At 41.8% G+C, this 72,089-nt stretch overlaps 2 protein-coding genes, 1 long non-coding RNA gene and 1 pseudogene across 5 annotated transcripts; all 4 read right to left on the bottom strand.

Annotated features, from left to right (window-relative positions):
- Positions 1-18,673: 18,673 nt before the first annotated feature.
- Positions 18,674-32,680, bottom strand: LOC110531152 (uncharacterized). 3 transcript variants are annotated; one of them, XM_021614395.3, is made up of 10 exons: positions 32,503-32,680; positions 32,123-32,230; positions 28,490-28,605; positions 28,149-28,265; positions 27,533-27,763; positions 26,676-27,285; positions 25,821-26,010; positions 24,978-25,051; positions 23,082-23,207; positions 18,674-22,950 (listed from the first exon to the last, which is right to left on the bottom strand). In XM_021614395.3, the coding sequence occupies exons 3-10, from the start codon at positions 28,496-28,498 to the stop codon at positions 22,832-22,834; spliced, it is 1,476 nt and encodes a 491-aa protein (XP_021470070.2). In that variant the 5' UTR covers positions 28,499-28,605; positions 32,123-32,230; positions 32,503-32,680; the 3' UTR covers positions 18,674-22,831. The 3 variants fall into 3 exon arrangements, with proteins under 3 accessions (XP_021470070.2, XP_021470074.2, XP_021470078.1); XM_021614399.3 differs by having other exon boundaries at positions 28,149-28,261; positions 32,503-32,671; XM_021614403.3 differs by lacking the exons at positions 28,490-28,605; positions 32,123-32,230; positions 32,503-32,680 and having other exon boundaries at positions 28,145-28,256.
- LOC149985678 (uncharacterized) lies at positions 28,568-44,341 on the bottom strand (annotated as a pseudogene).
- A 5,915-nt stretch (positions 44,342-50,256) lies between these two features.
- LOC110531148 (uncharacterized) lies at positions 50,257-57,754 on the bottom strand. The gene is made up of 9 exons (XM_090243203.1): positions 57,614-57,754; positions 57,124-57,429; positions 55,079-55,414; positions 54,798-54,909; positions 54,283-54,371; positions 54,030-54,070; positions 53,664-53,729; positions 50,696-50,779; positions 50,257-50,440 (listed from the first exon to the last, which is right to left on the bottom strand). Exons 1-9 carry the CDS (start codon positions 57,672-57,674, stop codon positions 50,342-50,344), a joined length of 1,194 nt encoding a protein of 397 aa, XP_090099329.1. The 5' UTR covers positions 57,675-57,754; the 3' UTR covers positions 50,257-50,341.
- A 3,480-nt stretch (positions 57,755-61,234) lies between these two features.
- Positions 61,235-61,802, bottom strand: LOC149985677 (uncharacterized). The gene is made up of 2 exons (XR_016497749.1): positions 61,691-61,802; positions 61,235-61,482 (listed from the first exon to the last, which is right to left on the bottom strand). It is a non-coding gene; the product is annotated as an uncharacterized LOC149985677 (long non-coding RNA).
- Between the last annotated feature and the right edge of the window lie 10,287 nt (positions 61,803-72,089).

Raw genomic sequence — 72,089 nt, 5'->3', positions numbered from 1 at the left:
TATTGTTGTTGTTTGGGGAGGCGCTCATTTTGGAAGTGGGCTGCTCATTGGACGCCTACATGGAGCAGGCCTTTGCAGAGAACCTGCTTAAATACCATCCCCTAGAGGCATGCTGGGACAGCCTGGGGTGGAGGTGCAAGCTGGTGGTTCTGATATTTGGCAGTCTCAGCCACGTACACAGGCTTGCAGTGTGTGGCCTCCAGACTGCAGGACTGACAAAAACTAGGGCAAAGCAATTGGCTAGGTACTGCTCTGTTTCAGCTGTCATGGGCAGCCTAGTTGTTTGGAGAATGAGGTGCTTTCTGTACTCTTGAGTACCATGCATACATGGACCTTTGAAATGTTGGTGGATTCAACTAAAATATTTAAAATGTGTGTGTGTGTCTCACCAACTGCCCGTGCTGTTAGGGCTGGTCATAGTTCATATCACAGTATCTGTAGCCAGTGTGACTATAAGTGGCTCAGGATCTGAGAGTTAGGAAGACATACATGTAGTATAGATATTCAGCAAGGCACAGAAGATTCTGTAAAGCTTTACAACATGGAGACAATTAGAATGACATAACGAAGGGTTAGACAGCAACGTCAAAATTCTTATTCAATATTCTAGCTATATAGCCAGCTCTGATTCAAACCATCGGATCAGGATCTGAGAAACATTGCAGAACACAGGGGTTTACACTGCAGAAATTCAGTCTGAATGGAGCCCAGATCTAACTGAGAGACACAATCTAAAACAAAAATCCAGAAAATCACATTGTATGATTTTTAAGTAATTAATTAGCATTTTATTGCATGACATAAGTATTTGATCAACTACCAACCAGTAAGAATTCTGGCTCTCACAGACCTGTTAGTTTTTCTTTAAGAATCCCTCCTGTTCTCCACTCATTACCTGTATTAACTGCACCTTTTTGAACTCGTTACCTCTATAAAAGACACCTGTCCACACACTCAATCAAACAGACTCCAACCTCTCCACAATGGCCAAGACCAGAGAGCTGGGTAAGGACAACAGGGATAAAATTGTAGACCTGCACAAGGCTGGGATGGGCTACAGGACAATAGGCAAGCAGCTTGGTGAGAAGGCAACAACTGTTGGCGCAATTATTAGACAATTGTCAAGTAATTATTTAATCAGTGTTCATAAATTCCAATTATATTTATCTGTCTGATACCCAGAGTTTGTAAAGTTCTGGTCTTAAATAAAACATACAGAATTCCCAGCTCACAATTTATCAGATCCCAATTTATTTGCGAGAGCTCTCAAGTTTTGACAATTACATTTCTTCTTATACCATCCTCAACTACGCACATACATACACACCAACAGGGATTTTCTCATGAGTCTAACCACAGTTTATAACCCCTCAGCTGACAGTTCCAGGCTCCCCCAGACACTATAACCCTGGAGGAGCTCTCCCTGTCCTCTCCTATCTCCACATACATTCCTTTCTTCCTAGGTACATGTCATATAACCCCTTCCTAATGAACAAACATAATTTAATACTACAAGAAAGACAGGGTAGAATTATTGCCAGTTATAGTGCAGTATACCTCATCTAGTCATTATTGATTAAAAAATCCCATAACAATCCACCCTTTGACTAAATATTATACTCACTAGCACACATCTATTCTTATTAGATAACACTCCACACTTTGACTTAATTGTAAGGATTGCACATCTTTTGTTCTCCAAAATCAACTTAGAAAATATCAATATATGTTTTTACATTGACTGCTCTGGGCCTACAGTGTACATCAGAATCATAACTCTTCTTATCAGGATTTTCGTTACAATCTTCATCAAAGAAACAGTCTACACATTGAAACAAGTAACCATCTACATTTCCTAATGATCAAATATGGTCTCCTCGTGAGCGAAAGATACGGATTCATCCACTAGGTCCGGAGCCATGTATTCATCATTCCACTGGTCAGAGCTTAAGATTGGTCCGTATATCACCATCTGTTGTCATCGAATACTCCAGAGTCCTAGAAATTAGTACATTTCTCACAACATCCACACAAAACTAACACATTCACACAGGTGAAGGTTGCCCAAAACACAGTGATCATGAAATGTTTCAATTTTCCAAACATACTGTCAACCCAATTAGTCAGAGAAGTATCCACCCTTGAGTTCACTGCCAACTTGTGAGATATGGTGGTTAAACCAGCCAAGGCCTTGGTCACTGATCCATCTGGAGCTGTGTCATCGGGCTATAAATTATCCCCATACACCCCCCCACCCTTTTCAGCCAGTAATATATCCAAGACTATTCTATTCAGCCAAGCCATTCATTACATCTCTGGTATAATTGATGAAGCGCTGTTGATTACAATAAATATAATTGATCCAGTCCACATTCTTATTGAGAGTGGACCACCAGAAAATACTTGACTCTAATCCTGCTAGGATCTGATTTCTTGCTTTGAACTCATCTGGCACCCCCTTGGAACACCAATGCTATCAATGTAAACTCTATTGTCAAATGATCCTGACTGAGCACTCCTTCTCTCTCTTCTACCTGGCTCTGGGTAAGGGTAAAGAGCATGCCTACTACTGGTCCAATTGGTAAGCAATTTTTGGTCATAACGTCAGTCCCCCACACAACCACCAGATGTCAGCCCTGGGCCACTTAATCTTACTGAAATTCCCAGAGCTCAACCAGCCTGTCAGATCACTCATAGTCTCATCAGTAGTAACACTCTCCATCCTATTGCATGTACTGACTTCCCCTACTTCCCATCCGTGTGTTATGTAGCGAGCCATACAATAATAATATCCTCCTGTAACTGTGATAGGAGGAAAGTCTGGATGTAATCGGCACCTGGGGACACAGATATCATATATCAATGCAACTGTCATTGTTCCGCTCCCTGCCCTCTTGAACAGCTTTACCATACAGGCCATTCCCCTGGGTGTATCACTTCCATCAAATGGAAAGGGAATGGTTATGAACTGAGGTTTTGCTGAGGCGCAGGCCTAACATTCTTCTTTCGCTACTGATCTGGCTTTATACTGAATCCATTCTAACCATAGGTTAGAATCCCCATAACCAGTTTCCACCTCAATTACTTCCTTAAAATCTTTCATCTGAACTATCCACACCGGCCCTTGGCTCTGGACAACTCCACGGTCAGTATCTGCTTTGTCTGGGACTCTGCTTGTATTCTGGCTGACTATAGAGCTATCATACGCTCTAACTTCTTCTACCCGGAATGGCACTAGGTTATCAACTGAAACCCTTACTTTCACTACACTCCATCTTCTTTCATACTGTGTATGCAGATTTATGTAGCCCTCTCTCTCGGTGTGTGCTATAACCTGTTTCCATGAACTACACAGGGACTTGCATAGATGTCTTCCATAATGGCTGCTCTTAGTCCTAGACTGCCAAGGAGTCAGAGACCCCATTTGGTCTACATAGAACTCCACTGAGACATCCTTCCCAATCCCACTCTCACTTCCTGTTTATCAAGATCAAGTGATCGCTTATGCTTGGTTAATACAAAATCCTCATTGCCTAACTATGTGTCAAATTACCCTCTTTGGCCTTCTCGGGGTTCATGGTGTATCAGGAATATGGCTCCCACAATCAAACAGCTCAGGATGGCCAGCACACCTGTAAAGCCCCACCCTTTCCCGGAAAACACATCAGCAGCCAGGGGCCAGACACACTTCCACTTCTATGAACAAACACAGGGATGAATTGACAGGATTAATGAGTTTTCGTTAGAGAGATGACCCCCGGATCCTGTTGATTCCAGTTCTCCTCTCCAACACTGTGATTGTTCGACAGTGTCAGTGTGTCCTACCCCTTTGCAGTGCGATATGAATCCATAACGTAGCACATATCGTAGCTCTTTCAGCTATTCTCACAGCAAAGGCTATCACCAGGAGTCCTTGGTATGGCCCCTCCCAACGGGGCTGCTTCCCGTCTATTCTCCTCAGGGACTGGATTGAGTGAATCACCTTCTCCTGTAATACACCTGTAGTGCATACAATTTTGGACATACAGGTTTGGTTAATTAACCTCTTGAAGCTAGGGGGCACTATTTTTATGTTTGGAAAAATAACGTTCCCAAAGTAAACGGCCTGTTTCTCAGGACCAGATGCTAGAATATGCATATAATTGACAGATTAGGATAGAAAACACTCTAAAGTTTCCAAAACTGTAAAAATATTGTCTGTGAGTATAGAACTGATATTGCAGGCGAAAGCCTGAGAAAAATCCAATCAGGAAGTGACTCTTATTTTGAAACCCCTGTGTTCCTATGCATCCCTATTGCCCATTGAAAGGGATATCAACCAGATTCCTTTTTATATGGCTTCCCTAAGTTCTCAACAGCCTTTAGACATAGTTTCAGGCTTTTATTTTGAAGAGTGATTTGTGCGCAAAAGAGAGAGTTACTCCCGGTCCTAGTGAAAAGCCAACTGTCCCGGTTGATATATTATCGAATAGATATAATAAATCACTTTGAGGATTGATTATAAAAAAACTTTTGACATGTTTCTGTGTACATTATGGATATAATTTGGAATTTTTGTCAACGTTGTCGTGACCGCTCTTCCCGGTGGATTCCTGGGCATAACGCACCAAACTAACGGAGGTATTTTGATATAAAAAATATCTTTATAGAACAAAAGCAACATTTGTTGTCTAACTGGGAGTCTCGTGAGTGAAAACATCTGAAGATCATCAAAGGTAAACGATTAATTTGATTGCTTTTCTGATTTTCGTGACCAAGTTACCTGATGCTAGGTGTACTTATTGTGTTGCTATGCTATCGATAAACTTTCACAAACGCTTGTATTGCTGAGACAACAGGGTGATTAACAAAAGGCTAAGCTGTGTTTCGCTATATTTCACTTGTGATTTCAAGAATTGGAATATTTTCTAGTAATATTATTTGACTGTTGCGCTATGCTATTCAGCGTTGCTGATAACAAATATACCGGATCCGGGATGGGTGGTTCTAAGAGGTTGTTTAACAAACAGTTTCTCATTTGTTCTATCTGTTTATATCTTTAACTTCTATGCCTACTTGTTAGCTATTTATTTATTATTAGTTTCTTATCCAATAGGCCACATCCTATCCTAGACCACAATTTACCCATCCCCCCTTTGATACCTGGCTCTGCCCAGGTAACAACCTTCCCTACTCTAAACAATGACTTAGGTCAGATTAATAAATTATCCTTATGTCTGACATTATCATGTAGGAGCGCCCCTTTCATTCTCCACATGTCCAATTCTCCCTTGGGCGTCCATTCATATCTATCCTTTACCAATTCTCTGACAAGTCTCTTATCTACTTTAAGAGGTATCTGTGCTGCTTATATATGTTCTTAAATATATTTATCGATTTAAACAGTAACCCTTTTTTCTCCTATCTTTCAAATATTAACTAAGCGTCACACTGTTTGGCTTTATCTAAAATCATTGATTTTAGAAAAAACATGTCTATGGCGTCAATCTCTAAAGTCCTTACATAAACTTAATAAACCTATCTCAATCCTATCAATAATCCTAAATCATCACAGATGTCATATATCCCTGTCAACTTGAATACTATTTAAATAAAAATCTTCTAATGATCAAATAAAGCCAAAACAAATGCTAACCATATCAAATCCTTCCTATACTAACAAGCTCTCTCCTTCAGGGGTCCACAGTATTTTATCTAACAATAACATGGGTTAACCTTAAAATCAGTCTCATCAATAATTTAATATATGTTGCATAGTGTGGGATACCTTATCTACAGTAATTTACCACCCCTAAGAACTGAAACGTATTTATTTTCATTAATAATTGTAATGCTTATAAAATCATTATTTTTCTATGTATTTTCCTGCCCTATTGGCTTAAAATATCTCCTGTCCAAACGTACCATATCTTCCCCCATTTATTATCGATGATAAATAGGATTTTATTCTGTTGTAATACCAAATCAATAATAGCCAATTCAAAACCTTCACAGCCAATGTTTAAAAACAGAATACTGAACCTCTTCCTCTTCCTCACTAGAGTTTATTCCCCCGCTCCCCATAATTTGTCCTACCTCAATTCCACTTTTTCCTCTGTGGTTCAAACTATAATTATGTCCAAGAGCTATAAACTCCATTGTATTTAATTTTCCTTTAAACTAGTATCCCAAATGACCACAAATTCATTATCCAAATGGCCCTCCCCCGAGGCTGATCAGACCACAAGAGAAAGCCATGATAAAGGTCAAAGGTTATGTTCCATACCATATTAGACATATTAAAGAACCCTTTATCTAAACAAAAATGTACTTGTGTAATTAAAACTCAGAAAATAAAACTCCTAATATTCAATGTGAGTGTACCCCTTTAAGATTTCCTCAATGTTTCATGTAACACATTCTGTCTTTCTCCAAATACTTTTTAGGAATACACTGCCATTAGACCCACACAACTGTGATGAGCGTACACTGTCCCATTAAAATAAAACAAACTCAGCCAGCAATAAACTTTGATGACCTTTCATTGTTCCCCGTAATGAAAACAGATAACGTTTAGAATACATTAACCCCTTGTTCAAATTCACTGGTGTTACCTAAACAATCCAACCAAAAATCAATAACCGGGAACTATCACAAACATTTACGATTCAACTATTCAGACCTCCCTCTCTTATAGCCAAATATAGCCCAGTGAACGCCAACAATCAGTGATGGCCACCTAGCAATTTTGTTGCTAGTTTTAGCATCTTTTCAGACTACCCTGACGATATTCAGCTACTTTTAAAAATGTATTTGGAACTTTTATCAACTTCTGAAAGGTGACTCAGAGCTATAATGCACACATTTTCCTTCTAATTGACACAAACAATTTTCTCTGTCACCCTCAGTCACAACATCATTGCCGTGGCGGCAAAAGTGCATTGTGGGGGATGTCAGTAACAGGCGCTCAGCCCGTGCCCAAGCCGCAGCGACTTTCAACGAATTGCACATCATTGTTGGCTGCCTGCAGCAGCAGTAGTACGGGTTCGATAAACCCAATTTATCACAAATAGAACCTTGAATAGAACTTACAACATCAATCAACATCTCTCAATCAAAATTGTACTGCCAGAAGTACAGAAAAGAGTGTACCTGAACAACGGTCAAATCAATTTGAGTAACATTATTGTGTATCTAACGTAATGACGCAGTTCTACGTTATTCCATAACAAATCAACCTGCCACTAGCAACTTAGCTTGAAACTAGTAGCCAACACAGCACCTAACTCTCTTATTCCTGACTCTAGGCAAAAATATATCCCCTATTTGGATTAATTTTGCTTTAATTCTATCGTCAAAGTAAATCAAACTTTCCCTACTCCAAAATGTAAACGTACCATGTACTTCGCTAAATTTATAAGAACATTTCGATGGGCACAAATCTATCGTAATTGTCTCTTCATTATTATTTAGAATTCATTAGATTTAGGTAACTATCTCTTCCTTGATTCAGCATTTTAATTACGACTCCATTCCCAATACATTATTCAAACAGATCATTTAGGCAACAGACACCGTCTTGCATCGAAATTCGTTTTGCTATTATTTAAAAAAAATAATTTAGTCACTCAATTTAACCTAAACAATCTATTAAAAAGTTCAATTTATATCTTATACAAACACTAGCGATCATATCTTTCCAGGCAAAACATACAAATAGTTTAATTACAATCAAAACTCTGATTTTAGTCAGACATTTACCGGGAACCGAATCCGGGCCTCTCGCGTTGCAGGCGAGAATTCTACCACTGAACGACCAAAGCTATTTGGATAACCAAGACTCTCTGCAAATAAACCCACTTTACATTTGTCTGTGTTGGTAACGCCGGCACCGAGACAACAAAAATAGCCCTAAATTAAAAACCCAAGATTTTCCTCAGCGAGGATTCTCATTAATCTCGCTCTCTTCTATCAAAATGTAGGAATAGTTACTATTGTGACTCTTGATAAGTTATTAGGTCTCACACGTGAGCGAATTATCGTTTCTTATCTCTTGACTTGTTAATGAATCTCACACGCACATAATTTTTCCCTTGCTGATATCCTTCTTTAAACTTACTCCCACCCTTTCTCTACTCAGTAATTTCGGTGGTTGTCTCCTACTCAGTCACCATGTTTACAGAGAGCCATACACTCCCGGGCGACATGTCCTGTCCCATCGCAATTAAACAATTTTCTATCGTCTGATCCTGTCCATTTAAAAAAAAAAAAATCTCTTAATTCTCTTCCTCGCTTCGGTTAACCACATACGAGCAGTGTCGAGCCCTTCTATCCGTTGCTTCTCTACCTTGTCCCCACAAACCCTATTTATTTGTTTTTCATTGATCCCAGTTTTTCTACATTTAACAGTCAGTCAAATTCGTACTTACTCCTCCATGTCGGGCCAAAATAGGTGTTCCTCTTATCTCTTCCCTGCATTACTCATCTCCCATTAATTCCGGGACCTCCTTTGAGGATTTACTGCCCACTGCTAGTTAACTTTGTAGTTACTATGCTTATTCTCCCTATCTAGGTGTATGTGCTTCCATGATCTATGTGTGTGTTTTTTTTATTTTTTACTATAGATTTGTCCTACGGTATAGTCTCACAATCTACGTGTATACCTCCTTTCCGTTAGTTTCCCTAGGTTCACAAATAGTTTACATTAATTTGTAATAGCCCCCTATATCTCGTCTCTTCATTGACCCACTAATACAGTGCCTTGCGAAAGTATTCGGCCCCCTTGAACTTTGCGACCTTTTGCCACATTTCAGGCTTCAAACATAAAGATATAAAACTGTATTGTTTTGTGAAGAATCAACAACAAGTGGGACACAATCATGAAGTGGAACGACATTTATTGGATATTTCAAACTTTTTTAACAAATCAAAAACTGAAAAATTGGGCGTGCAAAATTATTCAGCCCCCTTAAGTTAATACTTTGTAGCGCCACCTTTTGCTTCGATTACAGCTGTAAGTCGCTTGGGGTATGTCTCTATCAGTTTTGCACATCGAGAGACTGAAATTTTTTCCCATTCCTACTTGCAAAACAGCTCGAGCTCAGTGAGGTTGGATGGAGAGCATTTGTGAACAGCAGTTTTCAGTTCTTTCCACAGATTCTCGATTGGATTCAGGTCTGGACTTTGACTTGGCCATTCTAACACCTGGATATGTTTATTTTTGAACCATTCCATTGTAGATTTTGCTTTATGTTTTGGATCATTTTCTTGTTGGAAGACAAATCTCCGTCCCAGTCTCAGGTCTTTTCCAGAATGGTCCTGTATTTGGCTCCATCCATCTTCCCATCAATTTTAACCATCTTCCCTGTCCCTGCTGAAGAAAAGCAGGCCCAAACCATGATGCTGCCACCACCATGTTTGACAGTGGGGATGGTGTGTTCAGCTGTGTTGCTTTTACGCCAAACATAACGTTTTGCATTGTTGCCAAAAAGTTCAATTTTGGTTTCATCTGACCAGAGCACCTTCTTCCACATGTTTGGTGTGTCTCCCAGGTGGCTTGTGGCAAACTTTAAACAACACTTTTTATGGATATCTTTAAGAAATGGCTTTCTTCTTGCCACTCTTCCATAAAGGCCAGATTTGTGCAATATACGACTGATTGTTGTCCTATGGACAGAGTCTCCCACCTCAGCTGTAGATCTCTGCAGTTCATCCAGAGTGATCATGGGCCTCTTGGCTGCATCTCTGATCAGTCTTCTCCTTGTCTGAGCTGAAAGTTTAGAGGGACGGCCAGGTCTTGGTAGATTTGCAGTGGTCTGATACTCCTTCCACTTCAATATTATCGCTTGCACAGTGCTCCTTGGGATGTTTAAAGCTTGGGAAATATTTTTGTATCCAAATCCGGCTTTAAACTTCTTCACAACAGTATCTCGGACCTGCCTGGTGTGTTCCTTGTTCTTCATGATGCTCTCTGCGCTTTTAACGGACCTCTGAGACTATCACAGTGCAGGTGCATTTATACGGAGACTTGATTACACACAGGTGGATTGTATTTATCATCATTAGTCATTTAGGTCAACATTGGATCATTCAGAGATCCTCACTGAACTTCTGGAGAGAGTTTGCTGCACTGAAAGTAAAGGGGCTGAATAATTTTGCACGCCCAATTTTTCAGTTTTTGATTTGTTAAAAAAGTTTGAAATATCCAATAAATGTCGTTCCACTTCATGATTGTGTCCCACTTGTTGTTGATTCTTCACAAAAAAATACAGTTTTATATCTTTATGTTTGAAGCCTGAAATGTGGCAAAAGGTCGCAAAGTTCAAGGGGGCCGAATACTTTCGCAAGGCACTGTATACTCTTGATCAGGTTCCACATTAGATCTCAATATTAATTAGTTTACATTGGTAGTGCATATACCCTAAGTCGTTTCGGACCTAAGTCACTGAGGACTTTGCCCTTCCTTGGTGGCTTCTAAATCCAATTCCTGTCTTCCAATTGCCTAGAATACTACCTATATCAGGGTTCTCTACACAAAATTCTAAAGACAGGTCACCAGAATGCCCCATGGATTTTTAAAAATCAACGCCCAGAGCACACAAGAGTCATTAAAGTGTCCAGTGATTGGGTCTCAATACAGTATATACATGTGATATGAGTAATATAAGATATGTAAACATTATTAAACTGGCATTGTTTAAAGTGACTAGTGATCCATTTATTAATGTGTCCAGTGATCGGGTCTCTATGTAGGCAGCAGCCTCTCTGAGTTAGTGATAGCTGTTTAGCAGTCTGATGGCCTTGAGGTAGAAGCTGTTATTCACTCTCTCGGCCCCTGCTTTGATGCACCTGTACTGACCTCACCTTCTGGATGTTAGCGGTGTGAACAGGCAGTGGTCGTAGTCCTTGATTATCTTTTTGGCCTTCCTGTGACATCGAATGATGTAGGTGTCCTGGAGGGCAGGTAGTTTGCCCCCGGTGATGCGTTGTGCAGACCTCACCACCCTCTAGAGAGCCTTGCGGTTGAGGGTGGTGCAGTTGCCGTACCAGGCGGTGATACAGCCCGACAGGATGCTCTTGATTGTGCATCTGTAAAAGTTTGTCAGCGTTTTGGGTGACAAGCCAAATTTCTTCAGCCTCCTGAGGTTGAAGAGGCGTTGTTGCACCTTCTTCACCACACTGTCTGTGTGGGTGGACCATTTCAGTTTGTCTGTGATGTGTACGCCCAGGAACTTGAAGCTTTCCACCTTCTCCACTGCGGTCACATCAATGTGGATAGAGGCTTGCTCCCTTTGCTGTTTCCTGAAGTCTACGATCATCTCCTTTGTTTTGTTGACGTTGAGGGAGAGGTTGTTTTCCTGACACCACACTCCGAGTGTCCTCACCTCCTCTCTGTAGGCCGTCTCGTCGTTGTTGGTGATCAAGCCCACTACTGTTGTGTTGTCTGCAAACTTGATGATTGAGTTTGCAGTTACTATAGAACTGAACAAGATTATCATAGATCTAAACAAGATTACCATAGATCTGAACAAGATTACCATAGATCTGACCTCATCCCCATTACCATAGATCTGAACAAGATTACCATATATCTAATCTCATCCCCATTACCATAGATCTAAACAAGATTACCATAGATCTAACCTCATCCCCTTTACCATAGATCTGAACAAGATTACCATAGATCTAACTTCATCCAGATTACCGTAGAGCTGAACAGGAATACCATAGATCTGAACAAGATTATCATAGATCTAACCTCACCCCTATTACCATAGATCTGACATAGAAGATCACTGATATAGATGATGACTTGTCATTCACCTTGAGTTCCAGGTCTCTGTAGATGTGTGGTAGGAGGAGGCTAAGGAGATAGGAACACCTGTAGAAGTGGAAACCGGCAGACAGACAGACAGACAGACAGACAGACAGACAGAGAAATACAGACAGACAGTCAGTCAACAGTCACACAGACAGACAGACAGACAGACAGACAGACAGACAGACAGACAGACAGACAGACAGACAGACAGACAGACAGACAGACAGACAGACAGACAGACAGACAGACAGACAGAAAGGAAGATACAGACTGACAAACAGAGAGCAACAGACAGACAGACAGACAGAGAGAAAGAGAGAAAGAGACAGACAGACAGAGACAGACAGTCAGACAGACAGAAAGAGAGAGAGAGACAGACAGACAGACAGACAGACAGACAGACAGACAGAAAGAGACAGACAGACAGAGACAGACAGAGAAATACAGACAGACAGACAGTCAACAGTCAGACAGACAGTCAGACAGACAAACAGACAGACAGACAGACAGATACAGAGAGTCAGACAGACAGACAGACAGACAGAGACAGACAGAGAAATACAGACAGACAGACAGTCAACAGTCAGACAGACAGTCAGACAGACAGAAAGACAGACAGACAGACAGAGATACAGACAGACAGACAGACAGAGACAGAGACAGAGACAGAGACAGAGAGACAGACAGAGACAGAGAGACAGACAGAGACAGACAGACATACAGAGAGAGATACAGACAGACAGACAGACAGACAGACAGACAGACAGACAGACAGACAGACAGACAGACAGACAGACAGACAGACAGACATATACAGACAGTCAGACAGACAGACAGACAGACAGACCGATACAGACAGACAGATACAGACAGTCAGACAAACAGACAGGCATACAGACAGAGAGACACAGACAGACAGTCAACAGTAAGACAGACAGACAGACAGACAGTCAACAGTCAGACAGACAGACAGAAAGACAGAGAGAGAAATACAGACAGAAAGACAGTCAGTCAACTGTCAGAGAGATACAGACAGACAGACAGACAGACAGACAGACAGACAGACAGTCAGTCAGTCAGTCAGACAGACAGACAGAGACAGACAGAGAAATACAGACAGACAGACAGACAGACAGACAGACAGACAGACAGACAGACAGACAGACAGACAGAAATACAGACAGACAGAGAGATACAGACAGTCAGACAGACAGACAGACAGACAGACAGACAGACAGAGCGATACAGACAGGCATACAGACAGAGAGATACAGACAGACAGTCAACAGTAAGACAGACAGACAGACAGTCAACAGTCAGACAGACAGACAGAAAGACAGAGAGAGAAATACAGACAGAAAGACAGTCAGTCAACAGTCAGAGAGATAGCTAGACTGTTTCAGGTTATGTAGAAGGGTGATGACTGTAACTGTGTACTGATTTGTCCAAGTGAAAGTACAAACAGTTCCCATGTTCGAATCACACACACACACGAAACCCAAATCTCGTTCTCAGTCATATTTCCTAATGAGGGGAATTGAAACTGAGGCTAACTCAGCAAACCCACCATTCCATTTCTAAAGTTTCTGTATTTATCAAATCATTTAAAATAATAATAATTCTGCCCACTTAATTCCCTTCAAAATATGTTTGCCTTAGGATAGCCAGTATACTAAATCTTACCAAACATCATTTTTTGTTACAGAAAATATACATTTTCCATAAGAGGGGCATTATCCCCCAACATACCCTAACAGTTCTTGTACACTAGAGGGAGGTAAATTGTGCATGCCGCTTCGGACCCCCAAGATTGGCTCGCTTGAGGGCGTGCTGGCAGTGTTACTGCTCCGACTACTACCTAGTTCTGCTCTCCTGCGTCTGACTTCCCTGCCACTATCACGCCCTGGCCTTAGTATTCTGTGTTTTCTTTATTATTTTGGTTAGGCCAGGGGGTGACATGGGTGATTTATGTGTCTTGTTTTGTCTAGGGGTTTTGTAGTCTATGGGGTTGTGTTCAGTTGAGTGTTCTAGGTAAGTCTATGGTTGCCTAGAGTGGTTCTCAATCAGAGGCAGGTGTTTATCGTTGTCTCTGATTGGGAACCATATTTAGGCAGCCATATTCTTTAGGTATTTTGTGGGTGATTGTTTCCTGTCTCTGTGTTTTGCACCAGTTAGGACTGTTTCGGTTTTTCCACGGTTTCTTATTTTGTATCTGTATATTGTTCACGTTATCATCTTTATTAAAGATGTTCAACCATAACCACGCTGCATTTTGGTCCTCCTCTCCTTCCCAGGAAGAAAGACGTTACAGGCAGCATATGGCAGCAAGTTCGGTTGTGCATCAAGAATTCAGCATAGCAAGTTTAGAGGTAGGGAAACAGGGGGGGACTGGCTAGAGCTGCACCAACCTGCACAGACACTTGCCATTATTCTGTAGCTCCGAACTGAATATGTACAAACTTCAACTACTGGAGCATTGGCACAGATCTATGATCAGATAATCATTGCCCAATCCTGATCCCGACCGTTTGTGGAAACTTATAAACTTAAATCAGCGTCTAGTCTCTAAAAAGAAAAGGTTCCTGGAGTATCCTTTAGGGGTTCTTCAAATTGAAACTGGGGGACAAAGAATGTGCTTTTATTTAAAAAACAAGGACATTTATCAGTGACCTCAAACATTTGAATGGTAGTATATACAGTGGGGGGAAAAAAGTATTTAGTCAGCCACTAATTGTGCAAGTTCTCCCACTTAAAAAGATGAGAGGCCTGTAATTTTCATCATAGGTACACTTCAACTATGACAGACACAATTAGAAGAAAAAAATCCAGAAAATCACATTGTAGGATTTTTAATGAATTTATTTTCAAATTCATAGTTGAAGGGCTCAGAACAGAAAAGAGCGAGACGAAAGGCAGATATTTGACATTTTCTTCATGGCCTTGAAGTTCTGAAGAGGAACAGAATAGTAGATTAGTCATCAAATCAAATGTATTTATATAGCCCTTCTTACATCAGCTGAAATATCAAAGTGCTGTACAGAAACCCAGCCTAAAACCCCAAACAGCAAGCAATGCAGGTGTAGAAGCACTACAATGCAGGTGTAGTCATCATACCATCAATTATATAATAGTCAGTATTTTAATGATTTTACAATCTACCTGTACATTGGAGTGAGAAGTTCTTACCTGGAGGTACAAGATGTCCTCTTCTATGGCTCTGATTGTGTCTGAAAGGGATGATATCTCTCTGCTCATCTCTCCATCATCAACTGACTCTTCTGCTCCTCTTTCTCCTTCAGTGGTGCTATCTTGGCCTCCTCTTCCTCCTTCAGTGCAGCTATCTTGGCCTCCTCTTCCTCTTTTAATGCAGCTATCTTGGTCTCCTCTTCTAATGCAGCTATCTTGGTCTCCTCTTCCTCTCGTAGAAACTGGTGAAGCTTCTCAAACTCTTAATCTGCTTGTCTGTGTGCTGGGCTTGGCTCTGGAGGCATTGGGAGGAAGAGGGCTAATATCTCATAGTATTCATACAGGGTTATTATTGTACCAGAAAACTGTTAGTGAATATACATGCAGATCCTGACACGTGACACCACATCTTTCCTAAAGTAACAGGATCTAATACCGAACAGAACAAGAACATATGTAATTGAACAATGAACCCTGAACAATGTATGCAGTACTGATCTTAATGTGCTCTGCTGTTTTTATTAAAGACCTTCACCTTCTCCTGTAAGATCTCCAAAGATCTCTGGAGTTCCTCCTGGAATGAAACATAACTTCATTGAGGACACCATATCTAGACTTGAGAGAACATCTGAACACCACAAGTCTATCACTGCAGCCTAATTTTCAGTCAATCAAAAGTTCAAATCTCATTGTTTATACCATTGCTCTATCACATATTTCCAAATGGTCTTTCTCTTACCTTATGATCCTGTACAGCCTCATCTATGGGGACACAGTCATGAGATGTATGTTTATTTGATGCCTGACACACCAAGCAGACAGGCTGTTTATCCTCCAGACAGAAGAGCTAGAGTTTCTCACAACGTACACTGCAGAGCACCTTAGACCCTGCTGAAGCGCTCTGACTTCTCTCCTGTAATTACTATATATATTATATTTTTTTGTAAATTTAACAAGGCAAGTCAGTTAAGAACAAATTCTTATTTACAATGAAAGCCTACACCGGCCAAACCAGGACGACACTGGGCCAATTGTGTGCCACCCAAGGGACTCCCAAACACAGCCGGTTGTGATACAGCCTGGAATCAAACCAGGGTGTCTGTAGTGATGCCTCTAGCACTGAGATGCAGTGCCTCAGACCGCTACGCCTCTCAAGAGCCCCAAAAGGCCTCACACACAGGTTCATTAGAGCCAAGTTACATGGAGGTTCAGACATCGGACATCTCCTACAAACTGGACTTCCTGGGATACTTTCTCAGAACAGCATTCCCGTACAGGCCTTACTGAAGCTGTGGCTACACGACAGTAGGGCAGGATTCTTGCCGCAGCATACAGGACAGGAGAGATCCTCCTCTGGTTAACACGATCTCTAAGCCATTTTCACTCCCTGTCCTGGAATAACTTTTAACAACTTTCTTTCTTAAATGGGCACTTCCCCCAAAAGTTAAGCCGCACTTAGAGAACCTTTTGTTTGGTATGTTAATATCTCTAACCAGAAGATATCTCAAGATATTTCAATACCTCGAACCAAATCCCAGAGTTGTGTTGTTGATCCAACAGAGCTGAACTCTAGAAAACTGAATGTTACAGCATTGAGCTACACTGCAAATCAAATCAAATCAAATTTTATTTGTCACATACACATGGTTAGCAGATGTTAATGCGAGTGTAGCGAAATGCTTGTGCTTCTAGTTCCGACAATGCAGTAATAACCAACAAGTAATCTGGCTAACAATTCCAAAACTACTACCTTATAGACACAAGTGTAAGGGGATAAAGAATATGTACATAAAGATATATGAATGAGTGATGGTACAGAGCGGCATAGGCAAGATACAGTAGATGGTATAGAGTGCAGTATATACATATGAGATGAGTATGTAAACAAAGTGGCATAGTTAAAGTGGCTAGTGATACATGTATTACATAAAGATGCAGTAGATGATATAGAGTACAGTATATACATATACATATGAGATGAATAATGTAGGGTATGTAAACATTATATTAGGTAGCATTATTTAAAGTGGCTAGTGATATATTTTACATCATTTCCCATCAATTCCCATTATTAAACTGGCTGGAGTTGAGTCAGTGTGTTGGCAGCAGCCACTCAATGTTAGTGGTGGCTGTTTAACAGTCTGATGGCCTTGAGATAGAAGCTGTTTTTCAGTCTCTCGGTCCCAGCTTTGATCCACCTGTACTGACCTCGCCTTCTGGATGATAGCGGGGTGAACAGGCAGTGGCTCGGGTGGTTGTTGTCCTTGATGATCTTTATGGCCTTCCTGTGACATCGGGTGGTGTAGGTGTCCTGGAGGGCAGGTAGTTTGCCCCCGGTGATGCGTTGTGCAGACCTCACTACCCTCTAGAGAGTCTTACGGTTGTGGGCGGAGCAGTTGCCGTATCAGGCGGTGATACAGCCCGACAGGATGCTCTCGATTGTGCATCTGTAGAAGTTTGTGAGTGCTTTTGGTGACAAGCCAAATTTCTTCAGCCTCCTGAGGTTGAAGAGGCGCTGCTGCGCCTTCTTCACGATGCTGTCTGTGTGGGTGGACCAATTCAGTTTGTCTGTGATGTGTACGCCGAGGAACTTAAAACTTACTACCCTCTCCACTACTGTTCCATCGATGTGGATAGGGGGGTGTTCCCTCTGCTGTTTCCTGAAGTCCACAATCAACTCCTTAGTTTTGTTGACGTTGAGTGTGAGGTTATTTTCCTGACACCACACTCCGAGGGCCCTCACCTCCTCCCTGTAGGCCGTCTCGTCGTTGTTGGTAATCAAGCCTACCACTGTTGTGTCGTCCGCAAACTTGATGATTGAGTTGGAGGCGTGCGTGGCCATGCAGTCGTGGGTGAACAGGGAGTACAGGAGAGGGCTCAGAACGCACCCTTGTGGGGCCCCAGTGTTGAGGATCAGCGGGGTGGAGATGTTGTTGCCTACCCTCACCACCTGGGGGCGGCCCGTCAGGAAGTCCAGTACCCAGTTGCACAGGGCGGGGTCGAGACCCAGGGTCTCGAGCTTGATGACGAGCTTGGAGGGCACTATGGTGTTAAATGCCGAGCTGTAGTCGATGAACAGCATTCTCACATAGGTATTCCTCTTGTCCAGATGGGTTAGGGCAGTGTGCAGTGTGGTTGAGATTGCATCGTCTGTGGACCTATTTGGGCGGTAAGCAAATTGGAGTGGGTCTAGGGTGTCAGGTAGGGTGGAGGTGATATGGTGCTTGACTAGTCTCTCAAAGCACTTCATGATGACGGAAGTGAGTCGTTTAGCTCAGTTACCTTAGCTTTCTTGGGAACAGGAACAATGGTGGCCCTCTTTAAGCATGTGGGAACAACAGACTGGGATAAGGATTGATTGAATATGTCCGTAAACACACCAGCCAGCTGGTCTGCGCATGCTCTGAGGGCGCGGCTGGGGATGCCGTCTGGGCCTGCAGCCCAGACGGCATCCCTCAACAGGCGATTCAGAAGTGCAGGTTTCAGAAGTGCAGGTTTACAGAAAACTAGGAGTCTGGTTAGACAGGTAAGTTGTGTGTGGGTGTGTCTGTCTGTGTAGTTTTGCTGTGTGTGCAGACTAATAGCTCATTTACACAAAATTGTTATTTATGGACCCACCCATTGATTATTTCAATTAAGATGGACGCACATTGTTCATAGAATAAATTCATGAATTCACACTTGGCATTTTAGGAATATAGATTTTTATTGACATAGCAGCAGCTTCAAGATAGCAAAATCTACATTTAAACAGACTGAACGGACTGAACAGACTGAACGGACTGAACAGACTGAACGGACTGAACAGACTGAATGGACTGAACAGACTGAACAGACTGAACGGACTGAACAGACTGAACAGACTGAACAGACTGAACAGACTGAACGGACTGAACGGACTGAACAGACTGAATGGACTGAACAGACTGAACGGACTGAACAGACTGAACAGACTGACCAAACTATGTGTTTCTATGACACTTTTTTTGTGTTTCTCTTTTTCTTGCACAGTCCCAGAGCTAATAAATGTTTCATACATGTTGATAAAGGGTTAATAACACATTACAAATGGCTTATTACATGTTAACTACTGCAAGATCAGATGAATAGGTTAAGGCTTAAGTAAGACTGGGAATAAGTATTCTAGCAGATAACTCGACAATACACAGCTTTCTGGAACGACTGCCTCTGGTCTGCTAAGTTCTATAACTGGTCTGCTGAGGCCTATAACTGGTCTGCTGAGGCCTATAACTGGTCTGCTGAGGCCTATAACTGGTCTGCTGAGGCCTATAACTGGTCTGCTGAGGCCTATAACTGGTATGCTAAGTTCTATAACTGGTCTGCTGAGGCCTATAACTAGTCTGCTGAGGCCTATAACTGGTCTGCTGAGGCCTATAACTGGTCTGCTGAGGCCTATAACTGGTCTGCTGAGGCCTATAACTAGTCTGCTGAGGCCTATAACTGGTCTGCTGAGGCCTATAACTGGTCTGCTGAGGCCTATAACTGGTCTGCTGAGGCCTATAACTGGTCTGCTAAGTTCTATAACTGGTCTGCTGAGGCCTATAACTAGTCTGCTGAGGCCTATAACTGGTCTGCTGAGGCCTATAACTGGTCTGCTGAGGCCTATAACTGGTCTGCTGAGGCCTATAACTGGTCTGCTGAGGCCTATAACTGGTCTGCTGAGGCCTATAACTGGTCTGCTAAGTTCTATAACTGGTCTGCTGAGGCCTATAACTAGTCTGATGAGGCCTATAACTGGTCTGCTGAGGCCTAATACTGTTCTGTTAAGGCCTGGTCTGCTAAGGCCTATAACTAGTCTGCTGAGGCCTATAACTAGTCTGCTGAGGCCTATAACTGGTCTGCTGAGGCCTATAACTGGTCTGCTGAGGCCTATAACTAGTCTGCTGAGGCCTATAACTAGTCTGCTGAGGCCTATAACTAGTCTGCTGAGGCCTATAACAAGTCTGCTGAGGCCTATAACTGGTCTGCTGAGGCCTATAACTGGTCTGTTAAGGCCTATAACTGGTCTGTTAAGACCTGGTCTGCTAATGCCTATAACTGGTCTGTTAAGGCCTGGTCTGTTAAGGCCTGGTCTGCTGAGGCCTATAACTGGTCTGTTAAGGCCTGGGTTTTTAAGTCCTGGTCTGTTAAGGCCTGGTCTGTTAAGGCCTATAACTGGTCTGTTAAGGCCTGGTCTGCTAAGGCCTATAACTGGTCTGTTAAGGCCTATTTCTGGTCTGCTGAGGCCTATAACTGGTCTGTTAAGGCCTGGTCTGTTAAGGCCTATAACTGTTCTGTTAAGGCCTGGTCTCCAAAGGCCTATAACTGGTCTGTTAAGGCCTGGTCTGTTAAGGCCGATAACTGGTCTGTTAAGGCCTATAACTGTTCTGTTAAGGCCTGGTCTGCTAAGGCCTATAACTGGTCTGTTAAGGTCTGGTCTGTTAAGGTCTGGTCTGTTAAGGCCGATAACTGGTCTGTTAAGGTCTGGTCTGTTAAGGTCTGGTCTGTTAAGGCCGATAACTGGTCTGTTAAGGCCTATAACTGGTCTGTTAAGGCCTATAACTGGTCTGTTAAGGCCTATAACTGGTCTGTTAAGGCCTGGTCTGTTAAGACCGATAACTGGTCTGTTAAGGCCTATAACTGGTCTGTTAAGGCCTATTTCTGGTCTGCTGAGGCCTATAACTGGTCTGTTAAGGTCTGGTCTGTTAAGGTCTGGTCTGTTAAGGTCTGGTCTGTTAAGGCCGATAACTGGTCTGTTAAGGCCTATAACTGGTCTGTTAAGGCCTATAACTGGTCTGTTAAGGCCTATAACTGGTCTGTTAAGGCCTGGTCTGTTAAGGCCTATAACTGGTCTGTTAAGGCCTGGTCTGTTAAGGCCTGGTCTGTTACGGCCTATAATTCCATACATGTTAATTTCCCAGACAAATCTGTTCCCTTGATCATGATATACAGCACTTCTTCAAAATCTATAAATTCAATAAATGTGCAAACTTCTCAATTACTAGTTATGATCATCTATATGACATGTTATTTTTTTGTATCACTTCTTTTCATATGTGTGTTTGTGCACGCATGTTAAGACATAATACTTTTATGAGCAGTTCCATTATTGTTGGGGATTAATTGAGGATATGGTCACTCGTCCATCCAATTGAGGATTATTGCCAAGATCTGTGGCCGGGCAGTTCATGACCCCTGCTGTGTCAGTAATATACTGAAGCAGGGCCTTGTATTTCTCAATGTGCTCCATCTTTCAAGTAAATAGACTACTGTGCTCCTACATTCAAGTACATGAAGTGCAATGACAGGACTTAGAGTGAAGTAAAGCTCTGGGTCCATATCCATAAAGAGTCCTAGAGTAGGAGTGTCACATCTAGCTAGCTTGACTTAAATGTAAATAAAAGCTGATCTAGGATCAGGTCCCCCCTGTCCAGGTAATCTGATTCATCATGATCTAAAATGATCGTAGATCAGCATTTTAAGATGCTTCATGAATACAGGCTTGGGATTATAGGGACTATACTGACCGAATGGCCACACTACACCTTTCCTCTCAAAAATCACATTGGCCATTTTGCAAATGAGAGAATAGTAAACGTTCAGGTTTGTACGGGAGGGTATTTGTTATCTCTGAATGAGTTGTGTTTTCTATATTCTCAGCAGCACAAAGAGAAGCAGAGAAAGATGTGGTGGTGTGCGTATTCATATATTGCTCTCAAAGACCATTCAAAGGCACAGGCTACAAAAAGCACAGTGGACCTATATAGATAAATCAGATGAAAAATCAGATAGATTAATCAGATATATGAAATATATGAATCAGATTTGAAACCATTGATGTGGATCTCTCTAACAGTTACAGTACTGTGGGTTTAGGACATGGATGGACAACTATGGTAGTCAGGGGTGCAGTGCTGTTCTCTCTTCTCCCTGTGGCACTTAATCACTCATTGCCGAGAGAAGACACGCCTGGGCCCATGTTAAAAAAGTGTCTCAGGGAAGGAATGCTGATCTAGGATTAGGTCCCCCCCTGTCCATGTAATCCTATTAATTATGATCTACTGATCCTAGATCAGCACTCCGAGACTCTTATGTGAACATGGGGCCAGGTTTCCCAGGTAGCAGTCCAGTCACTGATTTGCAGGAAGAAAATAAACCAAAAAACACAGGGCCCTCCTGAGGATGGGAGTTTCCCTGGTTTAAGGTTATTTTTATCCTCTACACAGGTTCCTCTGTAGAGAAGTACAGTACATTATGACATCAGTTTTAAAGAAGATCTGTAGAGAAACATAATTTACTTTATAAGGAATGCAGAGACATATAAAACGACCATGCAAGCAGCATTCAGCATCTTTGAGAAGCACTGTGCAACATTCACGTGATGCCAAAGTCCTTCCCCCTGTCTGTCTGTTTATCTATGCACTTTTGGTTTACAGTACGATTCAAAATGGACGTCAAGATAAACAGCTTAGTCATCACGTCCACTGTTATAAGCACCATACTCACTGTCACTCCTCTCCCTGTTCTTCCATTATAGTGTATAACTACGACTAGCTAGCAGCACACAGTGTCCTCCTTTAGGCACGATGGTATATACTATAGTACATAATACAATAGATACACTGGAATTATGCACACTTCCTCCCTCACACACACAATCTTAAACAAACATGCCAGACGTTAATGTTCTGAGACACTCATCAGCTATACTGTAACAGCTAGAGGCACAGCAGATGCTCTCTATCTGTCTGTCTGCCTGCCTGCCTATCCTACCTTCTCTCCATGTTAGAAAGTGCAAAGTGAAGCAAGAAGGGGCGGGATAGTGACTCTGGTGGGGAGAAGAGGTTAGTGGCTAGGGTCTGATGACCCTCCTTCTCCCTTAGTCTCTCTGGTGCTCTGTCCCCCGGCAGGGTTCTTCAAGATCCTCTCCACAAACGCTTTGCCTCGTCCTGCTACACGTGGCCCTGCACACACGCACGCACGCGCACAAATACCCACAAACACACATCCATACAATTAACATACTTACATTAAAATACAGTCACACTCACAGGGTCTCATGGCAGTCCAAACAGACTACATACTCACTACTCACCAGCTGATTCCTTCAGAATGTCCTCCAGTCTCTCTCTCAGACATCCTCTCTCTGTGTCTTCCTCTCTGCTCTCCACTCTCTGGCGGATCAGCTCCTTTATCTGCAGCACTGCCCACAACAGGCCATCTGAAGGAATTACACCACCAGAGACATGAAGGATTGACTGAATGAGCTAAAATGGCTGCATACTGGCTAAATTCCCCTGGAAAGTCTCAGTATAAATGAAATCATAAAAATGTATATTTAAAGCACATAAGCTATGTTAAGTGTGAAAAAGGATTGTATGAAGCAGATCATTATCTATAACAGTGTGTTAGGGCCAGTGGAGGTTGGTGCCGTTTAAGATTAGAGAAGTAGATTTTTTTTAAATAATCAAGGTGACAGACAGTGACACATTCAATAACACATTGCACACTCTTGCCTGCATCTAGCTGATCTGGGGTGGAATCATTAGTCCACACAGAACGTTTTGCAACTAAAACAAGAGTTTGTATTGGACAAATTCAGGTAGGTCCTTCCCGTTCCGTTTGCTTCTGTTTAAGACAGAATCGGCAGAATGTATACACCACAGATCATCCGCACACACAGTTCACTTTCATAGAAGACAAATACGGAATCATTGCTAATGCTTGCTGTATAATTCCTTTTTGCATTTACGCGCTCTCCTCTCACATTTTCCCTTCGCTTGTGGACTTCAGTGCACAACACAACAGCTGTCTATGACCAAGCGCAAAAACCTCTCCAAGCCAAAACTTCATACCATAACACTAACCACTAAGCCTACATTGTTGTCGCCATATTAATATTATAGTCAACAAACTAGAACTAACGTGTAAGTAAACCCAGAATCCAATCCCATGTGTACAATCATGCAGTACAGTGTACAGCAAGCAGTTTAGCAGTTACACCAGCGGGCCCCGGTGGCAATAAATTAATAAAACAGAAAGCTTAACCTTGACTTGAAGAGTTGCATTGTTGGATAGCCTTAGTCTGCTAGTTAACTTAAATAGCATTCCTCTCTGTTTGAATCAGGATGTCGAGTAGGCTAAATTAGCTGCATTAGATAAGTGAAAAGTAAACTAAGAAGAAGGAAAAAAGACGATGAAATATAGCTATCACTCTCTCTCTCTGCTGCTACTACTTAATTTGTTAAAAACGGCTTAACTATTGTCTTTCACTCTCTTGGAGTCAACTACTCACCACTGCACTGCAGTGTTAGCTAGCTGTAGCTTATGCTTTCAGTACTAGATTCATTCTTTGTTCCTTTGATTGGATGGACAACATGTCAGTTCATACTGCAAGAGCTCTGATAGGTTGGAGCACGTCCTCCGGAAGTTGTCATAATTACTGTGTAAGTCTATGGAAGGAGCTGAGAACCATGAGCCTCATAGGTTTTATATTGAAGTCAATGTACCCAGAGGAGGATGGAAGATAGCTGTCCTCCAGCTACAGCATGGTGCTACCCTACAGAGTGCTGTTGAAGCTACTGTAGACTTACATCGTAACACAGTGTGTTTTAATCAGTTTTTTGGTGACGTGAATATATTTAGTATAGTTTTATCTAAAAATGACAGCTTTTTTAATGTTGAACCATTTGAACTTTTCAGAAATTAATTTAGTAGCATTGCCCTCCCCTTCCTACTCTGAGGAGCCTCCAGTGGTCAGGACCCTGTGGCTTCTGGTTGATTAGGTCACATTTTGAGAATAGCGTGGTCCCATATCTGATTGCTCTGTATTACCAAATCCTAAGACTGCACATACAGATCAAGGACCAGCTAGATTGAGAAAGGATCCTGGCTAGAAACAAAATCTTTCTCTACTTGGTGGATCACCAACAGAACCCATAACAACAGTTTTAGGTGGGTCACTGATTATAAATCGGAAGAAATAACTCACCATACTCCTGGTTCAGACCCCACAGTTTGATTTTGTTGGCCTCATGCTGGGCTTTCTTCTTCAGCCGACACGCTCTGTGGAGAGAGAGGGCGAGAGATGGAGTGATAGAGAGATGGGAGTGTTGATAAACTCCCATATCTATTGGGTGAAATACTACAGTGTGCCATTACAGCAGCAAGATGTGTGACCTGTTGCCAAAAAGGGCAACCAGTGAAGAACAAACACCATTGTAAATACAACTTATTTATGTTTATTTGTTTTCACTTTTGTACTTTAACTATTTACACATCATTACAACACTGTATATATACATAATATGACATTTGAAATGTATTTTTGTAAGTGTATTTGTAACTTTTGTAAGTGTAATGTTTACAGTCAATGTTTTATTGTTTATTATCTATTTCGTTTGCTTTGGCAATGTAAACATTTTTCCCATGCCAATAAAGCCCTTAAATTGAAATTGAATTGAGAGACAGAGGGAGAGTGAGAGTGAGAGACAGCGAGAGAGTGAGAAAGACAAACAGACAGAGTGAGAGAGATGGAGAGAGACAGAGACAGAGACAGGGAGAGAGACAGAGAGTGAGACAGTTTACCAACCTATAGCCAGAGCTTATGCTGCGCTACACTCGACCTCACTAGCACTTAGCTAGACGCAGGTTGAATTTAACACAGCACAGTTCTGTTGAGTGGTACTTCCATCCGGGACACCCTGCTGTACAAATCAAATGTACTTCTGAAAGTGCAGTGTGGAAAAGCCACTAGCGAATTATGCCTCTACAGTTAGACAGGTAAGTCAGGTAAGTGGTGTGTATGTGTCCGTGTCCTAGTGTCTACGTGTACCTGGAGGCCAGTTTGTTCCTCTCCTTTCGTGTTGGGGTCCTGGCAGTAACAGGCAGGTCACTGACTGGAGTCAGGCCCTCCAGAGCAGAGCTGAGTGTATGGAGCTGCTCTCCCAAGCTCTGTAGCTTCCCAGGGCTGGGGGTCAGGTCACTGGCATCTGTACGACGGGCTTTCCTCTGGCCTCGCTTACCTGGGGAACACACAGGAGTTTGTGGTTGGTTTTACATAAGTAAGTCTGTAAGTCGCTCTGGATAAGAACATCTGCTAAATGACTAAATGTAATTATATATTTCCAAGCACGCAAGCACTCGAGACGCAACTGACAGTGCAGCTAAGTGCAGCTATACTTTAGACTCCACTAACAAAGTATTTGTGTTTGGCAATAGAAATGAGAGATGGTGAGGTTGAAGCAGCAAATTATACTTCTGAATTTTAACACCCATGGCGTTAAAGGGATACTTGGGGATTTTGACAATGAAGCCTTTTATCTACTTCCCCAGAGTCAGATGAAGTCGTGGATATCAGATTTATGCTAGTCGATACTCAGACTTCCAGTCAGTGCTCTAATTCTAGTTACGAACTACCTCTAATTTCTTTCATATCGGACACAGAGACATAAAAATGGTATCATCTGTGTTCATCTGACTCTGGGGAAGTAGATAAAGGGCCTCATTGCCAAAATCTCGATGTATCCCTTTAAAACGAACACTTTCCTAGTATGTATGTGACCCACCGAATGAGTATTGATACATTTATAAAAATTAAGAACATATAAAATGTAGAAATGTTTTACATCTTCCTTTCCTTATTCTATTGTACATTAATGGGTCTTATGGCTTGGGGTTGAGGTCTCACCATTGGTGGAGGTCCCCTCTTTCAGGCACATGGTGGTGGGTAGGGTGCTAGGGCCACAGATTATATCCCCTTCATATTTATCTTCATCTCTTTCTTCATATCTCTCTTCGGCTCTCCGTCTATCTTTCTCTCCATCTCTCCATTTGGCTCTCCGTCTCTCTTTCTCGCCATCTCTCCCCAGGTCTGCCTCACTGAAGAGGCTACATTCCCAGTAACGCCGGCGTTTCTTTTGTCTCTTATGGGACTGAAGCTCCTCCTCTTCCTTCCCTTTCTCTTCCTCCATGGCTTCTGTCCCCTTCTCCTCTTCCTCTTTCCCATCTTCCTCCTTCTCCTCCTCTTCCTCTTCAATATCGCTGTCTGTTCCTTGACTAGACTCAGTGTCTGGCTCACTCTGTAGAGAGTAGTTGTGCACCATCTCTTCCTGCCCCACCTGCTGCAGCCCTTCCCTAGCTTCACTCTCCCGCCCTCCAGCCTCTTGGCTCCAGGACTCCGGAAATCTACCAGCCAGGAGGTGTCCAGCCCCCAACCCTACACAGGGTGTGAGGTCTGTGGGGTTCCTTGGCTGCCTGTCCTCTGGTCTTAGGGATAACCATGGTTTTTCTCTGCCTCCCTGCGGAGAGCAAAACAGAGTAGGTAGAAGTTTGCTCTAAACCATGGTCAAAGTTCCTAAGGACTGCCCATGGACTCACATCAGACTCGACTAATCAATAGTTTCCTCAGTTGTGTTAGTGCTTGGCTGGAACAAAGAGCTGCACACCCTGTAGATCTCCAGAACCAGAAGTGACTTCCCAGGATCTAATGGTGAAGATTAGTGATGATGTTAATCCTGATAATCTGTGGTTAAGAGTAACTCATACCTCAGGTGAGACGAAGAAGCACTCGCAGCTCAGTGGTGGCCCCTCTGGGCTGCCTTTGGCATAGTGTGTGATGTCATCCAGGGCCGAGATGTCCCAGCAACGCTTGGAGGTGTGTGTGTCGTCAGTGATCACATCCTCCAAGAGATCACTGAGTAGCTCACATCCAGGCTGCTGGCCTTGACACAGGGACAGGGCTGGGGCCCCCAACATCACCACCACACCCTTAGGACACTACAACACAGAGACCAAACACATTCTCTGTCTATGATAACACTGAGTTACACACACACACACACACATCGTTTTTTACTTCTGTGGTATTCAATTCCAGATCCAGAGGTCAATAGCATTGATGGTTTTCATTCTTCCATCCCCTCTAATCAGGGACTGAGTCAGACCACAGGAGGCTGGTGTCACCTTAATTGGGGAGTTGGGGCTTTTGGTAATTGCTGGAGTGGAATTAGTGGAATGGTATCAAGCACATCAAACACATGGTTTCCATGTGTTTGATGCCATTCCATTGACTCCATTATTATGGCCTGGCCTCCCCTCAGCAGCCTCCACTGATTCAGACATGGGACATACACAAGTGACAAATGTTTTCCACTGTACCTACGTTGTCTGACTCTGCACTGCCCCCTGTAGGAGAGATGGTGAATGGCTCTAAGGTCACAGATAACCCGTTGGTCCCATAGGCCTCACCAAAGACAGGCTCCATCCCACTGCTACCTGGCTGGAGAGAGAGAAGGGGAAGGGGTCAGAGTTGGATGGGGGAGATAGAAAGATAAAGGGGGAGGAAGACAGAGAGAGAAAGCGAGAGAAAGCCAGATATGACTCTGTTGTCATATTGTACAATAGCCAGCATTAAGTTTGTAAACTAGCAACTCATCATGATAAAGTATCTATATATTATGAAGTATAATGAAGACAATTTTGTAGTATAACAAGGCTGTGTACCTGAGGCATGGTGGTGCTTGGACCTGTTCAGAGGCAGTTGGATGGGTCAAAAGTTTAGTACGGTTAGCTTCGTCATCATCAGTACACCAACCGCCAGAGGTCAGAGTTCACATCATCTGATAACAGAGACAGACAGTTAGCCTTAATATTAACATTTTAAATCGAGCAGCTGATTTAGTTCAGGTTTCAGAGATTAGTTACAGTGGCTTGCGAAAGTATTCACCCCCTTGTAATTTTTCCTATTTTGTTGCCTTACAACCTCGAATTAAAATTTATTTTTGGGGGATTTGTATCATTTGATACACAACATGCCTACCTCTTTGAAGATGCAAAATATATATATTTTTTAAAACAAACAAGACAAAAAAAAACTGATAACTTGAGCATGCATAACTATTCACCCCGCCAAAGTCAATACTTTGTATAGCCACCTTTTGCAGCAATTACAGCTGCAAGTCTCATGGGGTATGTCTCTATAAGCTTGACACATCTAGCCACTGGGATTGTTGCCCATTCTTCAAGGCAAAACTGCTACAGCTCCTTAAAGTTGGATGGTTTCCGCTGGTGTACCGCAATTTTTAAGTCATACCACACATTCTCAATTGAATTGAGGTCCGAGCTTTGACTAAGCCAATCCAAGACATTTAAATGTTTCCCTTTAAACCACTCAAGTGTTGCTTTAGCAGTATGCTCAGGGTCATTGTCCTGCTGGAAGGTGAACCTCCGTCCCAGTCTCAAAGCTCTGGAAGACTGAAACAGGTTTCCCTCAAGAATTTCCCTGTATTTAGCGCCATCTGTCATTCCTTCAATTCTGACCAGTTTCCCAGTTCCTGCCAATGAAAAACATGGTGTTCTCGGGTGATAAGAGGTATTAACTCAATTTTAGTCTCATCTGACCAGAGTACTTTCTTCTATATGTTTGGGGAGTCTCCCACATGCCTTTTGGCTAACACCAAACGTGTTTGCTTACTTTTTTTCTTTAAGCAATGGGTTTTTTTTCTGGCCACTCTTCCGTAAAGCCCAGCTCTGTGGAGTGTACGGCTTAAAGTGGTCCGATGGACAGATAGTCAAATCTCTGCTATGGAGCTTTGCAGATCCTTCAGGGTTGTCTTTGGTCTCTTTGTTGCCTCTCTGATTAATGCCCTCCTTGCCTGGTCCATGAGTTTTGGTGGGTGGCCCTCTCTTGGTTTGTTGTGGTGCCATATTCTTTCCATTTTATTATAATGGATTTAATGGTGCTCTGTGGGATTTTCAAAGTTTCTGATATTTTTTTATAACCCAACCCTGATCTGTACTTCTCCAAAACTTTGTCCCTGACCTATTTGGAGAGCTCCTTGGCCTTCATAGTGCCGCTTACTTGGTGGTGCCCCTTGCTTAGTGGTGTTGCAGACTCTGGGGCCTTTCAGAACAGGTGTATATATACTGAGATCATGTGACAGATCATGTGACACTTAGATTTCACACAGGTGGACTTTATTTAACTAATTATGTGACTTCTGAAGGTAATTGGTTGCACCAGATCTTATTTTGGGGCTTCATAGCAAAGGGGGTGAAGACATGCACAAACCACTTTTCCGTTTTTTATTTTTTATAATTTTTTGAAACAAGTTATATTTTAATTTCCCCTCACCAATTTGGAGTAATTTGTGTATGTTCATTACATGACATCCAAATAAAAATCAATTTAAATTACAGGTTGTAATGCATCAAAATAGGAAAAATGCCAGGGGGGATTAATACTTTTGCAAGGCACTGTACAGGTCTCCCATGACAGATTGAGTAGCTTGTCAGGCTTTTAAGACTTGGTTTCGGGCTCTGAGATAACTTAGTACTGATTCATCCAGGGCAATTCCTTGCCTGCCCTAGGCAATATCACAACCGGCTGTGATTGGGAGTCCCATAGGACAGCGCACAATTGGCCCAGCAACGACCGGGTTAGGGTTGGCCGGGGTAGGCAGTCATTGTAAATAAGAATATGTTCTTAACTGGACTTGCTTAGTTAAATAAAGGTTAAATAAATAAATAAATAAAATAAAGGATGGTGAGAGGATCATGCTGTGGGATGTTTTTCAGCGGCAGGGACCGGGAGACTAGTCAGGATCGAGATAAAGAGGAACAGAGCAAAGTACAGCGAGGTCCTTGATGAAAACCTACTCCAGAGTGCTCAGGACCTCGGACTGGGGATGAAGGTTCACCTTCCAACAGGACAATGACCCTAAGCACACAGCCAAGACAACGCAGGTGTGGCTTCGGGACAAGTCTGAATGTCCTTTAGTGGCCCAGTCAGAGCCTGGATTTGAACCCGATCGAACATCTCTGGAGAGACCTGAAAATAGATGTGCAGCAACACTCCCGATCCAACCTGACAGAACTTGAAAATCTACAGAGAGGAACGGGACAAACTCCCCAAATACAGGTGTGCCAAGCTTGTAGCGTCATCCCCAAGAAGACTTGAGGCTGTAATCACTGCCAAAGGTAGTTCAACAAAGTACTGAGTAAAGGGTCTGAATACTTATGTAAATGCAATATATCCATTTATTTTTAATACAAAAAATTAAAAAATTAACTGAGTTTTTTCTTTGTCATTATGGGGTATTGTGTGTAGATTGATGAGGGAAAAAAACTATTAAATCAATTTTAGAATAAGGCTGTAACATAACAGAATGTGTAAAAATCCTAGGGATCTGAATACTGAATTATGTGAGATTTTATGTGTTGTTGTTAGAGGTGTGTCTTGGTCAGTTTAGCTCAGAAAATGCCACCCTCGTCAATCTGCCACCATTGGCAACCGCCTAATCCTGCCTAATGGATTCATCACTGCAGTGACATCTAGGTTAATCTAGCAGCTCATCACATGAGCACTATGTTAATATAGACCTCAACAAGACCATATAGCTTCTAGCTGCTATAGACAAGGGGTAATCTGCTGCAGTTTAGGTTAGGTTGCCAGGTTACACTTTATTTGACAGACCACATTTATTTTTACTCTTTGGGAGTCATTCAATTGAGCATTTAACACATGCTTTCTGAACAACTAACAGCAATGTAAAACAACTTCCAGGACTGTAAAATTGAGTTGCTGTATTCCATCATACGAGCACAGAGAGACAGAAAGACAGAGGGGGGGGGGGGGGGGGTAGATAGAGGAAAGACTAATACTCACAGCCAACATCCTGTGCCCCAGATCCCTAAAATAGTCCTAATCAGTCATTTCCCTGTGTCACACACACACACACACACACACACACACACACACACACACACACACACACACACACACACACACACACACACACACACCATAACTCTACAGAGGGATAGTCTGAAGAAACAGCCTTTCTTCCACATGAGACAGAGAGGGGAGTGCCTACTCCTTTCCAAGAAATAAGAGGAATAGCAAAGCTCTGTACCTGACAGCTGTGTGTGTGGGGGGGGGGGGGGGGGGGGGGGTATTCTCATTCAGTCTAATGCCATCATTGAGGACATTAAAGTTATCTGAATCTGAGCATACATTTAGCAGAACGTGGTGCAAGCCTTTTAAAACAACATGTGGCACTAATATCACCCTGACACTGTCGCTGGCACTCAAGATACGAAAAGGCAGTACTTTGAACGAACAGCTAGCTGTCTTACCTCCTGCATGGACGGTGTGTCACATTTTCCGATGTTGAAGCGCGCCCCCGTCATCTGTCAACGCGCAGCCCCGCGGTTCTGACAGCGAGCGCTCTGGAAGCCAGCAGCCTAAAGTCCGATAGGAAATAGGCTAAACATTTGACCACTAAATAGTACTCGTTGTAATACCAGCAACGATAAGCCTATGCAGCATAGAATATTATATTTATATTAGGCCTACACAGCTATAACCTAGGAGGCCATTGTATATAATACAGGAAGAGCACATCAGCATTGACTGGCATCCGAGTCGCAACAAAATAACCAACCCAAAACAGTAGGCTATACAGGGTTATTGCTCGATTCATGGCTACCATGCTGTAGAAGGCTAGGCTACTTACCGTCCACTGTTCCAGCAGTTACAATCAGGGGAACAAAGTGACATCCACATAAACCAATGTTCTTCTCCACAAGACCGCACAAATGACAAGAATTAATGATATGTTGTGGTCCTCTAGTATATCGACGCAAAATATATTTGGGCTAGTCCTGAACAGCTGGCTTTGGAATGGTCTAGACATGGCGAAACAAGGAAACATTTTTCTTTATTTCCCATTAATACACACATTGGTTGTTATTATAAATAACATACATTACATTAATGTCATCAAATTAACATAGTAATCTTCAAGACTTCATTAGGCTAGGATATATTTCCTCTAAATACAATAATGTGGAACTTGTTGATAAATAAATCCCCTCAGAACCCAAATGGTTCAGTCCGGGATCAGCTGTGAAAATGCATGATTTGTTCCAAAGGAACCATAGAGAAAGTAAGGAATGAAATTAAAGGAGAACATCAGTCATTTAATTTGTGTAGGCAGATATGTCTGATTGTGTTATAATTACTGAGAACTACCTGCTACACACAGTGCATGGATTTCACTACACTTAAATCAGCTTTTCTTGTGAGGCCAGCCCCCGGTTGGAGGAACGAGAGGTCGACAGGATGGTGCTGAGAGGTAGCCTACGGTGAGACACGTTTTAGTGTCTAGAGACAATAATGCTTTATTTTAAATTGGTCGACTCACTGTGCGGTGCTGGTGACCTCATGATAATAATTCACTCATCTTTAAATAATGTGCATGTTTTGGTAGGCAGAGACGGTATAGAAAGTATAGAATTCCTTCAATATCTCTGGTACTAGGTATCCTAGTAGCCTAAATAGCCTATTGACTTGGACTATACTATTTAATTTATTGGAAAGTGAGGTGAGCAAGCGAAGAAAAAAACGTTTACAATTGCAAATGCAACCTTAGTTCAACACCTATAGTACGTCATCAATACATGTTAGCCTCTTGAAGACGTTACAAGTGGCATAGTTCTATAATTTTCTATAATGAATAAAAAATGAATAAAAAAACATTCCTTAAAGGGGAATGAAAACGTTTAACAAGCTCAAATAAAACAATCTATACAAACCCAACATGTATGACCTGGGTGTTTGTCATATACACATTTCCACCTTAAAAGAAAATACTAATTGGTTGCTGCATTAAAATTGCCATGGTAATGAGATGCTAGCTGCAACATCATCTGCTGGATAGAACAACTTGGATTGTTGATTTAGGATGGATTTTACTGTGGGGAGGGAATGCTCTCTCCTTCAAATATTGAACAAAATGACCTTGTTAAAATTCAAAGTAAACAAAAACCAGTAGTCACTTTTATTATTGCACTACAGTAGCTATTATTTATAGTAGCCTAGCTGCTACTAAGATCGTAATACACTTTTGATGTGATTAATTACAGGTGTTTTCTGAGAAAAAAAAATCTAAATATATTTAATTTTTTATTCTATTATAATTGTTGGACATAAAAGCAAATCAGCTCCAAGTGATTTTAATTTTGAAAATCTGTTCCAAAGAATTCCCACGCATAATAGAGAGCTATATGTGATTGTATACAAATGTAAGCAAGGTTTGAAATGATTATATTTTTGTCAAATATTATATCTGTTTGGGCTTCTTACGGTCAATTTGCAGTCTACAAATTATTTGTTATTATGGTCCGGCCAACTGACCAGCCGCACAAGAAAAAATTGTCCCGTGCTGAATCAAGTTAATGATCGCTGCCCTGTAAAAACAGAGCGATGAAGCATCCGTCTGTTCCAATCATTTGAGCCAAACTTTGAGCCACACAAAAGTACAGTATATACAGTTAGTGGAACTGTAGACAATGGTTCTACTAGTTCTACTAGTATAACCTTAATGTAACAGATATGTGGTGATAATGAAAACAAACACAGCAGACTGTCTTCAGTAGTTTATTACACAAAAGGATAGAGGGGTCTTTCTGGGGTGGGTTAAGAGGTATGACAGAAGCATATTGGAGGCAGATACATGTTGTGACACAGGAGAGGGGAGTGTGGGCTGTCCTTCCAACATAAACACTCGACCAAGGTCTTCTCAGTCAGTAACTGCTTTGCTGCTGCTGCCCTCTGCTGGAGAGGAAGAGAAACATTATGTAAAAAGTTCCGTGGTGATGTTTCCCCTATGTACTGATCTAGGATCCTCTTCCCCTCCCCCAACGCATAACCTTAACCAATAGTAGGAAACATTACAAAACTGACCCGAGATCAGCGTCTAGAGGCAACTTCATCCTAAACCCAGTCACACTCAACACTGTAATGCTATCGATACACTGATAACAATGAGGTTAGCTGGTCACAATGTGATGAAAAAGTTTTACATGCAGCAAAGTAAAAAGACAAAAAAATATGTGTGTGTTTAAAGGCCGACTTTGGGTACGAGAAACTGTCCATCGCTGCCTCTTTTTGATTTGATTTGATTTGATTCGTTCTAAATTTTCAAACAGAAATGGGCTGTGCCTTTGGTGGTTCATGGATGTGTCAACGCGCACCTTGACGAATGTAGCTAGGCAATTTAGCTACCCAGTAACTCTTGCAGTATGTAAAAAATAAAATAAATCTTCCAGTATGTGTTGACGTCATTTCACAGGATTTGTTTTTGGACGGATGCTGTAGAGATCGGTTAGAAATTGCACTTCTGTTGCCAAATTCAACAATTATGTTTTGTTTTTAAGCATTAAATGACCTGGTATGATGGTGCATTGATCAGTTATACAGTTGAAATCCGTTATTTGTGAGTTTTTGCCCAAAGTCGACCTTTAAAGAGTGATGTTTAGTACACATAGTAATGTGGCGTTGTCTGTATCTTTGTTGAGAGATCAGCATCATCTGGTACAACAGACAGAAGAGACACCAACACTGACCTGTGTGGTCACCTGTAGAGCTAGTGAGCTGTAGACCACATTATCATCTGGTTCTGCTGACTACAGAGGAGGAACAGGTAGAGAGGTGAACAGGGACAGTTCTGTCATGATGGAGATACACTATAAAAACACAGTTCTGTCATGATATAATGACATTTATAATGGTGATACTGAGAACATGTTTACTAAACAATCAACCAATCCATACTTTTTTTTAAAGTACCTCAATATGAAGCTGTGGCTAGAATATATCGAGATGAACAACAGCAGCCTTCCTCTGTGTGAGCTGTCTGAATAAGACAACCACAGTGGGAATAATAATAATACTGATAATAACCACAATGGGAATAATAATAATAATAATTATAGTAATAACCACAGTGGGAATCATAATAATAAAAAGAGTAATAATAATAATTATAGTAATAACCACAGTGGGAATCATAATAATAAAAAGAGTAATAATAATAATAATAACTATAGTAATAACCACAGTGGGAATATTCATAATAATAATAGTAATAATAATAAAAAACACATTGGGAATAATAATAATCATAATAATAATAATAATAGTAATATTAGTAATATTAATAATAATGATAATAGTATTAATAATAATAGTAATAATAATAATAATAATAATAGTAATATTAGTAATAATGATAATAGTATTCATAATAATAGTAATAATAATAAATACTCGCAGTGGGAATAATAATAATAATAGTAATATTAGTAATAATGATAATAGTATTAATAATATTAGTAATAATAATAATAATAATACTAGTAATATTAGTAATATTAGTAATAATGATAATAGTATTAATAATAATAGTAATAATAATAATAATAATAGTAATATTAGTAATAATGATAATAGTATTAATAATAATAGTAATAATAATAATAATAATATTAGTAATATTAGTAATAATGATAATAGTATTAATAATAATAGTAATAATAATAAATATTCGCAGTGGGAATAATAATAATTATAGTAATATTAGTAATATTAGTAATAATGATAATAGTATTAATAATAATAGTAATAATAAGAATAACCACAGTGGGAATAAATCTGTAGACTATTATGTTTCAGATGTGTTTTGTCCTTTTCTCATCATTGAAACATTGTCAGGAAATGGGTCCTGCTGGTACAGAGACACACACCGACTCATACTGTATGGAAATTACTATATCAAGAATAGAAAGGCACATACATGTATGATTGAAAAGACAAGATGAGCGTAGTCTACCGCTGAGTTGATTATTGGCTGGCTCTCAGCTTTATTGTCTTCTGAAATAGAGAGGGAGATATTAATGTCCCCTGATTTACAATGGACTCAGTTACATTTCATGTCACTTCAACACCACCTGTCTCCTCAGAGCTAAATGAAGGTGTACTGTACGTACATGCCATAATGTGCACACAATTCATTCTATTGTATATTCCAACATTAATATATTGTCAAATATATATATTTTTTAAATGAACGTACTATGCCTTCTCCACATCTTCCATGTTACTAGGATACCAGCTGTCACCACCACCAACATGCCCAGAGAGATGAGTAACTTTCACATCTATGGGCCTGATGGATGGCATACTGTATAAGAACTTTAAAATAGATCATTATGAATTTATAATTTGTGAAAAAGTAATAATTAGTTGTTTGCAGCTATTCACGTGTGGATCTTCACCATGCAATTAAAGATATGATATTATTACTATTGAGATTATTACTATACAAATAATGTTTATTTTAAGTGTGCAACCTTTTTTCAACAGTGTGTGGGTCTCTATCTCTTCCAGTATTCTTATTCTGATTCCTACACACCTAGAACAGACACTTTTCAGTAGTAAGGACCTTAGAGTGCAGACGGCCTCTGATCATATAAGTGTACAACTTAATAATGCAAATGAGAGACTGAGAAAAACACCCACATTGCTGCTACTTCTCACAAGGCAACCACGGAGGTGTTCTTCTACCCAAGAGGAAATGGTAAGCAATGTTGGTTAAATCAACGTTGTTTCAACGCAATTTCTCAACGTATTGTGGAGAGGAATCTATGTAAAAAAATACATTGGGTTTGAAAAAAGTCATCAACCAGTACTGTTTTCAGCTCATTTCAACTCATGTTAAAAACATTGACATTAGGGTCAAACGTGAATTGAAATACATTGACTTAACTTGACTAACAGGTTGTTACATCAATCTATTCAGAACTATATTTCTTGGAATTGCGTAGAAAATATTTGACCGGGTGGTTGAAATGATGTTGAATTTTAGATTTGATTAGACATATTTTATTTAACCTTGTTTCAATGTTGATAGTAAAACGGTATGTTTCAATAAACGTCATTGTTTCAACGTCATGCTATTAACCTAAATAAAGAGGTGGTGCAGTGGTCTGAGGCACTGCGTCTCAGTGCTAGAGACATCACTACAGACCCTGGTTTGATCCTGGGCTGTAACACAAACGGCCGTGCTCGGGAGTCCCATAGGGCAGCGTACAATTGGCCCAACGTTGTCCGGGTTAGGTGAGGGTTTGACTGGGGTAGGCCGTCATTATAAAATAAGAATTTGTTCTTGCGACTCTCAAACCCGGATCCGGGAGCGTAATCATCGCCTCAAACTAATTAGCATAACGCAGCGGACATAATTATCCTTAGAAAATCTTCCTATTCATGAAAATCACAAATGAAATATATTGAGACACAGCTTAGCCTTTTGTTAATCACACTGTCATCTCAGATTTTCAAAATATGCTTTACAGCCAAAGCTAGACAAGCATTTGTGTAAGTTTATCATAGCCTAGCATAGCATTATGCCCTGCTAGCAGCAGGCAACCTTGTCACGAAAATAAGAAAAGCAATCAAATTAAATCCTTTACCTTTGAAGAACTTTGGATGTTTCCACTCAGGAGACTCCCAGTTAGATAGCAAATGTTCCTTTTTTCCCAAAATATTATTTTTGTAGGCGAAATAGCTCCCGTTTGTTCTTCACGTTTGGCTGAGAAATCGACCGGAAAATGCGGTCACTACAACTCCGAACTTTTTTCCAAATTAGCTCCATAATATCGACAAAAACATGGCAAACGTTGTTTAGAATCAATCCTCAAGGTGTTTTTCACATATCTATTCAATAATATATCCGTCGGGACAATTGGTTTCTCATTAGAAGCGATTGGAATAATGGCTACCTCAGTACTTTACGCAAGATTTTCTGCGGGAGCCATCATGTGACCACTTGCTCAATGTGGTCCCTTACGGCTATTCTTCAACATAAATGCGTAAAAAGACGTCACAATGCTGTAGACACCTTGGGGAATAAGTAGAAAACGTAAGCTCATTCGTAGCCCATTCACAGCCATATAAGGAGTCATTGGCATGCAGCGCTTTCAAAATATGGGGCACTTCCTGATTGGATTTTTATCTGGGTTTCGCTTGTAACATCAGTTCTGTTGCACTCACAGACAATATCTTTGCAGTTTTGGAAACGTCTGAGTGTTTTCTATTCAAAGCTGTCAATTATGTGCATAGTCGACCATCTTGTCATGACAAAATATCTTGTTTAAAACGAGAACGTTTTTTATCCAACAATGAAATACCGCCCCCAGAGTTCCAAGAGGTTCTGACTTGCCTAGTTAAATAAATTACAATGTGAAGCCACAGTCCAACAATTCCTGCCTAAACAGTGACTCCTACTGGTATATGATGGGTAATGCACATCAGAGACAACGAGTCTACCATTCAGATGCCTTTCTCTTTGAACGCTGCTTAGCTTTGGAAACGAGCTGTGTTCAACTCAGCTAAACTGTAATGTCAACACATTGATCAATTTCCACACTCATTTGCATAGATTACCTACATAACATGAAATAGTTGAAAGTAACTCCTCTAACTTTTCTTACACAAGCTGTACGTGAAAGTAAATTCAGAGTGACGTTGGGTTTATGTAGGCTACACTGACATCTGATTAGCCCAACAACAAATACCATCATTTCAACGTGAAGTTAGGTATGCTATCATTCGTCCATGGTTGATTGTATCTTTGTAAGTTTAGAAACTTGAAGAGATAATATGTTTACTGTTGAAATTACGTTAGTTTTATGTGTGCAACATGACCTTGCAAATGAGAGAGTGAGAATAACACCAACATTGCGGCTACTTCTCACAAGGCAACCACAGAGATGTTCTACCCAGGAGGAAGTGATAACAGTCTCTATATGCATTTAGGGAGGGTGTTTGGTTAGCATTAACTGTTGTAGTGTATGATGGAATTGTAATGTTTCTCTGAGTTCATATTATCTAACAACATGTGGGATAAAACATCTGAAGGAGTGATAATAACCTCTGGTGGACTTCCTCCATGTTCCCCTCAGCTCCTTGACTTGTGTTGTCAGTCTGAACAGGCTCAGCAGTTGGAGAGGCAGAGGGTTGTTGAGGAGTTGGATCTTGGGTTGCTGTGAGGTAAAACAACAATATCATCAATGAAGTTAATGGTAAACCAGATAGTCAGGTTGTATAGCAACATCACATTCATAGTTCATATTACAATTAGTTCCAGATGATACCAGTGGATAAAACAAAGTGAATCATATTGATCATAAAGTATGTGATTGATCTACTAACTTGAGGTCATCTTAGAGGTTCTCTGTGTTGCAGTTTGTTGACTGACAGTGATGTGAACAGGCATCTCTAGTTCTCCAACTCTACAGCAATACCAGTCAGTGTTGTCCATCTTCAGTCCACTCATAGTCACTGTTAAGACTTTTCTGTTGTTGGCATCACTAGTCCGCGTTAATGTCACTGATGTTCCATTTAAAGTCCCAGAAAACCAACTCACACAATCACCACCCATCCTGCACCACTTCATGTCTCCAGAGTTACTATAGTAACAACAGACAGTGACACTCCCTCCTTCTACTCCAGTCACTTCCTGTTGGTCCACATAGAGTTCTGGAGTACCTGAACACAGGTAAAAAACAAGAATTCAGAGGAGAAAAAATGACTTTTACAACAGCCTCCTTACAAATTCCTTCAAGCTGCATTCTGTGATTGGTACATCCATTTTTGGTCTTTTAAATTCATAAAATTATATATAGTCATTGATTCTTGAAGAACGTAACTTGCATCACAAGCTCAGTTCAATTATTCCCCATTCATGACCTAAAATATAATATTGTTTTACTCAGCTGTTTTTAAGCAATCTAATTGTAAACAAACACTGTACAGTTTGTCGTAAGGTATAAATCTGTCTATAAATTTCAGTGGTTGCACAATTCTCATTTCATTTGTTATAAATAGCTAGTCATAATTGGGTCATTATTTCGTATTTGACATTGCAGGATTACAGGACACTCCATAGGACATTGCTGAGCACTATTCATTCCACTTTACTAGATACAAGCAGTGAAGGGATCTTACCTGGAGTGACAGATAGGTAGAACCATTGTATCATGATATCTGGTCCTCTATTGATCTCCACAACACACCTGTAAGTATTAGAGTCCCATAACGTCAGGTCAGTCATGGTCACAGTGAAGATTCTCTTGTTGATGTCATCAGATATTGAGGTCTTACCACTGCTCTTAAGATGGTCTGTACGTACTACATAAGAACATACTTCCCAACCTAATCCTTTACACCAGTATTTCACATGGTTGATGTAATACTGATCAAAACGACATGGGAAGGTGATGGTGTCACGCCCTGGCCTTAGAATTCTGTGTCTTCTTTAGTATTTTGGTTAGGCCAGGGGGTGACATGGGTGATTTATGTGTCTTGTTTTGTCTAGGGGTTTTGTAGTCTATGGGGTTGTGTTCAGTTGAGTGTTCTAGGTAAGTCTATGGTTGCCTGGAGTGGTTCTCAATCAGAGGCAGGTGTTTATCGTTGTCTCTGATTGGGAACCATATTGAGGCAGCCATATTCTTTAGGTATTTTGTGGGTGATTGTTCCTGTCTCTGTGTTTGCACCAGATATGACTGTTTTAGGTTTTCTCACGTTTGTTGTTTTGTTAGTTTATTCATGTGTAGTTTCTTTATTAAAGAACAATGAATAACAACCATGCTGCATTTTGGTCCGCCTCTCCTTCACCTCAAGAAAACCGTTACAGAATCTCCCACCACAACAGGACCAAGCGGCGTGGTAACGGGCAACAGCAGCGAAAAGAGGAATGGACATGGGAGGACGGTTTGGACGGCAAGAATATGGACTATACTACTTGGGAGGAAATAGACAGGTGGGCGGTCGACCCAGGAAGAGTGCCGGAGCCCGCCTGGGATTCGCTGGAGCAGTGCGAAGAGGGGTATAGGAGAATGGAGTTGGAGAGACAAGCACGGCGGCGTGGTAGGAAGCTCGAGAGTCGGCATTCAAACATTTCTTGAGGGGGGAACACAGGAAGTGTGGCGAAGCCGGGTAGGAGACCTGCGCCAACTTCCTGTGCTTACCGGGAGGCTAGAGAGACCGGGCAGGCACCGTGTTATGCTGTGGAGTGCACGGTGTCTCCAGTGCGGGTGCATAGCCCGGTGCGGTACATACCAGCTCCGCGTATCGGCCGGGCTAGAGTGGGCATCGAGCCAAGTGCCATGAAGCCGGCTCTACGCAGCTGGTCTCCAGTGTGTCTCCTTGGGCCCGGCTTACATGGCACCAGCCTTGCGCTCGGTGTCCCCGGTTCGCCTGCATAGCCCAGTGCGGGCTATTCCACCTCGCCGCACTGGCAGGGCGACTGGGAGCATTCAACCAGGTAAGGTTGGGCTGGCTCGGTGCTCAAGAGCTCCAGTGCGCCTGCACGGTCCGGTCTATCCAGTACCACCTCCAAGCATCAGCCCTCCGGTGGCAGCTCCCCGCACCAGGCTTCCTGTGCGTGTTCTCGGCCCAGTACCACCAGTGCCAGCACCACACATCAGGCCTACAGTGCGCCTCGCCTATCCAGCGCTGCCAGAGCCTTCCTCCTCTCCAGCGCTGCCGGAGTCTCCCGCCTATCTAGCGCTGCCAGAGCCTTCCTCCTCTACAGCGCTGCCGGAGTCTCCTGCCTGTTTAGCGCTGCCAGAGCCTTCCGCCTCTACAGCGTTGCCGGAGTCTCCTGCCTGTCCAGAGCCGCCAGTCAGCATGGAGCAGCCAGAGCCGCCAGTCAGCATGGAGCAGCCAGAGCCGCCAGTCAGCATGGAGCAGCCAGAGCCGGCAGTCAGCATGGAGCAGCCAGAGCCGGCAGTCAGCATGGAGCAGCCAGAGCCGCCAGACAGCATGGAGCAGCCAGAGCCGCCAGACAGCATGGATCAGCCAGAGTCGCCAGTCCGCCAGGATCCGCCAGTCAGCCAGGATCTTCCAAATCCGCCATTCAGCCAGGATCCGACATTCAGCCAGGATCCGACATTCAGCCAGGATCCGACATTCAGCCAGGATCCGACATTCAGCCAGGATCCGACATTCAGCCAGGATCCGACATTCAGCCAGGATCCGCCAGTCAGCCAGGATCTGCCGGAACCGCCAGTCAGCCAGGATCTGCCAGAACCACCAGCCAGCCAGGATCTGCCAGAGCCAACTACCTGCCTGAGCTTCCTCTCAGTGCCGCGCTTCCTCTCAGTGCCGCGCTTCCTCTCAGTGCCGCGCTACCCCTCAGTCCCGAGCTGCCCCTCAGTCCCGAGTTGCCCCTCAGTCCAGTGGGGCCCTTGGTGAGGACTACTGGGCCAAGGTCGGCGGCGAGGGTCGCCTATCTAAGGACGCGAGGAAAATGGACGAAGACTTTGGAGTGGGGTCCACGTCCCGCGCCGGAGCCGCCACCATGGACAGACGCCCACCCGGACCCTCCCCTATGGGTTTGTTTAGGTGGGTTTATTGAATCTCTATATAATCCTCACATAATCTTTCACGTAATGTATAATATGTAGCCTACACAATGTCTCGTTATTATTTTTTTCTTATTGTATGTTTGTATATATAATTATAATATATGTATTTTTTTTTACGCTCGTCTGTTACTGTCACTTTGTCCTATCGTTGTCTAATATCTTTTCACTTTTGTTTAATTGGAAAATGCAAAAATAAAATATTTTTAAAAAAAGAAGTAAAAAGTCACAAGGGGGTGTGGTATACGGCCAATATTCCACGGCTAAGGGATGTTCTTTCGCACGACGCAACGCAGAGTGCCTTGATACAGCCCTTAGCTATAGTATATTGGCCATATACCACAAACTCTTCAGGTGCCTTATTGCTATTTAAAACTGGTTACCAATGTAATTAGAGCAGTAAAAATACATGTTTTGTCATACCCATGGTATACGGTATGATATACCATGGCTGTCAGCCAATCAGCATTCAGGGCGGGAACTTCCAAGTTATGTTAACTAATTCACAGCATGGTGATTGCACCATGGATTGCCACAACTCCATCCCACCAAAACAGGCTGACATTTTAGGCTCTTTCCAAACAGCTCTTACACTAAAAGGGCATTAACATAATTTTCACAATTTCACAGTATTTGTCCAACCTCATAGTGTGGAAATACAGTATATATAAAACACAGGAAAATCACGTTTTGGGCCTTTAAGGTGTCTGTAATAGAATATACTTGGCAAAAATATTTGTAGACATTACTAAATGCATTTCTGTATCTTCAGATAATGGCAGTGCAGTTGCTTTAAAATAGGTTGTTCTCATTGTAATGGCTGGAATGGAATGAATGGAACGGAGCCAAACATGTCGTTTCCATTTGTTTGATACTGTTCCATTTATAACATTCCAGCCATTACAATAAACCTGTCCTCCTAAAGCTCCTCCCTCCAGCCTCCTTTGGTGTTTATATATAACATTGGATATAGGAGGATAGCAGCAGTGCACTGAACCATGAGACTTTATTACTTCATAAAAACACTTTACGCTTATCTGAGAGTCTAGAGAAGATGAGGAGGAGGAGGGAGAGATGAGGAGCCATGTGTAGTTTGTGTTTCTGTGTGGTACAAACTGTACACAAATGTATGTGTCAATGGAAGAGGCACCAACGACAATGACTCCTATACACATCACTGTCTGTACCCCTCTTTCTGCTTCTGTTTAAGTGAACATGCCCCTGACTGGCTGGTAACAATACATTATGTGGATCAGTCAATACAACTGATATGATTTGATTTATTCAAATAAATTAATTTACATTTTTTATTTATGTACTTTTTTCCAAGTGAAGTTTGACCAATATCTCCACAGACCAGACCAAAAATCAGATTCAAAGTAAACCCATGATTAGACCTACCACAATCCAGTCTATGTGATTTTATGGTGTTTTGACAAAATCCAGATATGAATGTCTTAAAAATACTAAAAAGGAATAGAAAAATAAACACTGGTCATAGACACATCTCAAAACCACATTGTCCTGTAAGGTAGCTCATCAGCAGTAGCTCAGGAAGCTGATGTACCACAGGGCTACATGTTGCAGGTTACCTCATTACATTACATGTTGATAAAAGACAGTTTAGCTAAACTGTAGGGTTGGTTGACCCTGCACTACTAGAATGGAGGCAGCGGCTGGTGTGGAGTTACTATTGGTTTATTTGACAAAAAGTTAGTTTTAGACAATGCCCATATGTCTTGGGCCCTAAATGCTACATTCTTCTGCATTTACGGTTCATTGCTGCATTCACCTGCTATCGGAGTTCTGTGGAATTCCTAGTTTCGGAATTACAACAGAAACTGAGAAAAAGTTGCTGCCCGAGTTGCCGAGTGTGTTACGTTTCACCACTGACCTTTGAACCTTTCAACCAAAAGATGACAACAAATCCGTTGTTGACCAATACAGCCTCATCAGTATGTATAATGTAGCTAGTTTGACCATATTGTCAATGTTAAGTAAGCTAAACTCTTATTGGTTGAAGAATTGTTCCAAACAAATCAGCAAAAAGCACAAGAATGAAACAAAGTCATATTTCCGACACCACAATTTTGTTCAGATTAGATGTGGGGAGTCTATATACCAGTATTCCCTGTACGGGGGCTGGCAGCCCTAGCTCACAACTTGAGAGACAGAGATACTAACGAATAGCCACCAACAAACTGGCTGAATATGTTTTGACGTACAGCTATTTCAGGTTTGATGATGAATACCACCTACAAACGAATGGAACGTCGATGGGCTTCACATTCGCTCCGAGACATGCTAACCTTTATGTGGGTCTTTTTGAAGAACGTTTTGTTAATAATGAAAACAAAAATCAATTTTTGAATAAAGTCCTGAAGTGGTATCGATATATTGACAGCATGTTTTTGCATATGAGGAGGAACGGAAAAAGAGCTGTCAGACTTTATGGCATTACTCAATGATATTGACCCCAATCTCAAATTCACTATTGAATGTGACACTAAACATGTTCATTACCTCGATATGTGGATTGAGAAATGAAATGGAACCCTGTTTACCACTCTGTATAGAACAGAAACGGACAGAAATTATATATTACAGGGGGACAGTTTCCAACCTGAGCCATTAAAAAGAGGACTTCCAAGAAGCCAGTTTTTCAGACTGTGCAGTAAACACCACTCCACAGAGGATTATCTAGAAAAAGCAGCAGAGATGCGTGATAGGTTTCCAAGAAGAGGCTACTCTCCACAATGTGTGGATGAAGCTCTTAATTTGGCATTGGGGAAAACAAGAGATGAACTGCTACAAAAAGACCCACTAGACCTAAAGAACTTTCTGGAATGTTCACCAACACATACACTTTGAACTCGTAAAAAATGGTTGATGCTGTCAAGAAATGTTTTATCATCGGACCCAGCTTTTCCAGCTGAATTTAAGAATCCACCACTTATTGCATATTGGAGAGGTCGCAATTTACGAGATAAATTGGTCCATGCCAACTACCAGCCACAAAGAAAATCAGCCAGGCTCTTTACCGCCCTCTTCCGAATGGTTGCTATAAATGCAGAGGTTGCGCACAGTGCAACAATATGTTGAAGTGTGAATATTTCTGCCACCCACACACAGGAAAACGGTTCCAAAAAAAAAAAACGGCTCTGTTATGTAGGTAAAACCTCTCGTTATTTCAAACAGAGAATCTGTGAGCTTAAAAATTCAATCAGGAGAAACGACAGGGATTATCCAGTCGCAGTACATTTGAATGACCTAAAACATGACATTTCTACCTTTATATTTTGTGGCAGAGAGAAAGTTAAGATATCAGACAGGGAAGGTGATATAAATAATACTCTGAGCAAACATTATTTCCTAAAGGTCTCATTGATGAAATACCTATGTATGTTATGTTGTTCATGTGAACATGAATTATGTCCCCATTTCAGATTACTCTGACCTTTTTCTTGCTCTGTACCCAATGATTGATGAAAATGATATTTTTTGTAGGTGCATGGTAACAGTTGAATCAACTTGAAAAAACAAGAAACCAGCACACTGCCCTTATATTTTTCTTATTTTTCACATTTATTCAACTGTTACCATGCACCTGCAAAAAAGATAACTCAGATGTGCGAGTGAATTTTGAATTTTCAAATTAGGACATAGGAAGTTCTGACGAGCACGTAATTGCAGCTTTTGATAGTTGTCACTAGCTTCCATAGCCACAAAGTCATAACGCCCGCCCATTCCTACAATTAATCTTCTTAAAATTGTATTTTAAACCTATCTTTAACCCTAAACTAACCACACTGTTAACCTTATCCATAGCCTTAAATAACATGCTGACTCTGTGGCTGTGGAATCTGACTCTGTGGCTGTGGAATCTGACTCTGTGGCTATGGAAGCTAATGGAATCTGCTTATCATGGTCTGCCCACGTCTCCGGTTCTGGGACGAGCTCAACCCCAGCCTTTAAATTGCTTTAGCACCTCCTACAGAAACAATGCATTTCAATCAAAAAACAATACATTCAAAATTACAAATAATATTCTAAATAACATAATAAAAGGTGCAATACATTAATCAAAGTAAATGTTGATGGATACCAACTTAGGGAACTTAAACAGTAACCTATGATAAATGTTGATGGATACCAACTTAGGGAACTTAAACAGTAACCTATGATAAATGTTGATGGATACCAACTTAGGGAACTTAAACAGTAACCTATGATAGATGTTGATGGATACCAACTTAGGGAACTTAAACAGTAACCTATGATACATGTTGATGGATACCAACTTAGGGAACTTAAACAGTAACCTATGATAAATGTTGATGGATACCAACTTAGGGAACTTCAACAGTAACCTATGATAAATGTTGATGGATACCAACTTAGGGAACTTAAACAGTAACCTATGATAAATGTTGATGGATACCAACTTAGGGAACTTAAACAGTAACCTATGATAAATGTTGATGGATACCAACTTAGGGAATTTAAACAGTAACCTATGATAAATGTTGATGGATACCAACTTAGGGAACTTAAACAGTAACCTATGATAAATGTTGATGGATACCAACTTAGGGAACTTAAACAGTAACCTATGATAAATGTTGATGGATACCAACTTAGGGAACTTAAACAGTAACCTATGATAAATGTTGATGGATACCAACTTAGGGAACTTAAACAGTAACCTATGATAAATGTTGATGGATACCAACTTAGGGAACTTAAATAGTGACCTATGATAAATGTTGATGGATACCAACTTAGGGAACTTAAACAGTAACCTATGATAAATGTTGATGGATACCAACTTAGGGAACTTAAACAGTAACCTATGATAAATGTTGATGGATACCAACTTAGGGAACTTAAACAGTAACCTATGATAAATGTTGATGGATACCAACTTAGGGAACTTAAACAGTAACCTATGATAAATGTTGATTGATACCAACTTAGGGAACTTAAACAGTAACCTATGATAAATGTTGATGGATACCAACTTAGGGAACTTAAACAGTAACCTATGATAAATGTTGATGGATACCAACTTAGGGAACTTAAACAGTAACCTATGATAAATGTTGATGGATACCAACTTAGGGAACTTAAACAGTAACCTATGATAAATGTTGATTGATACCAACTTAGGGAACTTAAACAGTAACCTATGATAAATGTTGATGGATACCAACTTAGGGAACTTAAACAGTAACCTATGATAAATGTTGATGGATACCAACTTAGGGAACTTAAACAGTAACCTATGATAAATGTTGATGGATACCAACTTAGGGAACTTAAATAGTGACCTATGATAAATGTTGATGGATACCAACTTAGGGAACTTAAACAGTAACCTATGATAAACGCCCCACTGTTAATAACCCCCCTCCCTCATACTTGAACAGATTTGGTTTGAACCCCGGGAACTCCTTTACATGTGTCCTTCAACTCTCCACTTGGGTTAATCATTTATTTTGGGCAGACAGAGACCAGGACACGTGAGTTTTCAATGGCGACCACAAACAGTTCTGATTTTGTATATAGGTTTATAACTTTTATGAAACAGCACAGTTGGAAAATATATGGTAAATATAAATCAACACTGATATTGATGGGAGGGGTAGAGGGGAGGGGTAGATGGGGAGGGGTAGATGGGGAGGGGTAGATGGGGAGGGGTAGAGGGGAGGGATAGAGGGGAGGGGTAGAGGGGAGGGGTTGAGGGGAGGGGTAGAGGGGAGGGGTTGAGGGGAGGGGTAGAGGGGAGGGGTAGAGGGAAGGGGTTGAGGGGAGGGGTAGAGGGGAGGGGTTGAGGGGAGGGGTAGAGGGGAGGGGTTGAGGGGAGGGGTAGAGGGGAGGGGTAGAGGGGAGGGGTAGAGGGAAGGGGTTGAGGGGAGGGGTTGAGGGGAGGGGTAGAGGGGAGGGGTTGAGGGGAGGGGTAGAGGGGAGGGGTAGAGGGGAGGGGTTGAGGGGAGGGGTAGAGGGGAGGGGTAGAGGGGAGGGGTTGAGGGGAGGGGTAGAGGGGAGCTGAAGGACTAAAAACAAACAAAATACAACTAATGTCAAATACACTGTGTCAGTAAAATGTATATAGTATGTAAAAGCTGGATATAGAAGCCTAAGTGTTGTTGTCCATTTGTAAATATATATATATACAGTACTGTATATATTTACAAAATAATATATGGGGGATTGAAAATAATGCAGACAATTACCCCCATACCTAAAATAAAATGTTTGTGTAATTCCTATAAATAGTTGCTATAAATAGATGTAACAATTGCATTTAAAAAAACAAATTTCCATTGTTTAATATATATAGTACATTTTATTATTGCAGTACAGTAGTTATTATACATAGTAGCTGTCTATACTAAGATCTTAATACACGTTTGATCATGATTAGTTACAGGCATAGAACATTAAACTAGATCAATAAGATCATGATGTAAGAAATAAGAGACAAGGGGAAAGGTGGTGGAACATAACTAATAACAGAAATGTGATGATAATCAGAACAAACACAGCAGACTGTCTTCAGTAGTTTATTACACTAAAGAATAGAGGTGTCTTCCTGGGATGGGTTAAGAGGTATGACAGAATCATATTGGAGGCAGATAGATGTTGTGACACAGGAGAGAGGAGTGTTCTGTCCTTCCAGTAAAAGGAAGGTCTTCTCTGTCAGTCACTATTGTGCTGCTGCTGCCCTCTGCTGGAGAGGAAGTGAAACATTCAGTCACACTCTCCATTGTGACGTTTCCACTAGATACAGATCTAGGATCAGCTTCCCCTCCTCCTATCCTAACCTTAACCTTTGGTGGGGAATTTGTTTTTATCTGACCCAAGATCATCATCTAGGGGCAACGTCACCCTAAACCCAGGTGCAGTCCACACTCTAATGTTATGGATACACACTGATAACAATAGTTTAGCTGGTCACAATGTGATAATAACATTTTACATGCAGCAAAATAAAACGACTAAGAAAGATTTGTGTGGTTAAAGAGTGATGTTTAGTACACATAGTAATGTGGCGTTGTCTGTATCTTTGTTGAGAGATCAGCATCATCTGGTACAACAGACAGAGGAGACACCAACACTGACCTGTGTGGTCACCTGTAGAGCTAGTGAGCTGTAGACCACATTATCATCTGGTTCTGCTGACTACAGAGGAGGAACAGGTAGAGAGGTGAAGAGGGACAGTTCTGTCATGATGGAGATACACTATAAAACACACTTCTCTGTGAAATTAAAAGTGTAGACAGTTATAATTGTGATATGTAACATAAAGGTGATATATTAGGCCTACAGCTATAATGGTGATGTAACCATGACTATATTAACACTGAGGAAACAATCACCTACTGTTGTTTCTGATAACATAATACTAGCTGTGGAGAATCAGTAGAACAGCTTTACCTTGGTCTGTCCTTTTAGTTGGGTCTTGTGCTGGAGGATGACAGTGCTGTATGTGACATCATCATCAGCTTCAGGAAATGGATCCTGTTGGTAGAGAGAGACCCAAATAACAAAAACGTGTTGTTATACTGTTATAGTGTACCTATTGCTTGTTCCAAGACAGAAAGTAATAGTGGAAATACAATTGTTTTCTAAAACAGATGCACATTTGCCAAGGCAGTGACGTTTTATGAGTAACAGCAATAATGTTGTCTACGAGTTGAGATGCTTGTAGCCATATGTTGACATTCTCTGCTGTCCTGAACTGATCAGGCATCGCAGTGCTGTATATCACATCATGGCGTCTCTCTGGGTTTGGCCTCTGAGAAATGGACAGCACAGAAGATAAACACATGGCTTGGCACATGGCACATGCATTGGAAGAGACCCGGAACTTCAGATGCTCAACTCACTTCGCTCACCCTATAGGGGGAGATCAACCATTTCCAGGCCCAGGGACATGGACTAGTCTGTGGCAACCTAAATGCCAGAACTAGACAAAAACCTGACACCCTCAGCACTCAGTCTGTCGGACAATGGGAATGTACATAGTCAATGGTAGGTTTCGAGGGGACTCCTACGGTATTTACACCTATAGCTCATCTCTTTGCAGTAGTGCCTATCAGATCACAGCAAAAACACACTATACTCGAACAGGGCTGAGCTCAATCATGAGGCCTCAAAGCCAAAGGACCTGAATAATATTAAGAAATACTATAAATGGAAGGAAAGTATTGTGGAAATCTACCATAAAACAATTAGGCAAGACAAATTCAATCCCTTCTCAACAATTTCCTGGACAAAAATACACTACAGAACAAGAATGTACCGAGCAAATGTCAAATTGGCTTTTTACCAAATTACGGTAAGACAGACAACGTATTTACCCAGTACACCCTAATCGACAAACAAACAAACCAAAACAAAGGCAAATTCTTCTTCAAATTCTTGTTGGTTTCAAAAAAGCTCTTAATCAATTTGGCATGAGGGTCTGCTGTACAAATTGAAGGAAAGTGGTGTTGCGTGAAAAAAAATGACGTAAAATCCATGTACAAAAAAACACCCATTTCTTCCACAGGGCCGGGGGGGGGTGAGACAGGGATACAGCTTAAGCCCCACCCTCTGCTAACATATATATCAACGAATTGGCGAGGGCACGAGAACAGTCTGCAGCACCCGGACTCACTCTACTTGAATCTGAAGTCAAATGTCTACTGTTTGCTGATTATCTGGTGCTTCTGTCCTCAAACACGGAGGGCCTACAGCAGCACCTAGATCTTCTGCACACATTCTGTCAGACGTGGGCCCTGATAATAAATCTCAGTAAGACGACAAATAATGGAGTTCCAAAAAAAGTCTGGTTGACAGGACAACAAATACAAATTCCATCTAGACACCGTTGCCCTAGAGCACACAAACTATACATACCTTGGCCTAAACATCAGCACCACAGTAACTTCCAGAAAGCTGTTAACGATCTAAGAGACAAGGCAAGAAGGGCCTTCTATTCCATCAAAAGGAACATAAAATTAGACATACCAATTAGGATCTAGCTAAAAGTACTTGAATCAGTTATAGAGCCTTTCGTGGTTGTAAATTCTGGGGTCTGCTCACCAACCGAAAATTCACACAATGGGACAGACCTCAGATTGAGACTGCATGCAGAATATTGCAAGAATATATTCTGTGTACAATGCAAAACCCCAAATGCTGAGCAGAATTAGGCCGATACAGCTAATTATCAAAATCCAGAAAAGAGACAATAAATTCTACAACTACCTAAAAGGAAGCGATTCCCAAACCTTCCGTAACAAAGCCATCAGCTACAGAAATATTTGACAATGTACAGACTCAGTGAGCAAAGCCTTGCTATTGGGAAAGGCCGCTAAAGGCAGACCTGGCTCTCAAGACAAGACGGGCCATGTGCACACTGCCCACAAAATGAGATGGAAACTGAGCTGCATTTCCTAACCTCCTGCCAAATGTATGACCATATTAGAGACACATATTTCCCTCAGGTTACATAGATACACAAATAATTTATTTTGTTTGTTTTGTTTGATAAGCTGCCATATCTACTGGGTGAAAAACCAGTGTGCCATCACAGCGGCAACATTTGTGACCTGTTGCCGCAAGAAAAGGTCAAACTGTGAAGAACAAACACCATATTTATGTTTATTTATTTTCCATTTTTTACTTCGTTACAACACTGTATATTGCCACCACATGACATTTGAAATGTCTTTATTCTTTTGGAACTTCTGTTAATGTAACGTTTACTGTAATTTATATTGTTTATTTCACTTTTGTTTATTATCTATTTCATTTACTTTGGCATTGCTAACATATGTTTCCCATTTCAATAAAGCCCTTTGAATTGAATTGAGAGAGAGAGAGAAAGAGAGAGAGAGAGAGAGAGTGAGAGAGAGAGAGAGAGAGAGAGAGAGAGAGAGAGAGAGAGAGAGAGAGAGAGAGAACCCCAGCTCACACTTCAGAGATGGAGGAGAAAGAGAGAGAGAGAGAGAGAGAGAGAGAGAGAGAGAGAGAAAGAAAGAAAGAAAGAGAGAGAAAGAGAGAGAGAGGAGAGAGAGAGAGAGAGAGAGAGAGAGAGAGAGAACCCCAGCTCACACTTCAGAGATGGAGGAGAAAGAGAGAGAGAGAGAGAGAGAGAAAGAAAGAGAGAGAAAGAGAGAGAGAGAGAGAGAGAGAGAGAGAGAGAAAGAAAGAAAGAAAGAGAGAGAGAGAGAGAGAGAGAGAGAGAGAGAAAGAAAGAAAGAAAGAGAGAGAGAGAGAGAGAGAGAGAGAGAGAGAAAGAAAGAAAGAAAGAAAGAGAGAGAGAGAGAGAGAACCCCAGCTCACTGCGAAGATGGAGTGATTGGTACTAGTCCAAGATCACCACAGACCAAAACCAGGTTTATTCAGTTTGTACCTGCGGTGCTGTTTCTCTGGTGTGGGTCACTGTGCTGTATGTAATGTCCTGCTCAGGGTCAGCAGACTGCAAAGAAATAAATTGCAAAGAGAAACAGGACTTGTCTATTTACCACCTAAACCACAGTTTGTTTCCAATGATATGATGCAGTCAGGTGTATATTTAGTGAACTGACAGTATTCACAACATTTTTCAACATCTTGAGCACCATAAGAGCTTGGGTTCAGTTAGAATATGGGACCTTTTATGTCAACTCATTGATAATCAACTGAAGAAGTAACGCTGGAGTCAAATGGTAGATGATCCCAAATCAAGAACAGAAAAGCAGATGGTTGAAAATAATCAAATTAAAGAAGTGTATCCTACCACTGAGTTGTTAGTTGTCTGGTCCTTGGACTTATTGTCCTCTGGAATAAAGAGAGGGAGATGTCAGTAACTTCTGAGTTTGTTATAGTACAATAATACCTCTGAATGGATTTCTAAAAGACAATTCCTCCAAATATTTTCTGTCATTCAAGATGAATCACAGGTGAGAAATATACTGTTGGTCACAATATCATTACATTTAGTATTTTCTAAGCTATTGTCCATTTTATATTCACATAAAATGACTACTTACTATGCCTTCTCCACATCTTCCATGTTACTAGGATACCAGCTGTCACCACCACCAACATGCCCAGATAGATGAGTAGGACTTTCACGGACCTGATGACAACTTGAATTACTAATACAATTAAAATAGATCATTATAAATTGATCATTTGTGAAAAGGTAACAACTTGTATGATAAGTGGAACAATTATTTATCTATTCACATGTGTGGAAGTTGACCATGCAAATGAAGAGATGATATGATTATTATTGAGATTATTACTATACAAATAATGTTGTTTTTTGTGTGCAACTTGTCCTTGTACATGAGTGAGTATAACACAATAATGCTGCTACTTTTCACAAGGCAACCACAGAGATGTTCTACCCAGGAGGAAGTGATAACAGTCTCTATATGCATTTAGGGAGGGTGTTTGGTTAGCATTAACTGTTGTAGTGTATGATGGAATTGTAATGTTTCTCTGAGTTCATATTATCTAACAACATGTGGGATAAAACATCTGAAGGAGTGATAATAACCTCTGGTGGACTTCCTCCATGTTCCCCTCAGCTCCTTGACTTGTGTTGTCAGTCTGAACAGGCTCAGCAGTTGGAGAGGCAGAGGGTTGTTGAGGGGCTGGATCTTGGGTTGCTGTGAGGTAAAACAACAATATCATCAATGAAGTTAATGGTAAACCAGATAGTCAGGTTGTATAGCAACATCACATTCATAGTTCATATTACAATTAGTTCCAGATGATACCAGTGGATAAAACAAAGTGAATCATATTGATCATAAAGTATGTGATTGATCTACTAACTTGAGGTCATCTTAGAGGTTCTCTGTGTTGCAGTTTGTTGACTGACAGTGATGTGAACAGGCATCTCTAGTTCTCCAACTCTACACCAATACCAGTCAGTGTTCTCCATCTTCAGTCCACTCATAGTGACTGTTAAGACTGTTCTGTTGTTGGCATCACTAGTCCGCGTTAATGTCACTGATGTTCCATTTAAAGTCCCAGAAAACCTACTCACACAATCACCACCCATCTTGCACCACTTCATATCTCCAGAATTACTATAGTAGCAACGGACAGTGACACTCTCTCCTTCTACTCCAGTCACTTCCTGTTGATCCACATAGAGTTCTGGAGTACCTGAACACAGAGGTACAGACACCATAGAAAGACCTCACCAGCAGACCTTTATTTCTAGTAGGTGTATGACCTTTACACATAGTGTTACTAGGTGATATGGTGCTGCTTGTGGTAGACAACGTTGAAAGACACAATGCAGACAGCAGACTTGAAACAAAGTTTACACCAACATCTACATATAGAAAACATAAAATAGACTTATACAGTGGGGCAATAAAGTATTTAGTCAGCCACCAATTGTGTAACTTCTCCCACTTTAAAAAGATGAGAGAGGCCTGTAATTTTCATCATAGGTACACTTCAACTATGACAGACAAAATGAGAAAAAAAATGCAGAAAATCACATTGTAGGATTTTTAATGAATTTATTTGCAAATTATGGTGGAATATAAGTATTTGGTCAATAACAAAAGTTTATCTCAATACTTTGTTATATACCCTTTATTGGCAATGACAGAGGTCAAACGTTTTCTGTCTTCACGAGGTTTTCACACACTGTTGCTGGTATTTTGGCCCATTCCTCCATGCAGATCTCCTCTAGAGCAGTGATGTTTTGGGGCTGTTGCTGGGCAACACGTACTTTCAACTCCCTCCAAAGATTTTCCATGGGGTTGAGATCTGGAGACTGGCTAGGCCACTCCAGGACCTTGAAATGCTTCTTACGAAGCCACTCCTTCGTTGCCCGAGCAGTGTGTTTGGGATCATTGTCATGCTGAAAGACCCAGCCACATTTCATCTTCAATGCCCTTGCTGATGGAAGGAGGTTTTCTACACCAATACTCAAAATCTCACGATACGTGGCCCCCATTCATTCTTTCCTTTACACGGATCAGTCGTCCTGGTCCCTTTGCAGAAAAACAGCCCCAAAGCATGATGTTTCCACCCCCATGCTTCACAGTAGGAATGGTGTTCTTTGGATGCAACTCAGCATTCTTTGTCCTCCAAACACGACGAGTTGAGTTTTTACCAAAAAGTTATATTTTGGTTTCATCTGACCATATTACATTTTCCCAATCTTCTTCTGGATCATCCAAATGCTCTCTAGCAAACTTCAGACGGGCCCGGACATGTACTGGCTTAAGCAGGGGGACACGTCTGGCACTGCAGGATTTGAGTCCCTGGCGGCGTAGTGTGTTACTGATGGTAGGCTTTGTTAGTGGAGTTTGGAGTGTGACTGTTTGAGGTTGTGGACAGGTGTATTTTATACTGATAACAAGTTCAAACAGGTGTCATTAATACAGGTAACGAGTGGAGGACAGAGGAGCCTCTCAAAGAAGAAGTTACAGGTCTGTGAGAGCCAACAATCTTGCTTGTTTGTAGGTGACCTAATACTTATTTTCCACCATAATTTGCAAATAAATTCATTAAAAATCCTACAATGTGATTTTCTGGATTTTTTTCCTCATTTTGTCTGTCATAGTTGAAGTGTACCTACGATGAAAATTACAGGCCTCTCATCTTTTTAAGTGGGAGAACTTGCACAATTGGTGGCTGACTAAATGTTTTTTTGCCCCACTGTACCGACATTCCTCAGGTCAACTTGAACAATAATGGTAATACCAGATACCAGACAAGGAACTTGTTACAAGGAAATGAAACGAGAACACCAGTCATGTAGTTTGTGAAAGCTGGTATTTTCGGAGAGTCTGATCCTTACTGAGAACTACCTATTCTACTTTACTGAATTGTAAGAGTTGCAGGGATCTTACCTGGAGTGACAGACAGGTAGAGCAGTTGTATCATGCTATCTGTTCCTCCATTGATCTCCACAACACACCTGTAAATATTAGAGTCGTCTGGCTCCAGATCAGTCATGATCACAGTGAAGACTTTCTGGGTGATGTCATCAGAGATTGACGCCCTATCAGTGCTCTTAGGATGGTCAGTGCGTACTACAGAGGAGCAATGAGTCCAACCATACCCTTTACACCAGTACTTCACGTGGTGTATGTAATACTGATCATAGCTACATGGGATGGTGATGGAGCCTCCTGACTGCACAGACACATGCCTCGCTGTGGACACATCAACACAAAACACATTTAGGTTTGAATACAATACAATCTGCACTGCAGAAAACAAAATCCCATTGCTTGTAAACTATAAAACAGCTTTTTAATGATTGAGATTAATTACACAGTGTTTACGGTGAATTGACCCACTGGATTTCAGCCCTTCATATAAACATATTTCACATACCTGCTGAGACTCTGTGGAAGAGGATGAAGAGGAGGAGGGGGAAGGAGAGATGGTTAGCCATGTGAGGGTTTCAGTCTGCATGTAATATTAAATTGTACCTGAGCACAAATGTGTATCAAGGACCAAGGCACCAGCCAGAATGACTCTACTTCCTAATGTTAGTACACTGTCTGTAACTCTCTTCCTGCTTCTGTTTGTGTGTACATTCCCCCTTCAGTGGCAGACAGCAACTATTGCATCATATGGACTAATTTAACCTAAAACTAAACCTAAAATATATTTCAGCTTTCTCTAAGGGTTTTGGGACCAAGAGTCACTACTATCCTCATACTACTCTCTACTGGAACATAGGTCACTAATGATTACAAAGATTTGATAATTGGGCAACATGCACCATATTTCCATTGGCAAAATTCTATATTTCACTATATATGAAACTATATGATAAATGTCATGCATATGCTAAAACATGTAGTGATGGGTACTAGACCAAGACCTCCATAGACTCTCACTTTAAACCAGGTTCATGGTTCAGGGTCCTCTGGACCACAACCCAGTCTGATGTGGTTTTACATTCCACAAGAACAGACTCTTTCTCTCTCCCCATATATACAGGAAATGAACCCTGGTCATGTACGGCCCACAGATGTCCTCCAAGTGAAGGTGGTAAAGTTAGCTCATGAAGCTGCATTACTAGAATGCTGCAATTTTCAGCTAAACTCATTCTATGATGTCACGTTCTGTTTTTGGCTCCAACACAGCAAACCACTTCAGATACATCAGAATTGAACTCTCAAACCCACAGACCACAGTACTCACATTATGTTATGAGAAATTATCTTGAGAATAATAAAATGTATTTGAAAATGTTTATTACAGTTAATTACTTTGGTACTATTTTTACACTTGTGGAAACATTTCACAACTTTTAGTACAAAACAGATCCTCAAAAAGGACAGACAAAATCACTCAGTAACTTTTTCCACCAAACCTAATCAGTATTTAATCTATAAACACCTTTCATATAAAGTAATTGCCCCTCACAATGCAATGCTCACAATACTTTACATATGATTCTCTTCTCACTTGTTGAAATACATTTGACCATGAGGTAATCCAACCATGCTTAATGGTTAATCACTTAACCGTTTGGTAAACATATCGTTTTTAAACTGGTTTGTCTACTATATATGGATTTTGAGAAATACATAAATAAAATATGTTTGTAAAGTATAAACATCTAAATGACATGTATAATACATGAAGCCAAGAGTGTGCAAAGCTGGCCTCAAGTTAAAGGGTGGCTACATTGAAGAATCTAAAATATAGTTTGATTTGTTTAACACTTTTTTGGTTACTAAATTATTCCATGTGTGTTATTTCATAGTTTTGATGTCTTCACTAATATTCTACAATGTAGAAAATAGTAAAAATAAAGAACAACTCTTGAATGAGTAGGTGTTGTAAGAACATGGACCGGTAGTGTATGGAAATAAGGTAAACCTGTTTGTTTTGTCGTAATGGGGTAGTGTGTGTAGATTGATTAGGTTTGTTTGTATCTCATCCATTTTAGAATAAGGCTGTGACATAACAAAATGTGGAAAAAGGGAAGGGGTGTGAATACTTTCTGAATCCACTGTACATTCTATTGTTGGCTCCAACACAGCAAACTATTTATGATAAATCAATTTCACACTCAAACTCACTGAGCACAACATCTAGTGACAAATTATCTTGAGAACAATAAAATGTCTTTAAAATGTTTTATTAGCAAAGCCTTTATATATCCATTAAAGCTGGAGAAGGTAAAGACAGAATAGTTCTCCAAGGCTCTGATTAAACAAGTGGAGGATTTGTTACAGAAAACCAGACAACCAAATATCAACTTTGAAACAACTCAAGAACTCAGGATTCATAAATGAACCAAAAACATTTAGATGTAACCTTGTCTTGTGTGTGTTTGCGGTTTGGTTTTACTATCCTTGTGGGTAAAACAAGAACCATTTAGACAAGTCAAAATTCAAAAGCAAATCAAATCAAACGTATTGGTCACATACACATGTTGAGCAGATGTTATTGCAGGTGTAGCGAAATGCTTGTGCTTCTAGCTCCGACAGTGCAGTAATATCTCAGAAGTAATGTTGAACAGTTTCACAACATACACACAAAATACACATTAATGTAAGTAAGGAATGGATTAAGAATGTATATACATATATGTTAGAGCGACATTGGACTAAGATACAGTGGAATAGTATAGAATACAGTATATACATGTGAGATGGTGATGCACCAAATGGACAAGTTGGGACATTTCTCCGGTCCCCACAAGGAAACATTATATTTAGCCTGAGGGGTTAGGTTTAGGGTTATGGTTACAATTAGGGTTAAGGTTAGAATCAGAATTAGGGTTTAGGGTTATGGTTACAATTAGGGTTACGGTTAGAATCATAATTAGGGTTTAGGGTTATGGTTACAATTAGGGTTACGGTTAGAATCATAATTAGGGTTTAGGGTTATGGTTACAATTAGGGTTAAGGTTAGAATCAGAATTAGGGTTTAGGGTTATGGTTACAATTAGGGTTACGGTTAGAATCCGAATTAGGGTTTAGGGTTATGGTTACAATTAGGGTTACGGTTAGAATCAGAATTAGGGTTTAGGGTTATGGTTACAATTAGGGTTACGGTTAGAATCAGAATTAGGGTTTAGGGTTATGGTTACAATTAGGGTTACGGTTAGAATCATAATTAGGGTTTAGGGTTATGGTTACAATTAGGGTTACGGTTAGAATCATAATTAGGGTTTAGGGTTATGGTTACAATTAGGGTTACGGTTAGAATCAGAATTAGGGTTTAGGGTTAGGGTTACAATTAGGGTTAAGGTTAGAATCAGAATTAGGGTTTAGGGTTATGGTTACAATTAGGGTTAAGGTTAGAATCAGAATTAGGGTTTAGGGTTATGGTTACAATTAGGGTTACGGTTAGAATCATAATTAGGGTTTAGGGTTAGGGTTACAATTAGGGTTACGGTTAGAATCATAATTAGGGTTAGGGGAAACAGGATTTTGAATTGGCATACATTTTTTGGTCCCCACAAAGATTGTAAAACCTACATGTGTGTGTGTTTTATCCTGAAGAAAGCTAAACATGTTTGTGTACCTGCCCCCCTCAGTGGAAGATAGCAACTATTGCATTATGTAGACTAGTTTAACCCAAAACTCATAGTCACTACAATGTATTTCAGCTTCCAGCTTTCTCCAAGGGCTCTTAGGGATCAAGAGTCACTGTTACCCTCTGCTGAAAAATAGGTCACTAGTGATTACACAAAGAAATGTATAGAATTAAGAGCACATGAGCTACAGAGATGGAGTGATGACATCCTTCCACTTAGAGATCAACCCTGGTCATAGACGCAGCTCAAAACCACAGATGTCCTCCAACCTAAACTGTTAAAGTTAGCTCAGGAAGCTGCTGTACCACAAGGCTGCAGGTTTCTGGTAAACTAAGTCATGCCATGACATCTTGTTAAACACTTGTTGTCTCCAACAAAGCAAATAACTTCGATACATCAGAATTTCAGATTTTCATTCACGGAATTTCACAGAATTTGGTGACAGATGATCTTGAGAACAGTAAAACATGTTTATTAGCAAGTAAATTAAATATTCAATTAAATGTGGAGAAGGTGAAGAAGATAAAGATATATACCGCAATGAAAAATGTGGAACTGCTAAATAAATCTAGCTTCTACTCTTCCTGTTTCACCTCAGAGTCGGGTTGCCCTGAACTTCACCACAGCAATGACGTTGCACAGGATGAAGAGCACTGCAGTAACAGTTTTTGGAAGGTAGAAGAGTGTTCTCTCCCATCTGTAGAAGAACAACACTGCTTTCAGGACATGATACTCTGCAAATGTCAATCAGACATGTATAATTTAAGAATGAGGCATTCAGGGGACATATCTCTTTTGTATGTGATTTTAAAACAACATAATTCATTAATCCAATAATTGACATTGAAATAAATTACCTTTTTGCTTGTTGAGTACCGGTTAAAGAGGTGGTAGTGTACACTTACCCCTGGGCTACATGGTGTGTGTTGTTGACTGGGGCCTGAGAGGTGGAAGAGGAGACAGCAGGATCTGCAGTTGTGGGCGAGGTCAGAGAGATGTCTTGAGTGGTCTGTTTGTCTGTCAAGGTGCAACAGTTTCCGTATGTAATTTATTAGTGTCTAAGTGATACAATTTCAGCGTGAGATGGTAATGCTTTAAATTAACTAAATTAATTCAGTTGGATTCTGTGAATTTGAATGACCCATTCCACTATTTTTGGTTATAACTGGTCTCTCATTACTTACTAATGATGGTGTCAGTCTGTGTTGTGGTCAGTTGATTAACAGTGGAGATGATGATGGTGGAAGAGGGGGTAGGGGTGATGGTGGAGGCAGGTGTGGTACTCTGTGTTGTGGTCAGTTGATTGACAGTGATGTGAACAGGCATCTGTAGGTCTCCTCTGGAACACCAGTACCAGCCAGTATCTCCCATATTCAATCCATTCAGAGTCACTGTTAAAATGTGTCTGTTGTTGTGATCAATGGTCTGCTGTGATGTCACTGATGTTCCATCTAAAATCCCTGAATATCTCCCCACCAAGGGGACATAGTAGATACCCATCTTACACCACAACCACTTCTTAACCACAGTGTTACTATAGTAACAACGGACAGTGGCACTCCCTCCTTCTACTCCAGAAACTTCCTGTTGGTCCACATAGAGTTCTGGTGTACCTGAACACAGAGGTGCAGACACAAATTCACCAAGGGAGAAGTAACACGTCATATCATAAATCCACTTCAATCAGTGTAGATGAAGAAGAGGTGACAGGTTAAAGGATTTTTAAGCCTTGACACAATTGAGACATGGATTTGTATGGGCAGGACAAAAGCTTTAAGTGCTTTTGAAAACGGTATGGTAGTAGGTGCCAGGTGCACTGGTTTGAGTGTGTCAAGAACTCCAACGCTGCTGGGATTTTCACACTCAACAGTTTTCTTGTGTATCAAGAATTGTCCACTACCCAAAGGTTATTCAGCTAACTTGACAGAACTGTGGAAAGCATATGAGTCAACATGGGCCAGCATCTCTCTGGAACGCTCAATATTAGGAAGGTGTCCCTAATGTTTTGTGCACTCAGTGTATACAAACACTAGATTGATGATGCTATGTATTGGCCAATGAGAGGCTTTGAAGGACCTGTCTGCCATATTGGTACTCTTCAGAAGGAGTGGTCTTCAACAGGAATGACGGGAATTGGACATTATTTCAACTTAACGTTTCAAAGATAATTAATGCATGTATTTAAAAACAAACTCCAGCTATGTTTTAACATTTCCTGTTGAGTAATAAAATCCCATGTGCACTTAAGGGTAAAAAAAATGTTTTGATGAGTTGGTCTGATGGGAATCCGTGATGTCATCGGCCTCACCCTTGTGGGAACAATAGAGGAATGATGGACAACAAATAGAGGAAAGGTCCATCCCCCACTTGTGCCATGTCATGAGGATACCTAGACCACCTATTGAGATGTGATAAATGAGGTGAAAATGTGACACCTTCAATCAATTACCCCATCAGAAACCAAAATACACAGTTGAAGTTGTAGGTTTACCTTTGCCAAATACATTTATACTCAGTTTTTCACAATTCCTGACATTTAATCCTAGTAAAAATTCCCTGTTAGGTCAGTTAGGATCACCACTTTATTTTAAGAATGTGAAATGTCTGAATAATAGTAGAGATAATTATTTATTAGAGCTTTTATTCCTTTCGTCACATTCCTAGTGGAAAATAAGTTTACATGCACTCAATTAGTATTTGGTAGCATTGCCTTTAAATTGTTTAACTTGGGTCAAACGTTTCATGTAGCCTTCCACAAGATTCCCACAATAAGTTGGGTGAATTTTTGCCCATCCCTACTGACAGATCTGGTGTAACTGAGTCAGGTTTGTAGGCCGCCTTGCTTGCACACACTTTTTCAGTTCTGCCCACAAATGTTCTATAGGATTAATGGGATTTGTGATGGCCACTCCAATACCTTGACTTTGTTGTCCTTAAGCCATTTTGCCACAACTATGGAAGTATGCTTGGGGTTATTGTCCATTTGGAAGACCCATTTGTGTCCAAGATTTAACTTCCTGACTGATGTCTTGAGATGTTGCTTCAATATAACCACATCATTTTCATACCTCATGATGCCATCTATTTTGTGAAGTGCACCAGTCCCTTCTGCAGCAAAGCACCCACACAACATGATGCTTCCACCACCATGCTTCACGGTTGGGATGGTGTTCTTCAGCTTGCAAGCATCCCCCTTTTTCCACCAAACATAACGATGGTCGTTATGGCCAAACAGTTCTATTTTTGTTTCATAAGACCAGAGGACATTTCTCCAAAAAGTACGATCTTTGTCCCCATGTGCAGTTGCCAACCATAGTCTGGCTTTTTTGTGGCAATTTAGGAGCAGAGGCTTCTACCTTGCTGAGTGGCCTTTCAGGTTATGTCGATATAGGACTTGTTTTACTGTGGAAATAGATACTTTTGTACCTGTTTCCTCCATCTTCACAAGGTCCTTTGCTGTTGTTCTGGGATAGATTTTTACTTTTCGCACCATAGTACGTTCATCTCTAGGAGACAGAACGCGTCTCCTTACTGAGCGTTATGATGGATGTGTGGTCCCATGGTTTTTATACTTGCGTACTATTGTTTGTACAGATTAATGTGGTACCTTCAGGCATTTAGAAATTGCTCCTAAGGAAGAATCAGACTTGTGGAGGTCTTGGCTGATTTCTTTAGATTTTCCCATGATGTCAAGCAAAGAGGCACAGAGTTTGAAGGTAGGCCTTGAAATACATCCACAGGTACACCTCCAATTGACTCAGATGATGTCAATTAGCCTATCTGATGTTTCTAAAGCCATGACAAAATGTTCTGGAATTTTCCAAGCTGTTTAAAGGCACAGTCAACTTAGTGTATGTAAACTTCTGACTCACTGGAATTGTGATACAGTGAATTATAAGTGAAATAATCTGTCTGTAAACAATTGTTGGAAAAATTACTTGCGTCATGCACAAAGTAGAAATCCTAACCGACTTGCCAAAACTATAGTTTGTTAACAAGAAATGTGTTGAGTGGTCGAAAACGAGTTTTAATTACTTAAGTGTATATAAACTTCCAACTTCAACTTCTAAGCTTGTTTTTCTCCAATGTTTGTAAACATTGTAAATGTAAACTAACACTGTATAGCCTCAAAACATGCTTAAAACTATAATTTTAATATCTTGGATGGTCACTCCATAGCTCTGAGTGGTTACATTTATCCAGGCTCATCCCTCATTAGCTGTTCTTGGTAGAGAGCTTTGGAGACCTCTTTCTTATTGGTCTTTAAGCAAAAAGGTGTGGTATACGGCCAATATACCACGGCTGAGGGATGTTCTTACGCAATGCCTGGATACAGGGGCTTGTGGTATATTAGCCATATACCAAACCCCTGAGGTGCCTTTTTACTATTAAAAACTGTTTACCAATGTAATTAGTGCAGTAAAAATAAATGTTTTGTCATACCCGTGGAAAACGGTATGATATACCACAACTGTCAGCCAATCAGCATTCAGGGCTCGAACCAACCAGTTGATAATAACTAATTTACTGCATGGTGATGTCACCATGGAATGCCACAACTCCATCCCACCAAAACAGGCTGACATTTCAGGCGGTCTTTTCAAACAGCTCAACACTAAAAGGGAATAATCATAATTTTCACAATTTCACAGTATTTTTCCAACCTCATGTTGTGGAAATACAGTATATATAAAATGCTGACCTTCTGTTCTGTCCTGAACTGATCAGGTATGTCACATCATGGTGGATCTCTGGGTTTAGGAACTCTTTTTTTGTTGCGTTAGGCATATGAAAGTGACAATACTGTGACTTAACAAAAATATTAACATTAGGTTGTGATTTTGAATTCATTATGCATGGCTTATGAATGTGTTATGACGTCCTTATGTAGGCACCCTTCATAATAAAGTGTTTCTGTTCTCCACAGTGTAACAATGTACCTACCTACAATATAAACCCATTCCATATTTACATTGTGTCTGCCTGTATGTATAACCATGTAAATACATTGTATTTAGAGCCTTAAAACAGTCTTCCCCAAATCAATAGCTGTGCCATACTGAACAAATTAACCAAAGGATGATGGCATGTGACCTGCAAGTATTACTTTAGTGTATAACATACAAGACCAAGTTGTACTCTCTAAGTCAGCTCTCTATGGTGATCAAACACAGTGTGATTGAGGAGAGGTATGGAGGGCTAACCTGTGGTGACTGACAGGTGCAAGTATGCATTTTGATCTCGTCCTGCAGTCTCCACAGCACACCAGTAATACCCAGAGTCCTCTGGCTGCAGATCAGTCATGTTAACAGAGAAGATTCTTCGGGTGACATCATCAGAGATGGACACTGTCCCAGATATCTTTGGTTGGTCCGTGCGTACAAGAGCAGAACAAGAATTCCAGTAATCTCCTTGACACCAGTATTTGACATATTGTATGTATCTCTGATCATAGCGACATGGGATGGTGATGTAGTTTCCTGTCTTCACAGACACCTTACTCACAGTTGACACACCGTACGCTCCTGCCTGAGTACCTGCAGACACAGCAACAGAAAACACTTTTAGACTCCTTTCGGTCGACTGATAAGGTTGTCTACCAATTACCCATTCAGGACACCAGTAGGAGTGAGAAGTGCACAACATGGCTGGTATGGCCGGGATGAGTGTGGGCTCAATATATAAGCTAGCTAATATTTTGTCTTCAGGGTTTCAGCATAGCCAGTACCTGACTTCAAGCAGCAGTGCACAGAAACATGAGACTTTATCAATTCATAAAAACATTTTACCAGTACCTGAGAGTCTGGAGAAGATGACTAGGAGGAGGGAGAGATGAGGAGCCATGTGTGGTATGTCTTTCTGTGTGGTACAAACTGTACACAAATGTATGTGTCAAGGGAAGAGGCACCAACGACAATGTCTCCTATACACATCACTGTCTGTACCCTTTCTGCTTCTAATTAAGTGAACATGCACCTGATTGGCTGGTAACAATACATTCTGTAAATCAGTCAATACAACTGATATGATTTGATTTATTCAAATAAATTTATTTCAGTTCTTTATGTACTTACTTGATGTATTTTTTCCCCAATGAAGTTAGACCAATATCTCCACAGACCAGACCTAAAATCAGCTTCAAAGTAAACCAATGATTAGATCTACCACGATAAAGTCTGTGATTTTAAGGTGGTTACACAAAATTCAGATACGAAGCCTCTGTCTTAAAAGACTAAAAAGGAATAGAAATAGAAACAATAAACATTGTCTGTGTCGAGGAAATAAACCCTGGTCATAGATACATCTCAAAACCACATTGTCCTGTAAAGTAACTCATCAGCAGTAGCTCAGGAAGCTGATGTACCACAAGACTACAGGTTTCAGGTTAACTCATTACATGTTGATAAAACAGCTTAGCTCTACTGTGGGGTTGGTTGACCCTGCACTACTAGAGTGGAGGCAGCGGGTGGTGTGGAGGTACTATTGGTTTATTTTACGAGAAGTTTGTGGACGCTCATTTTTCTTGGTCGCTAATTAATGAGCCCCCCCTAAATAAATCAATACATCAAACGATATATTTTGTGTGATCTCTTCTTTTTTTCGTCAACATTTCCATCGCAACTTAAAATCCAATTTAGTAGGTGCTAGGACCTGGGGGAAGGCTGTTGGCGCTCTAGTGACTTATTCTTCAGGAAAGATGGCTGCCAAAAATCGATTTACACTTTTTGCACCAAAGTATGTTCATCTCTAGGAGACAGAACGCGTCTCCTTCCTGAGCGGTATGACGGCTGCGTGGTCCCTTTGTCACGGTCTTCCTCCTCTTCTGAAGAGGAGAGGCGAGAAGGAGCAGAGGACCAATATGCGGCGTGGTATGTGTTCATATTGAATTTTAATAAAGAGTACACTGAACACTACAAAAGAGTAACACCAAACAATAAACCAAATACGACCGTGAAGCTACAAATGAGACCTGTGCTGACACAAGCCACTAACATAGACAATCACCCACAAACAAACAGTGCAACCCAGGCTACCTAAGTATGATTCTCAATCAGAGACAACTAATGACACCTGCCTCTGATTGAGAACCATACTAGGCCGAAACATAGAAATGCCCCAAAACATAGAAAAACAAACATAGACTGCCCACCCAACTCATGCCCTGACCATACTAAATAAATACAAAACAAAGGAAATAAAGGTCAGAACGTGACAGTACCCCCCCCCCCCCCCCCAAAGGTGCGGACTCCGGCCGCAAAACCTTGACCTATAGGGGAGGGTCTGGGTGGGCGTCTGTCCGCGGTGGCGGCTCTGGCTTGGGACGCGGACCCCACTTCACCATTGTCTTAGTCCGCCTTATTGTCCGCCTCCGTGGCTTTCTCACCATGACCACCCCTCTCAATGACCCCACTGGACAGAGGGGCAGCTCGGGACAGAGGGGCAGCTCGGGACAGAGGGGTAGCTCGGGGCAGAGGGGCTCCGGCAGCGGCGCCGGACAGGCGGGGGGCTCCGGCAGCGGCGCCGGACAGGCGGGGGGCTCCGGCAGCGGCGCCGGACAGGCGGGGGGCTCCGGCAGCGGCGCCGGACAGGCGGGGGGCTCCGGCAGCGGCGCCGGACAGGCGGGGGGCTCCGGCAGCAGCGCCGGACAGACAGGACCACCTGCAGGGAGGAGACAGAGAGACAGCCTGGTGCGTGGGGCTGCCACAGGAACCACCAGGCTGGGGAGACCTTCAGGAGGCTTGGGGTTAGGAGGAGGCACCTGAAGGACCAGGCTGTGGGGGAGCACTGGAGCTCTGGTGCGCAACCTTGGCACCACTTCCCCAGGCTGGACAACCACTTTAGCCCGGACCCTCCAGAGTGCAGGCACAGGTTGAACCGGGCTGTGGGTAAGCACGGGAGATCTAGTGCTTAATACACGCACCTCTCCCTTAGGCTCCATTCCCACATTCGCCTGGCACGAGCGGAGCGTAGGCAGAGGACGCACTGCACCCTCCCAGCGCCCCGGAGACACATCACGCAGAGCCGGCGCAGGATACCCTGGACCAAAACTGCGTACCGGCGACCAGACCCGCTGAGCAGGCACCATACGCCCTGGCTCGATGCCCGCGCTCGCATGACACTCTCAGGGGGCTGTCCTATAGCGCACAGGGCTATGGCCACGTACTGGCGACACTGTGCGCTTAACCGCATAACACGGTGCCTGACCAGTAACGCGCTGCTTATAATAAGCACGAGGAGTGAGCGCAGGTCTGCTACCTGGCTTAGCTCCACCCCTCGTGTGCCTCCCCCCCAAAACATTTTTGGGGGCTGTCTCTCGTACCTGTCGCACTGCCGTGCTGCCTCCTCATATCGCCGCCGCTCAGCTTTCGCTGCCTCCAGCTCTGCTTTGGGGCGGCGATATTCCCCAGCCTGTGCCCAGGGTCACTCTCCGTTCAGTATCTCCTCCCATGTCCAGGAGTCCTGTGATACCGGCCGCTGTTGTTGCTGCTGCTGCTGCTGTCGTCGCTGTTTTTTACCGCACCGCTTGGTCCTTGGTGGGTGGGTGATTCTGTCACGGTCTTCCTCATCTGAAGAGGAGAGGCGAGAAGGATCAGAGGACCAATATGCGGCGTGGTATGTGTTCATATTGAATTTTAATAAAGAGTACACTGAACACTACAAAAGAGTAACACCAAACAATAAACCAAATACGACCGTGAAGCTACAAAAAAAAAAGAGACCTGTGCTGACACAAGCCACTAACATAGACAATCACCCACAAACAAACACTGCAACCCAGGCTACCTAAGTATGATTCTCAATCAGAGACAACTAATGACACCTGCCTCTGATTGAGAACCATACTAAGCCGAAACATAGAAATGCCCCAAAACATAGAAAAACAAACATAGACTGCCCACCCAACTCACGCCCTGACCATACTAAATAAATACAAAACAAAGGAAATAAAGGTCAGAACGTGACACCCTTGGTGTTTATAATAATAGACAGGCGGGGGGCTCCGGCAGCGGCGCCGGACAGGCGGGGGGCTCCGGCAGCAGCGCCGGACAGACAGGACCACCTGCAGGGAGGAGACAGAGAGACAGCCTGGTGCGTGGGGCTGCCACAGGAACCACCAGGCTGGGGAGACCTTCAGGAGGCTTGGGGTTAGGAGGAGGCACCTGAAGGACCAGGCTGTGGGGGAGCACTGGAGCTCTGGTGCGCAACCTTGGCACCACTTCCCCAGGCTGGACAACCACTTTAGCCCGGACCCTCCAGAGTGCAGGCACAGGTTGAACCGGGCTGTGGGTAAGCACGGGAGATCTAGTGCTTAATACACGCACCTCTCCCTTAGGCTCCATTCCCACATTCGCCTGGCACGAGCGGAGCGTAGGCAGAGGACGCACTGCACCCTCCCAGCGCCCCGGAGACACATCACGCAGAGCCGGCGCAGGATACCCTGGACCAAAACTGCGTACCGGCGACCAGACCCGCTGAGCAGGCACCATACGCCCTGGCTCGATGCCCGCGCTCGCATGACACTCTCAGGGGGCTGTCCTATAGCGCACAGGGCTATGGCCACGTACTGGCGACACTGTGCGCTTAACCGCATAACACGGTGCCTGACCAGTAACGCGCTGCTTATAATAAGCACGAGGAGTGAGCGCAGGTCTGCTACCTGGCTTAGCTCCACCCCTCGTGTGCCTCCCCCCCAAAACATTTTTGGGGGCTGTCTCTCGTACCTGTCGCACTGCCGTGCTGCCTCCTCATATCGCCGCCGCTCAGCTTTCGCTGCCTCCAGCTCTGCTTTGGGGCGGCGATATTCCCCAGCCTGTGCCCAGGGTCACTCTCCGTTCAGTATCTCCTCCCATGTCCAGGAGTCCTGTGATACCGGCCGCTGTTGTTGCTGCTGCTGCTGCTGTCGTCGCTGTTTTTTACCGCACCGCTTGGTCCTTGGTGGGTGGGTGATTCTGTCACGGTCTTCCTCATCTGAAGAGGAGAGGCGAGAAGGATCAGAGGACCAATATGCGGCGTGGTATGTGTTCATATTGAATTTTAATAAAGAGTACACTGAACACTACAAAAGAGTAACACCAAACAATAAACCAAATACGACCGTGAAGCTACAAAAAAAAAAGAGACCTGTGCTGACACAAGCCACTAACATAGACAATCACCCACAAACAAACACTGCAACCCAGGCTACCTAAGTATGATTCTCAATCAGAGACAACTAATGACACCTGCCTCTGATTGAGAACCATACTAAGCCGAAACATAGAAATGCCCCAAAACATAGAAAAACAAACATAGACTGCCCACCCAACTCACGCCCTGACCATACTAAATAAATACAAAACAAAGGAAATAAAGGTCAGAACGTGACACCCTTGGTGTTTATAATAATAATATGCATATATTAGCATCTGGGACAGAGTAGGAAGCAGTTCACTCTGGGCACGCTATTCATCCAAAAGTGAAAATGCTGCCCCCTATCCCAATTAACTGTGTACCCATTTAATAACCAGATCTTCATACAAACTTGCTCTGCTGAATTCTTGACGCACAATCGAACGTGCTGCCATATGCTTCCAGCACGCCCACAAGCGAGTCACAAGGGGCGGCCTATGCGGCACGCAGCAATTTACTGCTATGTAGTGTACATGCACCGTTAGGCCTACTTGTAGCTAACATTTAAGTTAACCTTAGCTACTTCTGTGGCTTGAGATTGCTAGCTAACAATAAACGGAATGGAGGGAATATGCCAGACCCCCCTAAAAGAGGCTTTGCCCCCCTATCCAGTAATCTCTAGTGACGTCCCTGGGCTAAACACTGCACGCTTCTTTACCAAAGGTTCATTGCCACGTTCATGTGCTTTCGGAGTTCTGTGAAATTCCTAGTTCTGACTGGGTAGTTTCACTTGAATGATCCTCCAAGTCGGAATTACAAGAGGAAAATTAGAAAATGTTGCTGCCTGAGTTGCTGAGTTGTGACGTTTCACCACTGACCTAGGAACATTTTCAACCAAATGATGACAACAAATCCGTTTTTGACCACGACAGCCTCATCAGTATGTAATTTGTAATGTATTTAGATTGACCATATTGTCAATATCAAGGTAGCTAAACTCTTACTGGTTGAAGAATTGTTCTGACCAAATCACCAAATAGCACATGAATGAAACAAAGTCGTATTTCCGACACCCAAAATTTGAAATTTTGACAAGCACATGAATGTAGGATTTTTATTTTTTATTTAACTAGGCAAGTCAGTTAAGAACAAATTCTTATTTACAATGATGGGCTGCCCCGGCCAAACCCGGAC

Source organism: Oncorhynchus mykiss, chromosome 1 (assembly GCF_057628025.1).
Source record: "Oncorhynchus mykiss isolate SJ-2025 chromosome 1, ASM5762802v1, whole genome shotgun sequence".
NCBI classification, from domain to species: domain Eukaryota; kingdom Metazoa; phylum Chordata; class Actinopteri; order Salmoniformes; family Salmonidae; genus Oncorhynchus; species Oncorhynchus mykiss.
Note: the sequence above shows the minus strand (reverse complement) of the source record. Positions and strands in the feature narration are given on the sequence as shown.

Bases quoted from the DNA above. Each gene is read 5' to 3' on its own strand.
- LOC110531152 (XM_021614395.3), bottom strand. The intron at 27,764-28,148 runs GTAGGTACAGTG...TCTGTGTTGTAG, and splicing joins GCAGTGCAGAGTCAGACAAC to TGTCCTAAGGGTGTGGTGGT. The intron at 23,208-24,977 runs GTGAGTTATTTC...TAATTCCTTCAG, and splicing joins GGGTCTGAACCAGGAGTATG to ATGGCCTGTTGTGGGCAGTG.
- LOC110531148 (XM_090243203.1), bottom strand. From the start codon at position 57,674: ATGGCTAACCATCTCTCCTTCCCCCTCCTCCTCTTCATCCTCTTCCAC. The intron at 57,430-57,613 runs GTATGTGAAATA...ATGTGTCCACAG, and splicing joins CTTCCACAGAGTCTCAGCAG to CGAGGCATGTGTCTGTGCAG. The intron at 53,730-54,029 runs GTAGGATACACT...ATTTCTTTGCAG, and splicing joins AGACAACTAACAACTCAGTG to TCTGCTGACCCTGAGCAGGA.